The sequence below is a fragment of the Tinamus guttatus genome, unplaced genomic scaffold (genome assembly GCF_059628265.1).
Source record: "Tinamus guttatus ecotype Peru unplaced genomic scaffold, ASM5962826v1 Tinamus_guttatus_pri_ptg000716l, whole genome shotgun sequence".
Taxonomy (NCBI): Eukaryota; Metazoa; Chordata; class Aves; order Tinamiformes; family Tinamidae; genus Tinamus; species Tinamus guttatus.
Genome location: NW_028289250.1, coordinates 1,573,584 through 1,644,284, shown reverse-complemented (window position 1 = coordinate 1,644,284; position 70,701 = coordinate 1,573,584). Strand labels below are relative to the sequence as shown.

The 70,701-nt window shown below is 42.7% G+C and overlaps 3 protein-coding genes across 6 annotated transcripts in view; 1 reads left to right on the top strand and 2 right to left on the bottom strand.

Moving 5' to 3' along the window:
• LATS1 (large tumor suppressor kinase 1) overlaps positions 1 to 11,149 on the bottom strand; it is a 16,052-nt gene extending 4,903 nt beyond the window's left edge. The window contains exons 1-3 of one of the 2 annotated variants that reach the window (XM_010216903.2): positions 10,642 to 11,149; positions 7,030 to 7,180; positions 3,735 to 5,254 (exon numbers count right to left, since the gene is read on the bottom strand). In XM_010216903.2, the coding sequence (XP_010215205.2) occupies positions 3,735 to 5,254; positions 7,030 to 7,180; positions 10,642 to 10,992 (2,022 nt within the window). In that variant the 5' untranslated portion in view covers positions 10,993 to 11,149. The remainder of the gene's footprint in view (positions 1 to 3,734; positions 5,255 to 7,029; positions 7,181 to 10,641) is intronic. The other variant, XM_010216905.2, reaches the window with a different exon arrangement.
• A 5,637-nt stretch (positions 11,150 to 16,786) lies between these two features.
• NUP43 (nucleoporin 43) lies at positions 16,787 to 25,946 on the bottom strand. 2 transcript variants are annotated; one of them, XM_088537051.1, is made up of 8 exons: positions 25,794 to 25,946; positions 24,886 to 25,008; positions 24,574 to 24,651; positions 23,403 to 23,580; positions 21,367 to 21,502; positions 20,614 to 20,765; positions 18,861 to 18,983; positions 16,787 to 17,620 (listed from the first exon to the last, which is right to left on the bottom strand). In XM_088537051.1, exons 1-8 carry the CDS (start codon positions 25,911 to 25,913, stop codon positions 17,406 to 17,408), a joined length of 1,125 nt encoding a protein of 374 aa, XP_088393177.1. In that variant the 5' UTR covers positions 25,914 to 25,946; the 3' UTR covers positions 16,787 to 17,405. The 2 variants fall into 2 exon arrangements, with proteins under 2 accessions (XP_088393177.1, XP_088393176.1); XM_088537050.1 differs by having other exon boundaries at positions 16,787 to 17,617; positions 25,794 to 25,926.
• A 4,908-nt stretch (positions 25,947 to 30,854) lies between these two features.
• On the top strand, positions 30,855 to 61,454 carry PCMT1 (protein-L-isoaspartate (D-aspartate) O-methyltransferase). Of its 2 annotated transcripts, none has more exons than XM_088537053.1 (8): positions 30,855 to 31,101; positions 41,495 to 41,599; positions 42,492 to 42,523; positions 45,372 to 45,476; positions 48,821 to 48,941; positions 52,635 to 52,720; positions 53,506 to 53,675; positions 60,650 to 61,454. In XM_088537053.1, the coding sequence occupies exons 1-8, from the start codon at positions 30,855 to 30,857 to the stop codon at positions 60,660 to 60,662; spliced, it is 879 nt and encodes a 292-aa protein (XP_088393179.1). In that variant the 3' UTR covers positions 60,663 to 61,454. The 2 variants fall into 2 exon arrangements, with proteins under 2 accessions (XP_088393179.1, XP_088393180.1); XM_088537054.1 differs by having other exon boundaries at positions 53,506 to 53,722.
• The last annotated feature ends 9,247 nt before the right edge of the window (positions 61,455 to 70,701 follow it).

Below are 70,701 nucleotides of genomic sequence, written 5' to 3'. Positions count from 1 at the left end.
AAAGCCAAGAGGCGATCTTCCCTCCTAGCATGAAGTCCACCTCATTACAGCAGGGCTTCAGCCTCACTCTCTACTGCTTTCCACTCGCTGTTCCGGTAAGGGACGCAGGGTGGTTTCTCTCATATGGTTCACTCCTCCACACACTATCAGTTTCTTGGCTTCCATGTCAGGGTTTGCCCCTATCTTGAACGAACACCCCTGGTACTCTGGCCAACAGTACTAACATCCTGACAGCCACGCCACTCCCAGGCTAAAGAAACCCATCAGCTGGAGCATGGCAACCCTTCCCTTCCCTACAGTAACCACCTTGAGCATTTCTGTCATACTCCAACCCGCATTCCTTCTAGAATAGGAGGACTGGTGTCAATTCATTAAAGCATTTCAGGGCCATCTTCCCAGGCAAGTCAAAATCTCGCTTCTTTTTGGTTTTAATAAGGACAGAATCTTCCTTCAAACATTTATGTTCTTTTCCCTGATCCTACCCCCACCTAGCCATATGTTCATTACTACCTGTATGTTCATTTGTTCGTTTGCTTTCTTTCTGACAGCATTTGCAAACTTGCACATGGCTCCTTTTGAGAGTACTTCAGTTGTTTTATCTGCCGCTTGAAACCCTACAGCAATGATTTCTTAGTTCAACCTAACTTATACTTTCTCTGTGTCATTTTCTCCTTGACATTCTGATCCCAAAATTTAACATGGTTAAGCATCCTGGCAACTCCTACAAACATCACGACGTCTATTCAGCCACTACTCTGGAGGCTTTCCAACTTTTTTTTTTTTTTTATATCATCTTATCAAATATTGTGGTTCCAAACCCTACCCACCTCTATCTTCTCACCACACAAGATATTATTTACAGTGTAATATAGAGGAAGAATTAGGTGACTGATAGTCTAAACTTCTATAAACTGTGTATTAATAGATGACTTATGCTTTGCATAACTTAAAATATAACTTGAAACAAAATACAACAGGTTTGAATGAGAAAGAAGCAATAATCGATGAGCTATACAGATGCCATTCAGGATGTTAAATACTTTCAGAACACTACATATCACCTATTCAAAAAATATATATTTTTATAATATATATATATTAATATAATATATTTTATATTATAAAATATATATTTTATTTATATATATATATATATATATATATATATATATATGTAGTAGTAGTTAGGATTTGACAGTAGTAGTTTCGGACTGGATACAGGAAATAGTTTTAATTCCCTAGTCCAAATCAAGGATAGCAGATTTATGAAGTTATGTTTTCTACAACACATTACCATAGCAATGCAGAGGGCACTGTCTTTTCAGGACAAATATACAGGGAAAGACATCTCAAGTTTTCTGTGAATAAACATGCTTCTGGTGCATTTCAAAGCAGTAGGGGGAATTTTTGCAAACTTGAAACAAAGTTTCAAAGACAATTGAAAATCCAACCCTGTTAAAATTTAGACAATGGTGGCTCAGGTGTTCACTTCCCACCTGAACCATGAGGGCTGCTTCGGTGCAGCCTCACTTGTACACTGGAAGAGGTGGCAACAAAATCCTGGAAGCGAGAGCATCTGTAGCAACAAAACCCTGGATGGTGGGAGAGCCAGTGCAGCAATTAACCACTGCAAGTCATGTAAATACTATCTCCAAGAAGCTCCTAACTTTACCTTGCAGTTCTTTCTGGCTGTTGCACCCTAACATGTTTTTTGTGGTTAAAGCACTGCCTAAGCACACTAATCTGTTGTCTTCTCTTCCCAGTCCAGTCTTCACTTTTTCCCTACATCACTCATCAAAGCATAAATATTCAGCCCAAACTGACCACTCTCCTATTCAGTACCAGATAAAAGAACTTACAATGCCACACAATTTGTTCTTATTACAATTCCTTCTAACCTGGCTGTGTCTCATATCATGTTTAGCTGTTGTTTGGAGCAAAGATATTTTCAAAATTGTGGAGTATAATACTTGAGCATTAGAGTAATGGAAGTAAATCCACACATATGAATTGCGTATTACTTGCAATGATACTTCCATGCTATTGCCTAGGATACCTGGTTCCATATGAAATGCTACTACAGCCACATTCTGGTAGCCTTTTTCTTTCAAATTTCCTACTAAAGGAAAGAAATTTACCCTCCTGTTTCCCATGACTATCTGTAATATGCTTGGTTGCTGTTGCATTTCTATCATTTTACCCTGATAAAAAAGGAAGATACCTACTGCAGCATAATAGACCCTTTTTTCACTCTTCAGGGTGTCATGAAACACCCCACCTTTAAATCTAGCATTAATACCATAAATCTGTTTTTATTATTTACTTATTTCATTTTACTAGGATGCTTTAAACACCCAAGGAAGGTTGTATTAGTCTCTGTGTATCAGTAATACTTATGCCCGCGATTCTAGGGAAGACAATCAACACAGTAAGAAGGGAAAGTGAGGTTTACATATCAACATTAATTATAATCTTACATTTAAGTATTCAAATAGTCAAAATAAATTCATGCTTAATTTTGATGCAGGTATGCATGCAAAATTCTTTAAAAAGGGATCATGCTATTTTTAAATACTATTGCTCCAAAAATCTTACTTGCCTACACAGTGATGGATGCTACAGAGTTCAGGAAAGCTTTCCACACCTTAATAGTTTAAATCAGCTGTTAGTGGAAGTGAAAAGGAAAGAAAGACAGACTAAGAATAAAGAACTAGAAAGAGTTCCAGGAAGAAATTTTTCTAATATTTACATATGCTGCGATTAAGCATACACTTGTAAAACACCACAGCTTACAGTAAGAACTTTCAAGGAGTACAAAAACATGAACTTAAAAAGCAGCATTTCAAGAAAGCGGCATATGCCAAGAACATCTTTTTTTCCCCACAGAACCAGTCAAAAGATACATCATACTTCTGAAGTCAACACTACATAAAAAAAAAAAAAAAAAAAAATCACTTCACTGGTTTTGCTTTTGAAATGATGTATGTATATATAAGTTCCAAAATGTACCCTGTCAATTTCATTTAGTAGAACACAAAATCCCAGGAATGCACCAATGACTCTGCCTGGGCAGGAAAAAGTGTTTTTGATATGTTTTTCATTAACTCATACAATTATACCTTGTTTACATAGATACCATTACAATCTGTCTTATAAAATACTTTGACAAAAGGCACCATGTCTCTCTCTCTCTCTCTCTCTCTCAAAAAAAAAAAAAAAAGCCAAAACTATAGCTTTTTAATAGACTTTTTAGATATGAATTTCTAAAAGAAAAAAAAGAAAGAAAAAGAATAACTGTATAACAACTGTATTAAGGTTTCGACCAACCTACCACTAGTCATTGCTTTGTTATTTCTACCTCCAGTGTTTTGAAATATTAAAAACACTGCAGAAAATGCTCTCAAAAATCCAGATTAAACATAACCTATAATAGAGCAATGAGTTGTATCATTAAATGCAAAGTTCATGCAAAAAAGATTTTTTCCTCCACTTTACCTTACTTGAATCAGATGACTTATGTTTAGTCACACAAATCTTACTTTCACAAAATTATTTTTAAGATGACAAAGTGCCTAAAAAAAGCAATGAAGATTTTGCCACACTTTAAAATTAAAAACTAAACTTCCATACCATGCTATACTGCAATGTTCTGTTTATCTGTCCTATTTAAACACTCATAACATACATTTCTTAATGAAAAAAATTCAAAGATTTAGAAAGAAGAAAGATTTTACCCGCATCATTTCATTCTCTAGTTGTTTTTTCCGATGCAAACGCTGCTGATGTGACTTGAGTATATTTTCCACATGCTGCTCCATGAAGAACTTAAAGGCCTGAGGGGAGTAACTTTGAATGCGAGACTCTCTTCGTTCTTCGTCTTTTTTGTTTTTTCTAACAGGAACAGGTGATGTTGTTATTTGCTTCTTCTCTTTATCTGGTGAATCAAAACCTTCGTAATTCTTCTCGTTCTCTTCCTCCTTAGGTAAAACAGGTGGCTCCTCTTTGCTGAGCTTGGGCCCCGTCTCATAGGGATTCACAGCGGGATTCTGGTGTAACAAGTGCTTGGGGTAAGGTGGCGGGGGACCCTGGTAATTTGGAGCCTCAGCCACATGCGACAGAACTGCCAAATTTGTAGATGGACTCTCAGAGAAGGGCATGGCCTGCATGGTTTGCACAGGCTGCGGCATCCAGGCCGGGTGAGTTGGTGCCAAGGCGGTCTGGAGCTCGGGTTTTAGCACCCGCATGCTTTTTACTGGCTGCTGAATGGGCGCCGGGGTTATGGCTGTTACTGTGGTAGCTGAAGGCTGAGAACTGCCAGAATGACTCTGCCTACTCCCATGATGGTTGTTGAAGGAATTGGACCTTACTGGAACGCTGGGTTGCCACGTGGGTATTTCATGCCCATTGCCAGGTGATGACTGTGGTTGTGCGGGTGGAGGCTGCGACCAGGACGCAGGAATTCCAGCTACATTTGTATTATAGAGTTCCATGTTGTGGCTATTCCTGTTTGGCACCATCATTGTCTGAGGAAGATTCCCGTTGGTGTAGGCTGCAGTAGGAGCAGATCCTCCTGCCTGCATCTGTAGTGCTGTAGGACTTTGCCTATTAGTAGGATTTATCGGGTATGGGGGTGGCTGGCGACTCACCGAGTTCCCGGACACGACATTCTGGTGCACTAAGAATTCTGCCTGGCAGTTGCCGTTTTGCATGGCAGCCCTTCCCGAGGGAAAGCCGAATTTGCTGTTGGCAGAGCTCTGCATGATGATCGGCTGCCTGCCAATGGGCACAGCGCTCATGCCCCTCTGCGCCTGGGCAGGAGCGCTCATGGGTGGAGGATTCATCGATGGAGGCGGGTACCCGTCCTGCCACGTGCCGGGCGGCACGGGGGAAATGCGGGAGATGATGTATTCCATGCTTCCGGAGTAGCGTTTCGTCTGCGGGCCGGGCTCCCAGGAGGGCGGTGGCGGAGTAGTCCCCCTCGGCGGGGGCGTGTGCCCCCGTGGCGGCGGCGTCACGCTCCTGATCTGCGGCAGCGGTGGTGGGTTCACGCGCTGCCCTGTGCCAGGGTGGGCCTGAGCGAAGGCTGCGAGGCCGGAGCCGGACAAGGGCCTCCCGACGTCGGGCTGCGAGCTGGGGCTCTCCGAGCGGTAACCGACCCCGTCGCCCAGGGAAGGGCCGTGTCTCTGCGGCACCAAGGACTCCTTAGAACCCTTCCAGCTCTGCCGGCGGTGAACCGACTGCTGCACGGTTCCTCCTGGCAGAAAGAGAAAGGTAACGCAACAATCATGTTACTGGAAGCTATTTCTATGCACTGATTTCACTAGCTTTCTGCATCAATTGCTACAGCATCACAATAGAAATTTTCATATTTAACACAATTGACTATTTTCCATCAAAGACTCATCTCCACCTGGTAATACACACATGGTGGTATGCCCAGCACACACTATATGAGCAAACAAAAGCTAAGAATCTATGTTATAGGGAAATTGCAGACATCACAAACCACTTTTCTGAAGATGCGTTATTGATGTACCTGTAACTTTTAATTGAGAAATAAAGATCGCAACTTGCAGAATTATTAGGCACACTATGTATTTTAATTATGTGTGCAAAAAGCTCTCCAATAGGCACGAAAATAACGATTTGGAAAAGTGTTTAATCAGGTTGCTATCCTTTCCAGTTTATACTTGCAACAGAGAAATTGCTCTTTGACTAAAATTTAACTGAAATTCTGAAAAAAGCAAGCAGCCCACTCAAATCCTGTACTCAATACAGGTAGTCCAAGTTTATTATATTTTTCATATGCAAAATTCACATAAGCTACTTTCATTTTAACAGTTAGGAAGATTGGGGTAAAGTATTGTGTGGAGGCAAGAAATAAAATTGTATGAAAGCAAAAGTTACCCAAATAACTCAACAATATATTTATTTTACATATGTTACTTTGAATCTCAAACAAAACACTACATAAGGAATTGACAGTCTCGTTACTCTTTTAACAGCATTGAGATACCTGTAAATACACACAGTGCTAAAATTGCTGAAAGCTACTATATCTTCGACAAAATCATGTCAATTGGTACAGCTTTGCAAGTAATAATGAATCCCCCCCACCCTAGGTGACAGCATGGTTTAGCATTTACCTAACCAGCTAGCCCTGTTTCACAGGCAAAATGAAAAGTAATGTTAAACTTTGCTAATATTGACTGCTTGTTTTTCTCATGCCTAGATCATCAATTTAAATGTAACTTTACAGAACAGTCAGCACTTGACTTTAGTTGAATAGCAGTTCAGTATTTGCTGCATTTGCAAAGTGCAGTCTAGGCACATGCTAGTAAAACCTGCTAAAAACGAAAACATAAAAATGCATTAAAAATGTGTTTGTATGTTTTAAAAGAGTAGTAACTGTGCCAAACTTTTTAAGCAGTTGCTACTAATGCTCTAGTCTGTCCCCTAAAAACCACAAAAGCATTAATTCAGCCTTAGAAAACATTGAAAAAAAAAAATCTGAAACCAAACAGAAAATTAACCATAGAGGGAGATCCAGAAACAGGGCAGCCCAAAATACAAATGCTGGAACCAACTGCCACATTTATACATGGTGCTGTTCTGTGGGATAATGTGTGAAGAGAAAAAAGAATTGAAGTAAGAATTTACCCTCCGAGACCTTCCCCAGACTGAGCTGCAGCGCTTACCACCAACTTCTACATGGCAACTGCCATTAACAGCTAAGTACAGGTACAGGTATCAAATAGGGGCAAAAACGACTAAAATGAAACCTAAATGAGACCTGAATATCATTCTTTAGATATAATACTAAAAAAATCATGTTCACCTAAAAGACTCAGGTCAAATACACATATTTGCCAGAAGAACTCTGTAATATATTTTAGATACTATTTTTAAAGGAAAAAAGTCTAAGTTAACATCTCATTCTCTCCTGTTGTAGGCACATGAATTCACTATTTTACATTTTTCCACCTGTAAGAAAACACTGAGTTACTGAATTACCCTGGATACACTTACCTGGTGGTTTCATACCTGCATTAACAGGTCTTGCTGCTGCTGCAACCATCTGCTCCCGACGAGAATCCTGGTAGCTCATTTTACTAATAAATTCAATTGCTGCTTCTATACTACGGTTGTTAGTTTGCCTGAGAGCTTGTACAACCATATCCTAAAGGAAAAATTGTATGCAAAAAAAATAAAAGTTACAAAAGTGGGCAACAATAGCAAAAGTCATGGGAATTCGGCCAAATACCCCTCCATACTTTTATCAAGGTACGTCACTAATTTCTGTCAAACAATTTAAAAACAATCTAAAAATCTTCCCTCCCCAACAGATCCTCACACACACTTAAGCTGTCTAGAGCTTCAGAAAAAAATAAGCTACTTGAAGCACCTATTTTTCTGTAAATTCTGTGTCATCTCACCATTCTTGCATAGCTTGTCCATACAGGCAAACTGATACTGAGAAGCACAACTCAGGTTACAGCTTACTTATACAATGACCAGAGATCTCTTCCAACCAAAATTATTTTATGACAAATACCCTAATGTGAAATTCAAAAGCTTGTTTTTGCTCATTTTTGGTCAACTCAGAATGACTTCTGTCCACAAATACTCCATTACTTTCTCTGAAAGAAAGATCTGTGCATGAAGACAATATGTCAGAGCAATCACTTGAGTTCATGTTGTTTGAAAAGGTTACCGGCATAAGACATGATTTGCCTACTAAAATCAATGGGACATCAGTCAGCAGTTAGAGTAGCTAGCATCAGTTTTGAGTTCAAACTCACATGCATAAGTTCACCATGTGACGCACATTTTTGACATTATAAATGTGTATAATTACACACAGCCATAAATACCAGTAACTGAATTTAGTGGACAAAACAGAACCTTGAAAGGGGATTTTAAAAGAAACAGAAGTATAGAATAAGCCTGCAGGATGGTTTACAGGCCAGCTGTCATAGTTCAAAAAAAGCAGATGCCACTTTTGATCACAGAGCTCCTTCATCAGATGGCTATGCCTGCACTGCTTCTACAGTTAGAGACGAGCCTAATTTGTTGCAAAGATGTACGTTTTCAGCACCGCTATGCTGCTTGATCATTGAGCAAACAGAAGACTTAACTTGTCCACAGTATTTCAGTCCCACTTCGGATGTGCTTTTAGAGGATTCATTATTCACTTCTATCCACCAACCTTAAATTTGTTTTTGATACACTGATTAAAAAGTAAATTATTGGCTTTTCAGCAAAATAAGTCTGCAATATATAAAATAACAAACTCACTTAATCAAGCCATAAAGACAGACAGAATCTTAAAGAACACTACCAGCAATATTTTAAAGAAAAAATTGCCTTTTATCCTTAGTTTTCTCTCTCTGCTAACCAGAGGATCTGAGGAAGAATCAAAGGACATATTTCTCCTCTGGCTGAAGAACAAAAAACACTGTAGTCACCTACGTGGCAAAGTATTAAATGTCTTGAAGTGTATCACCTAATGCAGAAGATATGAGGACTGAACAGGCGAGAGAGTTCCTGGGAGCTACTAAAAGCAAACAAAAAAGCAAAACAAGCAAAGCCTTCCGTAGTGTTCTATATACAGAAAAAAAAATGCAGAAAATCATTATGTTTCCAAACACTAAGTTCTGACTGTGTCACGACATGCTGACTACAGAATACAGCAAAGAGATCTTTCTCTAGTTTAAAATAAATTTATATGAACAACTTGAGGCCCATGTTCAAAAGGTCAATGAAATCTTGCTTAAAGTCATGATGAAGAAACATTGCTCATATAGCCACATCCAGATCAATCAAAATAAATAATGGACTTGGTAACAATTAGGTACTGTATTAATCTCTATGGAAAGCCTGCAGTACATCAAGGATGGTGCAAGTAAAAGTTGCATGTGTCATCTGCTAAATCATGAACACACCCAAAGGATGTGGGAAACAGCCCAGCCTGGCCAACTGCTAGTAGCATCTCACTTATAATCCAGTTCAAAAAATGATCTCAGCTCCAGACATACTCCCCTTTCATTCCTAGCCATCTCAGCCTCTCCAGGAAAAATGCTTTCCTGTCTCAGTTGTACCTGTTCTCTGCACGTTCACAGGCGAATCCATAGGGACAACCATGGACAGGGAAACACAAGTCTAGCCTAACTGCTTGGAAAAGAAAATCCATGTAATTGCAAAAAAGTGTCCAGGGAATTGTCAGTTGCATCCAAGAATGAACCACAGAGCTAAAGGATTTTAAGATACAAATAATCCAATGAAACTACTGACTCAAGATACTTTCTAGTTTATTCTCTGGCCACTCTTCAATTTGTGTAGATGACTGTGGACTCATTCTGTACAAGTGGACCTGAAAACAGATCTACTGTAAAAAACAACTCAGCAACAAACCATGCAGCAGCAACAATTCCTTATAAAACTATTCACCATCATAAAAATCCTTTCTACTCTTAATGAAATAAATAAAAATAAATAAATAAATTAAAAAAAAGCAATCTGGACTGTGTACTTGGGTAAGCCATGAAAACACACTCTCAGCACCTGATAAAGCAATGTGATATAGAAAACACCAGTTTAGCTTTGGAGAAACTGAATTCTTTCTACACGTAGAGCTTGCTCAGAATGCCTTGAAGCACCAGGCAGCACGTTGGAGCTGGTCTTTGCTGAGATCCGTGAAATTGCTGCTCTGCTGAAAGGGCCATCCCGGCTGCAGTGCAGGACCATTTCTCTTGGGAAGACAAGCGGTTTGCTAGCTTTCTTTAACCTGTTTTTATACTCAAGTTTACAAAACATTCATGAAAACGCGCGTGAATTTAGTTTGATGTGCACATCCCAATAGAAACACAAGAGAGATTAATTTCTTATTCCTAGAAAGCAGATTGTCCATCAATACAACTCAGATTCTCATACTAAAGTCAATTAATTAAAAATAAGTCTAGCGAATAATTTCACAATGCAGACTGCAATTTTCTAGTTTTCTGTTCTTATAATGACAACAATACCAGAGCATATATCCAAGTTTACAAGATACATCCTCAATAGAAAAACACGGAGATTGTAATTCAGAGAAGATGTCCTACAATGTTTCTGTTAAGAAACCCGTTATTTTATCTGTACCTGACGAAGTGCATAATGTAAAGATATACAAAACTACCCATGTGAAAAGTGCAATTAAAATTCATTTCCAAAGTATTTGATTTAGTTTGTTAGCAGTTAGTAGATGCTTTTCAATTCAGAATGGCCATATTTTATCAACATATTTTAACAGAGCATAATTCAAAATTCTGTTGAGTATGTGAGGAAAAAAAAAATCCATGTTCTAAAGAACCCATTTCTGTCTGTCTAAAAATGAAAAAGAAAAAAAAAAACAGCCCACTCCAACCACACAAGAACATGTGCTAAAAAAAGGCCAAACATCTCTAAATCCTTTTGTTCCTCTCCTTCACTCCTCAATGCCATTAGTCTCATTAAGTCCTAATTAGAAACCTGACAGATTTTCAAGGAAATATTCTGCACATATTAGTTGTTTAAACTGTTTATGACCAATCCCTCACTCCAAGCATGTAGTAATACTTTACAGTTAGAAAAACAACAGATCTTGAAAATAAAATACTTCACCTCATCAAAGCCAGCAGCTTGCAAATCTTGCAGCATTTGTCGATTAACTTCTGATGTTCCTTTGACTGCTGAGTTGGTTTCATTTGCAAAAGGCAGAAGTGAGTTTCGTATCTCCTGCAAAACCTTATGGTACGTAACAAATTTAGGTGGATTTCGGCCTTGTCTAGGATCTTCAGATGACATTTTGCCCATGCTGTGATCAGCTTTAGCAGCATCGGAGGGTTTAGGTAAATTCCTGAGGCTCTCTCGTATTTCCTGTAACATCTGCTGGCTACTGCCAGTGTAGTTACTGGCAGGAAAAGTCTTAGGCCTCATTTGTCTATAACCTTCTGGCTTCTCACTTCTCTTCATGAAAACATGTATACAGGCAACCTCCACCAAGGACTTGTGCACACAAAATTCAACAAAGATTATCTGGTAGTTTCAGAATTTGTGAAAGCAGTGACTATCATTCACCGTCTAGCTGCGTTTCCTGTAGCGCTGAATTTTCTCGTAACCCAAAATTGCTATTCTGGAACAAAACAAAACAGAAGAATTCCTGTTACACATAAAGGAATGAAATTAAAAAAAAAATCCCACAATATAGCACTAGTACTGGTGAAATGTTCACATGTAGCATTGCCTCTTTGGTACTGAACACATACTAAGCAACATCAGGCAACCTTTAGTCAATCTGAATTACAAATTGCACTGGCCTTCTAACATGCCATCAATAAATACCATTTTACATGCATCAAGTCTGAACAGCCTTAAATTAAAAGAATCTGGAGTAAAGAGAAACTGAGGGTGGTTGACAGTGTTTTCAAGAAGTTGATGGTATTGAGCCCCCTTCTCTCTGTCCAGTCTCTAAAAATGGAAGTATTAACTCCTCTCTTGATGGATCAGTTAGCTAGGATATAGCCTTCATAGCCTGTTCAACAAATCTGCCATCAAGCTCCACGTACATATTTGTAACAATTTTATTCACTGTTTATTAGTCATACATTTAAATAACAAACACTAGGCAAGCTCATGCAAGCTTACGATTTTTTGTAATATTTTCCATTTCATTCTTTTTAAGGGCTCAGCTTTCTAAGGCTCCCACAGTTTCTCAGCTCCAATCTTGACGCAGTTGCTGTCAATAATTCAGTGATTTTTCACATAAGGGGAGAAGGGTGGAGAGATGAAAAAAAGAAAGCTTAAAATTTTTAATCTTGAATTTTTGTTTCTGTAAAATTGTTTAACAGCTCAAGCATCAAGTTCACTGAGAGCACATTTGGTAACGGAAACAGAACATTCTGCCAAAAACAAATAAATAACGTTTGTGTTCTGAAGCAGCTGACTCATCAGGGAGAACCGTGTGCTCCGCAGCAAAGGAAAACCTTTGCATTTGTGCCATGCAGCCAGCTTGAACTGTAACTGGTATGAGAAAGGATAGGGCAACCAATCCATAACACTGTTGCAGAGTACCATGAAATAAAACTTTTTGCATCTCCATAGAGGAAGAACATATGGTAAAGGCAGGGCAAGATACAAAAATCACATACTCTAGCATTGCCTTTTTTCCCAAAAGCAACTAAAAGAATGCTAAAACAGAATTTATGCTACCCCTCTACTACGAATAACAATGCAAAAAAGTTTCATTTTTCTTTTGTTTCTCAGTGTTAAAATTCTGCATTTCTAGTTTTGTGATTGTTTTTGAGGACTCTGATGGTTATAAATACCGCTTCTCTCTCAAGGAGAGCATAGACAAAAGTGTTTCTCATATTGGAGATCTGAATTAAACAGATGCCTCAGTAGTTTTAAACAATCTACACAAAAGTCACTCCCCCTCCATCCAAGTTTCATTTTTATCATACTGGCAGGTCATAAATCTACTACCAATTCAGTAATTGAGGAAGAACATAACAAAAAGCTAGCAGGGAAGGAATCCCTGTAATTCAGATGCAAGTTACATAAATGAAATGTACACGCTACCCAAATATGAAACTGGAAAGCTCAGAAGGGTAGTACATAAATAAAGATGAAGAAAAAGAAACATAAGGGATAGCAAACTAACCCTCTTTTCCTTGGCCAATCTCTTCAGAAATAATTTACTTTTTCTAATGCAATTCTCCAAATCTTAAGTGCTATGACTGTACTCACAAGATTTCTTTCACCTAGGCCAAGCTTGCAACTTTAAGAGAATGTCATTTGAGAGCAACATTAAAACTTTTTCAGGGGGCTGGTAATCCACGTCTCAAGTTCTCACTAAAAAATGAAAAGACCATCAGGTATCTAAGTGAAATTTAATAATAAAAGGTGAAGTTTTGTGAAAGTACTAACTAATCTAGATACAGTAGAAAGCATGCCACGACTGAAATTAAAATGCAATTTCACCTTGGCCACTTTCAAGACCAGTTAAAACCATACATAATTTAAGACGATATGGAAAATATTTGGTTAAAAACACTTCCTTTTCTTCTCCAAAGGAGGATAAAGCTTCTTTAGACCATTTTACTAGAATTCATCAAATTTTGCTTTTCCAAGGAAGTTTCCTTTCTTTTAAAGGCCTCTGTTTTTTTTTTTTTTTTTTTTTAAAAAAAAAGGGTGTTGATACACAGAACTGTGATAGGGTAGATGAGAATAACATTAAAAAGAATTAACACCTCCACAAAAGTGAAACTTCTATCATAAACTCATCCCAGAACACATAACAGCAAGCTTGAATAGCTTAGAGGCTTAGTAATTCAGATAACTTGTTCAAATTCAGTCAAAATTAGGAGTAATTACTAGCTCACCACTGGCAGGTAACCTAGATAAAACAGTTGAAAACCATCTTATGTCAGACAAGCATCAAGCAAGACAAGCATGTATACATTAAAAAAAAAAAAAGCCCATATACAAGCTCTTCCTTTTAACATGTTCCAAAGTCTTGGAATCCAAGAGAAAACACTTAGAAAAAACACTTGCACCATAATTTTATTTGGTGTTTCCACATTCACATTACAGTCTGCCTGAAGGCAGCTGAGATAATTTAACCTGGAGTTCTCCTGTTTAAGATGACGTTAATCTGTAAATCAGGAAACATAAAGTCTATCACCTATTCAGTCATATGGCTGCGGGGGGGGGGGAGTGGGAAATCACCTTGTACACTGACATCTTTATGTGTTTAAAAAATATATATATTTCTTTTAAAAATGCTTTGAGAATTTTAATACAAGGGATGCTCTAAGCATGTGATAACTATTATTTTGTTGGCAATTGCAGCATATGGTATATATATAAAGTAATCTTGGGAGATAAAGTCACTTTCACATACGTTTTTAGCAGAAGTAGTGGTTTACATCAGCATAAAATTGCCAGTCCACTTACTCTGTGCCAGCATAAGTAAGGCCACACAGAGTGAATCAAGCCAGGGAACTTATCCAGATAAAAACTTTTTTTTTTTTAATCCCCGATGGGTTGCTTCTTTTGGCAGCAATATTGGTTAACAATTTCATGGGTATGTGAAACTAGAGTCTTTAATTGCTCAGAAACCCAATTAAAACAGTCCTCTACCTTAATGAGGTAAGAAGAAGGAAGCGTTATCATTGACTACACTTCTCCTTGCTTTGGAGAACCCCAAAATTCAGAGACCATCAAGACACCTCCTCTTACAGACATTGTACACTTTTAAAAATACAGTGAAAAAGTACTTTCTTCTACAGGTCAAATTGTAAAGTTAAAAAAAAAAAAGTAGTCTGTTTATTTTGTATCACAAAAGATTGGAGCATAAAAAAAAAAAAAAGGTGTTTGAATGAAAACACTAAGCGTGCAGATGACAGCACATGAACCTGCTCACTCAGTGCCTTTTACTTCTCTAGAAAAGAAAGTACTACACTTTGTAATAGCTAATACCACAAAAATTTAGAATTTACACTTAAATACTATATGGTGCTTCATATTCAACTGGAAATGAAAATAATTTAGTTTCCTCTCCCATAGGCCTATTCTAATACCTTATTTTGCACATAAACTCAATCAACTCTCTTGTTAGAAAAGGTTTAAAACAAGAATTTAGGAGGCATCAAATTAAGTTTGTAGGGGCTTTGTTCAAACCAAAGGAAGCAATTCTTCAAGTAACAGGAGGTTCAGCTGCAAAGTTCTTTGACCAAGGATTTTCTCAGCACTGAAGATTTACAGAGAATGGTGAGGAAATTGGGCCCTGAAAAAAAATGTAAATAATTATGTCTACACACATTTGAGGAAGACTTCGATGAAAATGCCTGGAGGCTGGCTGGACATGAGGAGCACCGCATGCCCGCTGTGCTCCTTGCCATTCACAGTCTACCTCCTTTCAACAGGAAACAGTTCTCCTCATGTTCAAATGTGTTCCCTGTTAACATTATTAGTTATTCCTCGACATAACCTGTGTCCCTACCAGCAGAACAGCTGCTAAAACCAAGGCGTAGGCAGTGCTGGCACCAACAGGTACTTTTCTAACGGCCAGGAAGAATCCCTCATGTCAAGCACCGTGCAGACCATAAGCCAAATGCTGGGGCGAAGATGTTCCCTGTGTGACAACCCCGAGCACCTCGAGCCTACCCACGGCGCTGGGACGCCGCATTCCCGTTGCAGAACAAGCCCCACATGCCGGCCAAAGCAAAACGCACACGCGCGCACTGCGGCGCACGCGTGAGCGCAACGCGCGGGGGAGCGCGGCCTTCCCGCTACCCGCGGCACCAACGCGGCCGAGCGCCACGCTCGGCCGGCACCTCGTGCGGCGGCCCGGCGGCAGCCGCGGGCTCGCGCGGCGCAGGCAGCACCTCGCCCGGCCGCGCCGCCTCGCGCAGGTCCTGGCCGGGCGGCAGCGCCGCCCGCCCTGGCCGCGTCCCGCCCGCTCCCGGCGGGGTGCAGCCCGCTGCGGAGGGCCCGTTACTGTCCCGCTCGCCGCCGCCCCGGACCTACCTGCGGCGAGAAGGCGGCAGCAGTGGCAGCGCCACGGCCCGGTCAGCGCCCGCCGCGGCCCTCAGCGGCTCCTCGTGCGCGCGCTGCGCCCGCGCCCCCCTCCCGCCGCCGCCACGGCCCCCTCAGCTCCGCGCCGCCATTTTGTCGGTGGTTCCGCCGCGGAGGTTTCCCGGATATGGGCAGCTCCCGGCCGCCCTTGCGCGCCCCCCCTTCCCCCCCGCCATGGAATGCGGCGCGGCCGCGAGCGCCCCACGCGGCCAGGGCGGCGCCCCCCGCCCCCAACGGATGGGAACGGCCGCTGCCCCTCCCCCGCCGCCTCGTAACGGCGCCCGCACAGAGCCCCCGGCACCGCTTCTCTTTTTGCCTTTTAATGCCGCAAAAGCTGAGCCCCGCTAAGAGCGAGGCGGCCGGCGCAGCTGCACCGGGCAGAGCCAACGCCGCGCAATCACTGCAGCTCAGCCTGCGTGGCACTGTGGGCTGCAGGCGCTGCTCGCCCCAGCCCATGGCACAGCCCCCTTTTCCAGAGGAACACATCTCCCTTGGGCTCCATCGAAAGGCTTCTCGCAGAATGAGGTCTATAGGTTACCAGGAAAGAAGGAATAACAGCAAGGTGTATAATCCATCGCTTTAAACTTTTCCTGCTCAAACAACATGTTTATTTCAAACAACTAGGAAGCAAACTTTAACACTAGTAAGACTATCGGCAACTCGCATTCTGTTCTGAAAACACGTATCTCTAATGTATGGCCACTGCTCTTCAGCTAGACACATAAGAAACTCCATTCAGATAAGTTACTTTTTGCAAAGAGATATCTTGAAAGAACACACTCTAAAGCTGTTTGGCTGACAAGTGATTGTACAGCCTTGTAACTCCACCTGCTGTTCCCCAAACCTCAAGATTTGCCTCAGAGTGCCAGCTCGCATTCCCAGACCCTATCCCAATAGCTGTTACATTTATTCACCCACCTGCAACAGTAACTAAATGCACACATTAAACTAAGCCAGTCAGACAAATATCTTGTACAAAATATTTTTATTAAAAAGAGGGTTCTCTGCAACAAAAGGTAAGTAGGGCAGTAATCATAAAATTAACTTTTTAAACATTGCAAAACAGACTAGATGCAAAACTGATTGTGATAAAGACTATGTCCAACACTGAAAAAGTCTCCGATCAAGTCTTTTAAAACACAGCCAATGCGTCTATCAGTTAGGAGCACTGAGCTCTAAAAACTTTTCCAGTGAGTTAGAGGCACATTATAAAGATCAAGTTCTAACATGTTGCATCCATGATGAAGTTGCAGTAATCCACAGTAATGCTACTAAAATGTTAAGATTCCTATAGAACCTTGTATGTTTCACAGCTTTTAGCTTTCCTTTCCAATTCTCATGCACCTCCATAAAAAGCTTTGTTTCCAAAATATATATATAAAATCCCAAATAAAAGCCATCTCTCAAGTAACATAAAAACAAATATCAAATAACCTTTTAATTTGGCCTTAATACATGGAAGTATCTCTACATATACATGAATAATCACGGGCTTACTTTTTCTTCACCTTGTGTGTTTTGGACATCAGCTAAGAACCTGCCTTATGACTAGCTTCCTGCTTTCCAAAGCCAGACAAGCAGGGGGGAAGAAACGAGATCAAACTTACACAAAAGTTGGTTTGATTACCCCTAGTAGAGCATCAATAATAAGGGACAACTTAAAGAGTCTGAGGTAACTTGCATTCCTGTTGCAATAGCAGAGCCAAGTGGCCTCTCCCATGTGCTGATAACAGTTTAGTTGGAAACACTGATGAACCTGATGCATTTCCCAGTCCTTCAAAGTGTTTCAAAGGGACCCTGGAGTAGTATCATGCAAAAAGGTGTCTGTTAACATAAATAGCCTCTGCATCAGTACCATATACTAGACATGGTCCTAAAACATCTAAACTGTTCACAGACAAAGTCTGATTTGGAATTAAGTTGGTAATCTCCATGCGGTCTTTGGTAGGGTCGTTGCTTAGCCAGGCACTTACTACAGACTGGTTAATGGTATTGTGGGAAAAATATGTACTACTTCTTCCTCCTAAAAGAGAGGACAGGAAAGACAAAAAGGGAATTAGTTAAAATTATTTAAAATAGTCTCAGGATTTAGAGAAACATAGCAAGTACAGGACAGATACAATAGGAAGAGTATTTTAAATTTAAACATTTTTTCATATTCGTTAATAGATATAGTACATTCCTGGTAAAAACAAAAGATAGCTAAAAATCCAGTACTTCAAACTTTTACAGAAGCCTGCTTCCCACCTCTCCCCTTAGTTAAGGGAACATATATGCCAGCACAACTAAGAATTCGCCTTATTGAACAAATGCTATGAGTAACTACAAGTTTTTCTAATGGAAGACTGAAGCAAGTATGGATTTATGAGCTTGCTTCACGCAGTGGTCTTGCTATATTTGAGGCATCAGCTTTGTTTTAATATTTACACCCTTCTGTACCTTCTCCCTACTTAATCTGGAGAAAGTGACATACTGGATTTGTCTTCAAGTTTTTCTTTCCACACAAAAACAAAATGACAACAAAAAAATCAAATGAAAGTTTTGCAGTTTGACAGCTATCACTCAGGATAAAGTTTACCATTGTCTGAAGTAGTGCTCTTAAGGAGTTATTTTTAAAGAAAAAGAATATGCAGAGTGCAATTTGATTATCAGTTATACTATTATTCCCTTGTACAGAACTCAACTTTGAGGGACAGCTTTGAGGCCAAAGGCAAAAGACATTTTCCCCACTGACTGTTCTGTGAAGTTGAAAGCAATTAGGCAGTCCAAGATTAGAATGCAAAAATCATTTTTTAATATCAGTTTCGTGTCTTTAAAATCCTAGCATGATAGGGATAGCATTTCACTCACTGAGTCTTCCACTCATGCCTTGAAAAAAATTTCTAAAGAGTAAATTCGTAATTCTATTATTCCATTATACAAAATTTTTCTAACACATATAGTTTAGATCTCCCTTAGATCCAGGTAACAATGTGTCACTTAGGCCTCTTATCTCTGGTCTATGTGGATGTGATTTAAGAGAACTCAATTTATCCTGTAATTTTTTTAAGTGCCTCTTCATACTCCAGGCTAAACACACTGAGGATAGACAACGTTTTTATGCAAGTACTTCATTTTCCTAAAGTGCCTACCCATATCTAAGAAAAGAAGCTGGATATGTATTTTCTATATTGTGTTAGCAACTGGAGCATATGAAATCAAGTGCTTTAGCTAAGGTGCCAGGTGACAAATTCAATGCAAGCCAACTTATAAAAAAAGAATACCTTGATGAAGAAAAGAAGGTTTTTCAGATACATTTGTGGAAGTATCCCAGTGCCAAAGAGATCCATCTTCAGAACATGTAAATAAGTGATCTGGGTCGGAAGGATGGAAGTGAACTTCCCACACTAGAAATAACAAGAAAAAAAAATGGAACACTTACTGGAGAGCAAGCCATGTTCCTCATGGTAAAAGTGGTTTGATATCGCCATTACACAAGTTAATCAATTCAAGAGCAGAATATGCTTAGTTACTATAAAGTTCTATGAGCCTACTTCGGTCTTAAAAGTAGTGAATATTTTTCCGACATAAAGATAACTTATTAAGTACAAACTACTTACACGTGCTGTAGGTGACCCTGTGTGTGCAGAGGGGTTGGACTAGATGATCTCTAGAAGTCCCTTCCAACCTTAAGCATTCTATGATTCTATACTATGGTTAATAAACTAGAATGGACAGTTGTCAAAATACATGGCCATCACTGGCACTGCAAATACTGTACTTCTGAACCAGACAGACAAGTGCAAGTGCCTCACAAAGGCCACTGACGTCCTCGTATTGCAATGTACGGAAATAAAACAGCTCATGCACAAATAAAAGGAATCATATAATATATACAACAGTAAAATAACATGATCATACTACTACAAAAAAATGGCCATATGCAGAAAGTAGTTGTACAGCCAGTACCTTCTACAGCGGTGCTATGGAAAGCATGGTAATACTGAGCAGCTCCAGTGAGAGAAAAGCACTTCAGATAAAGAATACTGCTTTCTGGTGGAAACCAAAACAGCTTATCCATACTTTTTTGAATTAGTGTAAACAATCTAGATCTCAGGCTCTGGAGATGAGGAAAACCTTTTCACAAACTTCACATATTTAGCTCTATGCACTTTGACTGGTAAGTCACTATCATACAAGACTCCAGATCTCACCAAAACTTTGCATTCTTGGAAGGGTGAGAGACAAACTACCATCTGCAATTCACCGCAGCTTTCCCTCCCCTGAAAACACAGATCATTCATTCTGCTGCACTTTCAATACTGGGAAAATTGCTCAAAGTTAAAATCTTGTCTGAATTCAGATATTCTAAATAGCTTTCTCATACTGCCTTCCCTACTATTAAATTTAAATCTCCACACAGCAAGCATTTTCCCAGAATAAAGAGTTATTTTGTTTTGAAATACCACAACTGTCAAAATAGTTAAGTCGGACTTCTTATCTCAAGCCACAATTTACTCGCTAAGTACAGTCCTGCTATTGAATCAATAAATTGCCAGCATGGAATGAGTTGCTATCTTCTTGCTTACAAACATTACCAGAAAAGTGAACTGTTTCAGCATTGTTGAGGTACCAAACAGAAGTGCAATATTTTCAAGTCCCTTCCTTTCTCAACTTCCCTTTTTCAAGCTTGTCAGGAACTGCATTCCTTCTTTACTATGCCAGAATAGTAGAGCATGAATGATTATGAGCTGAGACTATGCATATACCTATGTTCTAGAAACAAACTCATTCTGATTAAATGCATCTGATGACTCATTAAAGACTTAAACTGCTCACTCATTCAAGTTTTGAGAACTGTCTTTTAGACTGTCTTTTAGACAAGTCTCCTACATAGACAACGCAAGAACAACAACAACAAAAAACCACAACTGGCTGAAGACATATTACATAGCTGTAACAGAAAACAATCCTGCCGTTCCTACAACATTTAAAAATTGCTCAGCACATTTCTGAAGGAAAGATCCAGATACTTACTTTCTGCTTCATGAGCATTTAGCAGGGACACTGGCATAGTACCCTGCCTGATGTCCCATATACTCAGCATGCCATCCTGGCCTCCTGTGGCCACAATGTGCTGCTGATTGGGATGCCTGTCCACACAGTGCAGTGGAACTCTGTCACCTGTCCTGCAGTGGGGAAAGAAGGAACAATGTTAATTCTCAGTTCAACACGTATCTTCTTAATTCCTAGAAATTTGACCAACAACCATACTAACTGCCAGTTAAGTTCCTGTATTATCTGGTCACTGAAGACTGGAACCATGTGATGCCTCCTGGAATCTCGAGGTACAGCAGTAACATGAAGCTGCAACTAGAGAGGCATCAGGCTCTGTGCCCTATGGTATGCAGGCACTAACATGTTACCTGGCAGCTCTACAGGAATGAGGGAGCTTCACATCTAAATACAACTCTAAGTGTACCTACAGCAATAAGAATGCTACACTGAATCAAACGCTACAATTTCTGTTTCAACAGATACTAAAAGTAACAAAGGAAGACCTGTCACTTCCAAATCTCTGCAATAACCCACAGAATCTTTTCATTGGGAATCAGTTCACTGGTAAAAGGATTTAAATATAGCTTTAAGTTCCTCCGTTTGTGTCTCAAAAACATTTTGAAAGTCAAAGTTTGTACCAAGTTGGGGGAGGAGGAACAGAAAGGACATTTAATCAGGGAAAGGAAGTCAAAAAGGAAGTTAAAAGCCTTTCAAAAAACATAAAGGGCTTACAAAGAAAGTATCTGAGATGGCTCATTTCTTTGCTGTCTGAGGTCCCATATTTTCAACTGTCCAATTGAGTTTACTGTCAATATCTCAGTTGTACGAAGAAAAGTCACTGCATGGAGTGTGCTGCTGTCTGCATTGTCTGCAAGAGAGATCAGGGAACCACTGAAATAGCAATTCAGGTAAACATAATCAATGCTAGGCTCCTTCTAATTGTCTTCTAAAACAGTGTCTTCTCAAACAGAGCACAACTACTACAACATTGTTATAACCTCTGCCTTTCCATGGCAGAGGCAGTCCACTGTCACCTGGTACTTTCAGGTGTTGCACGTGTGCCCTGGTAAAAAAGGAGTCCTCACTTTCTGTGGCATACCCTCCCGAGAAACAAATCTGTAAGAATCTATACTGAATTAGCTTCAGGACTTACAAATTTACTCGCTCTTCTATAAGATTTCTTCTTCTTGGGATCAGGAATCATTTAAACTCAATAACTTCCATAACATGCAATCTTTACACACTCTGCATTGAGGCAAATGAGGAAGAACTACTTTACTGTGAGGGTGACAGAGCCCTGGAACAGGCTGCCCAAAGAGGTTGTAAAGCCTCCTTCTCTGGAGATCTTCAAAACCCGCCTGGAGCCACCCTGTGCCCCGTGCTCTAGGTGTCCCTGCTGGAGCAGGGGGGTTGGACTGGATGACCTGTAGAGGTCCCTTTCAATCTTAAGCAGTTGGTGATTCTGTGAGAATTTAGGACAGAATGACATGAATATCATATTCTTACAACTTCATTTTCTTATTATTCATATACCTTTCATCTTAGTAATGGCTGGGTCACATCATTATGCCTACTTTCACCTCAGGTATTTTTAATTTCTTTTTTCAAGTTATACTAATAATGCTTTTTTTTTTTTTTGCTGCACAGGAGGCAAGCTTATCATGAGACAGACAAGTTATACTGCTTCCCCACTGCACACATTTAAAGGAGTTTTATTTTCTGCCTACTTTCTAAATTAAAGCTGGAATTGGTCAGGGCTACAGGGGGAAATTATCTTTAAGAAGAGAGGGGACATTATTGACTGCTGAAGTTCTAATGGATTTTAAGTGTTGCATGGCAGAGTAATAGTACGGAGTTTGGCAAGGCAGTATATTTATATTTCTGGAATATTTTTATATCCTCTAATTTCAGGGATTTTTCTGCTAGGATTTTTACAGACATATCAATTTTCTATTATATTTTTGAATCTGTTAATCAAAAAGTATTAATTTATGAATAGCTAGAAGAGTTCTATGAAAACATGCAGCAAGCTCAGCTTCTGAGGAATGTTAAGATCCACTGTATTAGGAGTCTGTACTAAGGACTCCACTAAGAAAACAACTTGAAGCCTACACGTTATTAAATCTGAATGTAATCTAAGTAATTGCCTGGAAGAAAAACACAATACAACAGTTTTTTTTTGTGGACACATGGTTCTTTGGGTCAAAAACACTACTAAACTTGCACTAGAACACTGCATTTAAAAAAAAAAAAGAAAGATTATTCTTGTTGTAATTTTTTACTTATATACAGGCAGTAAGATAATCAAGCTAGTCCCTTCCCTCATTCACCTAAAAGAGAAAAGCTACTCTGTACTGTGGGTACTTGCTAATAAAAATCTTCTGCCTTGTGCCTGGGAGAGACGGATGTAATTAATAGGATTTAACTTGTACATATACAGACATGCTCCCACAAATAAGTAACCCTCTCTAGAAATCCCAAAGCACTTTCCCCCTTAATTGGATTATCACTGTAAAATTCCTTCATCTGCTAGAGGCAAGATTTTGCCTGAGGAGAAACACAAGAGCTGTGGCAAACTGGAGCTCCAGGGAGAAAGTTCCAGCTTGATAACACCAAGCTTTCAAGCAGAAATACTGAGCTTGAATTATTTAATTCAATTCTCAACAGATTTTTAAAAAATGAAAAAAAAAAACAAAATTGGGAAAAAAAAAAAAGAACACAAACACACATGCATGAACAGCAACTATCTTAAGCACTTCTTGGCATACCTATAGTTCTCATTGCACCCTTTTGGTCAGCTCTGAAGAAATTTATTCTACCATCTTCTCCAACAGTGACAATTTCGGGGTTATTGCAGATTACTCCAGTACACGCTGCCCCACCACAGGACGCCTGTCGATCCACATGATAATGAGCTTTCTCCCACCGCTGGTTGGCAGATAAAGTCTAAGTAGCAAACAGACAGGAAATTCCCATGGTAAATACTGATTCTGATAAGAATAAAGCATCCAGAACACTCACAAAACCAGCAGCTGGTTCTAGTAAAGATATACTGCCCTAAAGGGATGAGAATCTTCTACCTAAGAATCAGTGATCTGTAGCTCTGCAGGTTCCCTCTACACTTGAAACTTCACACCTCCACACTTTAATGAAGCAGATGTTTCTGTTTATGTGGCCTTCTTTGAAAGATCTTTTTCCACACAAATTTAAAATAGAACAAAAAAACAAACAAACAAACAAACCTACACAGAAAACTCAAACTATCTGTTCCTGAACTGTGATTGTGCTTTTCACAAGACTTAACACTCTTAATTTTTTCCCCAAGGGAAAAGACCCTAAAAAAAAAAGCAGAAGTCGGATTTACATTCTGATTGCAAGAAAATTAGTTTATCTTAGGTACGAAGTCAAACTATTAAGAGATATTACTCTTTGTTGTGTCAGTGTGGATATACTAAAGTTATTATACATTTAGTTTCAGCAACGTATAATCTGAATGAAATAATAAAACTAAAGAGTTCAATTACTAGCTTTTCTAGGTCAAGAATGGATAAAACTAATAGAGCAGGCACGGGTACATTAACGGTCCTTTTCCCTTCACCCTCAAATTATTCTTTCATAATCCAACTGAATCTATCTAAAATAATCTTGAATTATCTTTTCAGTGAATGGATTGTTTGGTCACAGATATGCACATACCCAGCCTGTCAGTCTATTCATCTGACTTGGTAGGTGCATACAATACTTATTCTCCTTCCTTACACGTATACAACTGAAGCTCTTCCTGACACACTTAAAAAAAAAAAACAAAAACAAACAACAAAAAAAACACACTTGATTTTGGTAGACACGTTTCTTACTGTAGTAGTTTTGACAATCTTATCCTAAGATCAAAGTGACCTACGCTGCACAGAACGATCTAAAGCCAGTCCAATGACTTACCTGATTATTTTGGTGATGACGGAATATAGTAACATCTCCTGTTGACGAAGCAACTACAATTCTCTCTTGGTCCAAAAACTAAAGAGAGATGAGAAATGTCTTTATGAGTTGACATGAATACCAAGATGATAATTTTGAGTTTAGAGTAACCTAAGGTATTGCCAGACACAGGAAAAAGTACGAACTTCTATGGATTACTTTTCTCTTTCTTTATTTTTTCAAAAGTCTGTATTTTTCTGGTTTGCTATCACTTATGTTCTTGTTGAAGACAAACCTGTAAAAACAGATATCTACTAACCAAAATGATTTTACCTGCATGTCCATGACATCCCCATTGTGCCTGATGTCGCATAACAACTGAGGCTCTCCTTGGTATTCTCCATTGAGGCCCACATTGCCAAGATCACCAACAGACCAGATGGAAATCCTGTTATCCTGTATGGAAAGTGACACCACCACTTTTACTGGAGAGTGTTTACAAAGGTATTCAGCATTCACTCAGCTTGGAGGGAAGGGGAGATGGAGGGAGGGGGGATGAAGGGAAGGGGGGACGGAGGGACGGGGGGAAGGAGGGACGGGGGGAAGGAGGGAAGGAGGGATGGAGGGATGGAGGGAAGGAGGGAAGGAGGGAAGGAGGGATGGAGGGATGGAGGGATGGAGGGATGGAGGGAAGGAGGGAAGGAGGGAAGGAGGGATGGAGGGAAGGAGGGATGGAGGGAAGGAGGGATGGAGGGAAGGAGGGATGGAGGGAAGGAGGGATGGAGGGAAGGAGGGATGGAGGGAAGGAGGGATGGAGGGAAGGAGGGATGGAGGGAAGGAGGGATGGAGGGAAGGAGGGATGGAGGGAAGGAGGGATGGAGGGAAGGAGGGATGGAGGGATGGAGGGATGGAGGGATGGAGGGATGGAGGGAAGGAGGGATGGAGGGATGGAGGGAAGGAGGGATGGAGGGAAGGAGGGATGGAGGGAAGGAGGGATGGAGGGAAGGAGGGAAGGAGGGATGGAGGGAAGGAGGGATGGAGGGAAGGAGGGATGGAGGGAAGGAGGGAAGGAGAACACGGGTAACGGGCAGAAAGGTCTGTCCTTTGGACAGGGGCTGCCGCCCGTCCCAGTCCGGCCCAGCCCGGCGGAGCGCGCGCGTCCCCGCTCCCCCAAGTGCGCCGCGGGGAAGGGGCCGCCACGCCTCCGCGCGCGGGCGCCGCTGCCCGCCCCGCGCCGCTACCTCGTTGTCCCAGGATCCGGTGGCGAAGCAGTCGGGCGGGCGCAGCGCGGCGGCGGGCAGGGGCCGCCACCGGGCCTTGCTGACCTTCTGCGACACGAACTTGGCGCTCACGTCCTCCATGGCGCCCGCCGCCGCCCGCCGCGCCGCGCCGCCGCGCGAGTCCATTGGCTGCGCCCGCGCCGCGACGGCGAGCCGGGAGGGACACGCGGCCCCAGCGCCCGCTAGCGGCCGCCTTCCCGCCGGGCGGCGGCGGGGAGCCCGGAGCGCAGCCACGGGCGGGGCAGCCACGGGAGGGAGCTGGGACAGCGCCCTGGCGTTACTGAGGGGTTGAGGCACGTGTTTTTGCTGATTACTCTGCAAGAAAATAAGTTTGAGATCTTTGTGCTTTTTTTTTTTCTCTTTTGCTCCTGGGTAGTTTCATTTTTTTGCACAGGATTGCTTGGTCAAAAGCGTTTGGAAAGTAGGTTGGCCATATAGGCTATTTTCATTAGGGCAAGGAAATCATGAATTTTCTTTCCTGTCTTTTAAGGAATATTTTGGCAGCATGCTACGTGATGAAGTTGGAGCTATGATGGATTTAGGAGTGCTCTCCACTATCTTTAAATTACGTTCTCTGTATTTGATCATTGTGGAAGATGTGTGCTGTCGTTCCGGTGTAATAGCTGATCTAAATAAGCAAAAGAAGAAAAAAAACCTCAAGAGAAAATACACCTCACCAAATATTTCTGAGGTCACCAAAAAGGGGATTTAAAGTCTAGACAAATCTAATCTTGGTCATTAGACCCAAATATACCAGCTGAAACAGCAGGGAGCTTCTAAGGGTTATTCTTAAATGTGGCTTAAGTTATGAGAGCGAGTGGAAGGGAGGAAAACATTCCTCTCTGCCAGAGGTTAGGGAGCCTGGGAATAGAGGGCCTTGCTATATTAGTGGCTGTTCAAGGGCAGGATAAACCTAACTATGCATCTTCTGAAGATGCTGTTTCCTTCTCATCTACTTTTCTCCAACCAACATTCCACAACATTTTAAGAAAGCTATTTCTTAATATCAGCCTGTGTGCCTGAGCCCGGGCCTTAGTGACTGGCTTGCCTTGGCACCCGAGTGTCACTTTGCATTTGCGTGCCGGCCGCCACCACGGTGCCCAGCCCTGCCCTGCCGCCCTTGCCTGCGCGCTGCGGGACGGCGCCCCGTGCCCAGGCCCGTCCTCCCTCGCCCCCACGGAGCAGCGCGGCTCCTGCTGCGCCCCGTGCCCAGGCCCGTCCTCCCTCGCCCCCACGGAGCAGCGCGGCTCCTGCTGCGCCCCGTGCCCAGGCCCGTCCTCCCTCGCCCCCCGGGAGCAGCGCGGCTCCTGCTGCGCCCCGTGCCCAGGCCCGTCCTCCCTCGCTCCCACGGAGCAGCGCGGCTCCTGCTGCGCCCCGTGCCCAGGCCCGTCCTCCCTCGCTCCCACGGAGCAGCGCGGCTCCTGCTGCGCCCCGGCCGTGCCGTGCCCAGGGGCTCCTCGCCTCCCTGGGAAGCTGCGGAGCGTGCGGAACACCCCAGCCGCGCGTTTCTCACGTGGCAGTACGCAAGGGAGGCCCGCGGCAGGCCGGCTCGGGCCTGAAGGGAGGGATTCACCTAAGAGCAGAGCAGGAGGAGCGAGTGCAGGTGTAGAAGACAACTCGTGTGGTTTGGGACATCACTGTGGAAATACTCAAGAGGGCAGCAGGAGATTCCTGCTTGTCATATGTACACACAGAGGAGATGGGATCAGGCAGCCTCTCATATGCTTTACAGATTCAAAGTGTTTTAAAATTATAATGGCTTCATGTGTTGGGAGGGAAGGAAATAGTATAGAAAGAGAAGCAAGGAAGAGTTTATATAGAGATATATATAGATAGTGCTAAAGGATTGAGATGTGGGTGAACGGGTGGAAGAACAGATCTGAGATCTCCTATGTGCTTAAAATTGCTGGAATCACCGCACTAAAATGATGATGTGATCACCTGCTTTGGCTGTTGGCATTCCCAGGCTTCTTCCCTTACAGGCCAATCCACACTTCTTATGAAGAAGTCTGTAATTACAGAAGATGAAGGTACCTGCAGTTGACAGTGGGCAGCGGAAACCAGTGCACTCAAACTGTCTTGCACACGTGACGAGGAAGAAGATAAAGAAATACTGGGTATAAGAGTAGATAGGGAGGTTTCACAGAACTACCAGTAGCCAAAATAGATTTTGTTCTTGTCTTTCTCCACACAGGCATGCCAAGAACATGGGCAATAGGCAGCCAATGGTACATCTGGTTTGGAAGCTTCTGTGCAATTCTGCATGTTCCCAGCAAACAAAGGTGGGCTTTTTCCTGTGCTCTGTGACAGGCTTAATCCTAATTTGAGCTGGTCCTGGTTAGAAGAGTCAGTTTGTATGTAAACTTTTTCTCTTGTGTTTTGGTCTTCCAATGGGGTAAGTATCCCTGGAATGCTTTTAAGTGTAGGCCAACTCATTTCTTGCCAGCAGCCTCTCTCTGTGAGAGTAATGCAGCTTGCTTGCATGTGACAGCAGAAAATGTCTTTTGCATTTAAAACAATGAAGTATTTTTTGTGTGTTTTTACAATGTCTGCTTGTTCTCTGTACATGCTGACCTTTGGAAATTTCTTTAGCTCCATGACTTCCTTCTTTCGTGGCCTCCTGGAGACCTCTGTATGTGGTGGGGTAGGCTAGGAGTTTCTCACGGAACAAAGAATAGCCCCCAGTTCACACAAAGGAGCAAATACAGAATGAAGTCAGGGGATCCATCTCCAGGAGTAGAACCACCAGATGGGAAAGGTTTGGGAGGCTGGGAAGGGACCTCTTGTGTGCCCGATTTGCTCTAGATTGAGTGCTAGCCGGAAAAGCAGATTCCCACCTCCTCCTTATTCCCTTTACTGGGACTAAAAGTCATGAGATGAAGCATATGTGAGGTGAGCAGCTGGCACAGACTCATCCGTCCCGGGATGGCTTCTCACACAAAAGAGGTTATCTTTGTCCCCCGCAGTGGTATGTGAGCCTGCATGTGCCCGTAGATACTGAATGTAGCTGCTCTGCGTCTTCTGGAGAAAGATTCAGTCCTGTTACTAGGCCCACAGCTGAAGCCACCCACCTCCAGGAACACGGCCACGCTCTCCGTATATCCATGGGTGGCTGAGATGAATCCCTGGAAGCTGCTGAGCCGCCGTAGTGACCAACTCTCATTTTTCTGCGGCTGAGCTCTTGGGCTCTGCTTTGTGCCCTGTGGCGGGTAACAGGGCTCCATGTGTGCAGCTAGAGCAAGAAAAGATCAATAGAGGGCCAAGAGACTCTTGAGAGCCTGAAGGACATAGCTACTTCAGGGAGCTGTCCTAAGCGTGGTAATATTTGGTCACATACATGGAAACCACAGTTGCCCTGAAGATCATGTCAAGTTGGACTTGCAGCAGAGAAGACATTTTCATTAATCCTAGAGATGATAATCAGCTCCCTCCTACAGTCTATTTGGTAAGACGATCCTTTACCTTACCGCTCAGATAACTTATGCAAGTGCAGCTCAGCAATTTTGGATTTTGCAAGATACCCCAGCCCTTTTCAGTATCAAGTGGAGAAGTTCATCTTCTGTTTAAAATGTCTTGCATTTGCCTTCCCAGGTTGTTTCAAATCTCTCCTACAGCTCTACCAAGCCATTTCAGCTGAAATGTCCACACTCAGCACATTGCGAGAAATTTGCAATCAGCCGAAGTACATGCTCGAGCACTGCAAATAATTTTTTTTTCACTATTGAGAGTCTCTGGGAGAGTTCAGGTGCCCTGGGCAGGTACCTTAAATCACTTCTTATTTTTTAGGAGAGTTCTAGAGTTTTGCTGAAATTTTTCACCCAAGACATGAAGTATCACAGTTATGGCTGTAACTGTGCAATAATGATACTGAATAGAGAAACTGATACCAAAGGGGATTTTTCTTGAGAAGGGGAAACAGAATGGGCAAAACATTCTCTGGAAAATAAACTAAGTAAACCCTGAGAACCTGGTGCTCACTATGACAGGGTTTTACTTGTAGGGCATGGTGTCAACATTAGGCATTAAGGAGTTTAGGAATAGCCAGGAATGCCCACTTGTGGGGAGGAGATTATTTTTTCTGCGTTATGGTGCAGAACAAGGAGGTACTACATCTCCCCCTAAGGTTACTGTCTCATTTTGTGCACATGCTGGGACAGAGTAAAGGCTGTGTAGAAACTGTCAGTTTGCCATTTATTCACTTCTGAGTAACTCTGTGATGTAGACCTCTTTTAAAAGGAATTTTAATATGCAATTGAGAAATGGAAAACGTTCGTGCTTTTACAGTAGCTTTTAGTAAATTGCTTAAAATTTCTGATTCAGTACCTCATTTCATTATTTAATAATACCGTTGAAAGTCATGCTTTGCTATAGATAACAGCACTACCGGCGATAGCTCTTTCATAGTTACACCGATGATGCTTTCCAGCCACACAGGCAGCCGCGGCCCGCACTCACCCCCTTCCCCGCGCTCGCCCGCATAGGGCGCCCGGCCCGTGCGCTCTGACCAATGGCAGCCTCCGGCACGTACCGCCAGCCTCGCCCGCGCCAATCGGCGCGCTGCATGCAAACGAAGCGCGGAGCGCCGAGGCTGATTGGCTGCGCCCCAACGGCGGCGCCGGCCCCGCCCCGCTGGCGCCGTGGCAACGGGCGCGGCCGCCGCCGGCGCGAGCCAGGCGCTCGCTCCCTGCGCCCGCCGTGCGCCTGCGCAGGTCCCGCGGCGCGGGCAGCGGCTGGGCGAGCCGCCGAGCCCGTTAACGGGCGCGCGTCGGAGCCCCCGCACAAACGCACGTTTTTGGGGAACAAAAAACGCGAAGCCCCAGAACTCTCAGTACCAGCACAAACGCAGCCCAGACGCCCCGAGTGGCACCAAGCCCACGTAACTTGACGGGGGCCCCACCGGGCCGCCGGCCTCACACGCGCGTCCGCGAGCCCCGCGTAACGCCCCGCGCGGGCCGGGCACGATGGTGGCGCATGCGCGGGGGAGGTGGGGCGCGCGGCGCGGGCCGGCGCGCGGGGCGCAGCATGTCGGCGGCGCGGGGCGGTGGGCGCGTGGCCCCTCCCCCCGGCGGGCGCGCGGCGGCGGCGGGGGGGGCCGCGGGCGGGGAGGCGGCGCCTGTGTCGGCGTTGGAGGTTGTGTCCTTCCTGGGGAAGCTGCTGTGCGCAGTCGCGGCGCTGAAGGCGGCTCTCTACCTGCTCCGCAGAGCGTGCCTCGCCATGGCCTGGAAGTCGGGAGGCGCCAGCCACTCCGAGCTCATCCACAACCTGCGCAGTGAGTCCGCGCGCGGGCGCGCGGGGGCAGGGAGCGGGCCGCCGCCGCCGCCGTGCGGGGCGCCGTCCCCCGCGCCCTCCTGCCGCGGCCGTTACCGGCCGCTCGCGCGCACGCACTCGGCGCTCCCGCGGCGCGCGCCGGCCGCCAACTGTCAAGGAGCGGGGGGAGGAGGCGAGGGCGGCGCCCGGGCGGCGGCCGCCGCGGGAGGGGCGGCGGTGCCAGGGGGAAGCGCCGGGCGGCGGCGGTTGTCAGCCCCCCCCTTCCCCGTGACGCCGTTGGGAGCTGCGGCGGCGTCGGGGCAGCGGCGCTGTCTGCGCGTGCAGCAGGGGCTGGCGCCGCCGGGAACCCCGCGGCGGGGCCGACAAGGCCGAGGGGACCTGGGGGGTGCGGTGGCCACGCGTGGGTTGGGGAGAGCGGCCTTGGCTCCAGCGCGAGCTGCGCCGTGGGGCGCTGGCGGTGGCGGCCCGAGGTGTCACCGCTGTCCAGCGACAGCCGGGAGCGGGGCGCGCGCCGTGCCCGGCTCATGGCGGCTCTGCGGCGGGCGCTGCTCCCTGCGCGGGGAGGCGGCTCGCAGGCGGAGGGGGCTGCAGCACCGCGCGGGGTGAGTCGCGCGGCGCGGCAGGGGAACCTCGCCCCTGTCCCGAGCCTCTGCTCGGCGCGTGTGTCCTCCTAGCCTGGTTAGCGTGCGTTAGGTGCACACGCAGTGAGCCTGTCTTTGCCCCTGGCAGAGGAGTCTTTCATTTTTTTTTTTTTTCTCTCAAATCCACGGTCACAGATGCAGAGAAGTGCAGAGGTCTTGCTGGCGTTACAGCAGTTATCTCTTATTCTGCTGGTGCTGCGGAGCCAGGGACAATTTCATGTGCCTGACCTCCTCCTCATCCCAGAGACAGGGAAATCATCCGTGCTGCATTTTTTCTAGGCTGTTTGTCTTAGATCCTCTGGTTCTATAAGGTTATGCAGCATCTTTGTTTGGCCATCACTGATAATCTTCCATGCAGCACAACAATATAGACTGAGATGATTTTCAGCTTTACTGTAAAAATTGCCTATTTGAGGATAATAGAATAATAACTTTTCTACTTTTAAGACCAGCAATGCTTGCTTTTTTTTTCTCCCCTCACACCATTTTAAAGTATAAGGGCAAACTGAACTGAAACTGTGGCATAAGTCTTCTTACAGACTTTTTATCTTTCTGATATAAAAATGGAATTCGAGCTCAAAAAAGTATCTAAAAAAATTATTGTCCAAAATTGTTTACAGCTCTGAAAACCTACAGGCAAAACTGAGTTACCGAAGAAAACAATGACAGTGCATTTGAACCCATGGAGCCTGTTTAGGGCGTTGCAAACTTGTTTGCAAACAGCCTGCTGTATGTAAAGAGAAAAAGAAAGTGGAAGTTCAATATTTTCTGTCTCAAATATTAAGCAATAGTAATTCATAGAATCATAGAATGCTTAAGGTTGGAAGGGACCTCTAGAGGTCATCTAGTCCAACCCCCCTGCACATGCAGGGTCACCTAGAGCACGTGGCACAGGACTGCATCCAAGCGGGTTTTGAAGATCTCCAGAGAAGGAGACTCCACAACCTCTCTGGGCAGCCTGTTCCAGGGCTCTGTCACCCTCACTGCTAAGAAATCTTCCCTTAAGTTCCTGTGGAACTTTTGGTGTTTCAGTTTGTGGCCATTACCTCTAGTTCAGTTGGTGGCCACCACTGAAAAGAGGCCAGCACCATCCTCCTCACTCCCTTCCTTGAGGTACTTATAGACACTGATTAGATCCCCTCTCAGCCTTCTCCAGGCTGAACAGGCCCAGCTCCCTCAGCCTCTCCTCATAGGGCAGATGTTCCAGGCCCCTGATCATCCTTGTAGACCTGCTGGAGACGCTCTTCTTAACGCACCCCAGGATCCCATTGGCCTTCTTGGCCATGAGGGCACACTGCTGCCTCATGGTCAACTTGTCGTTCACCATGACACCCAGGTCTTTCTCCGCAGAGCTGCTCTCCAGAAGGTCAGTTCCCAGCCTGTCCTGGTGTCTGGGGTTATTCCTCCCCAGGTGCGAGCACTTGGCCTTATAATTAGCAGGAAAAATGCAGGCTGTAATTTTTTTTCCTTATTTTGCCACTTTATCCCAAAGTATTTTCAGTGACAATAAAAGTGAATTGGAAATAAAGCATTGTAAAGACATAGAGGCGTTTGCTTTTGCAGCGAGATTGTGTTGCTGATTGCTATTTTGTTGACATAAGTGGGAGAGGAGTGATGGTGTAGGGCTCTACTGGTGCACAGTAATTGCAGGATTAAGACCAGAAATTTTATGTAAGAATTCTCCAGTCAAAGTTGATGTATTTAGATGGAAAGAATAGAACATAGTACTATTTTGTTTGATACCTGATTTTCTTGGAGTTATGTTTTTAAAAAACTTAAACAAAAGATCATTGGCTGCAAAATGACTGGAACATTCAAGAGTCCATTTTCTATAGTAGATGCCACAATGCAGTTTTAACTGTTCCTCTGAAAAGCGCCAAGCGTCTCTCCAGCCTTTCACACTAGGGATAAGAATGACAACCAGGTTAGGTAAATTTGGTGTTGTTTTAGTGTGGAATTTGTGCAGGTGTCGTTTAGTAGCTTTGTACATAGCTTAGCGTGCAAGTAACTTGCGTAACTCTCAAAATTAAAATAAAGGAAATGCCTTGCAGTGCACTGACACAATATGTTTTCTTGCACAAAGACACCTAGCTTAGAGGGTCCTGCACTTGCTCTAGTGCCACCAGTTGTCCCTTCAGGCTGGTAAAAGGTAGTGTGAGAGCGCTCATTTTCTCCTCTCCCAAATTGAGGTTTACAACCCCCCAAATCAGTAAGTAGTTGCCCTGTTGGACAAGTAGTGAGCGCTGGTATAGGTGCAAGCGGACTGGCAAAAGCAGGAACTTCTTAAACTGGTGTTGCTTTTAAATAAAAGCATCGGTGAAAAACTGAACAATTGTGTTAGAGGTTGCTACTGACGGTTGATAACATTTAGCAGTAGAAGCGTTGTTAACTTGCGGCAATGAAGTGTCCCAGTCCCACGAAGCTGAAGTTGTGGAGCTAGCAGGTTCTGGGATGTAGCAGCCCTTGCACTCGAGCAGTGCCCAGTGCCTGTGCGCCTTGCTCGCAGGCTCAGGCGGCTGCTCTGCACGAGCCCTGTCTTCCCTTCGTGCACCTTTTAAAAAAGTGCAAACTCACGCAGAGGCCCCTGGAAACCAGCATATTTTTCAGCGTGTGCTTAAAGACAAATGATTGAAGAATGTTAAGGGTTTTTTATTGTTGTTTGTTTTTTTCAGCTGTTTTCTTAGTGTTCTGTAAGCATGTTTTTTACAGCTATTCTGAGGCATCATAGATGTACATTTTGTGACATAAAATTTCTTTAAATATTAACACTTCTTTTCTTCACAATAAAAATGCTGTCCTTAAATGTGCTGGCTATTTCTTGAAGGTGTTCAGCTACTTTGTTTTCTGGTATCTTTCAAAACTACTTGTCCTTTTTTTATTGTTGTTTGTTAACTGTTTGATTTTTCTAGCATTAGAGCAGTTTATATATTGTTTCACCTGTGTAGAGTAATTATTTGACTCATTGAAAAGAAAAACCTTTGAGCTGACAGCACTTCTAGAAAACTTTCTTCTATTACCTAACTGTGGGCTACTGGGAGGTCGCAAATCATACTTGCCGCTAGAATATTTAGTTGTGTTTAAATGCAAGCCTGTCAGTAGTGGCAAGCCTACTATGTAGAGATGCTGAGGAAAAAAAAAAAAAAGGGAAACAGCTGAAGTAACTGATGATTTGTCTACTGTTATCGTGTTTCTGAAGACCTTTGGATTCTAAATCACGATCTTTCTTTCCATGTCCCTGCATGCTTAATCTGTTGAGATCCATCCATTGTAGTCTTGATTTCCACTATAGGTTCATTTTAATTTCCTGTTCTTAGTGTGTGGGTTCCTGCTATGTCTTGTTACTTTATGCTCCAGTCTTAAAAACCATCTTTTTTTTTTTTTTATTCACCACATGCAGAACTGAAAAATTGATCCCCGTCCAATTCACAGTTCATCAAAGTAAATTAAGTTTCCTTATCACTCCTCTCTTTCCTACAATCAGGGTGGTTTCCCAGCACAAAAGCCTCATGTTTTGCCTGTTTCTCTGATTGTGTTGTGTCCCTGGTGTCACAACCATCTGTACCTACTTTCAAATCCACATTGTTGGGCTCAAAGTGAATTGACTTGACGGTGACTGAAGCACTGCACAATGTTGCCAACCATCTTTGGGCTTCTTCCCTGCTACCATACTGGTAGTCGTCCTTTTCCCCATCTGATAAGCTTGTATAAATGACAGTTTACTGATGTTTATACAAGGTACCTCAAGTTCTGGAGGAGTTAACAGCTCACTTGAGATACAGGTTCTGTGTTTTTGTTTTGTTTCCAGTGCAAATGTTGTTTTGAATGAGTATTTATTCAAATATTACCAAGCTTTGAGAATTATATTCTTATACATGCTAAAGTTTGAGAGTTTTATTATTATTCAGATGTTAAATATTTAAAAACTACAGTATCTTCCCTGGCAAGTTTTATTACAGTGAAGGCTTATCAAAAAAGAGGCCACACCCTTGTTGCAGAATTTGGTTTCCTGATTGCTGAGGACAGAGCTCTTTTTATGAAGTAACACAAGTATAAAGGCCTTCAAGTTGGCTTCCCAAACCTAGTCTTGTGAACTTTTTCCTGCTGTGTTACTTCCCTGGGGGTTATCCAGATCTCTTCTACAACAGACTAATGGTGTTTTAGGGGAAGTAATATAGTGTGGATAACAATGAAGAAGGAACAGCAATTGAAAATTAAAAAACAGTAAAAACAATGGAAGCGTCCACATTTCATACTTGGACTGTACAGGCACTCGGACTGTGCTGCCTGTTGCCAGCACTCAATGAACAGGCTTTAACATGTGGGTTGTATTGGGGCTTGGCTGACCACCACCATAACTCATGGCAGGATAATGAAACAATTGAAAATTGAACTTTTTTTTTTTTAATTAAAAATGAATGCATACACTGATATGCTACTCAGAGATTATTTAAATTTTGTTAGAATTATTTAATTCTACTTGCAAGGCATGGGTGTGAAATCTGGGGTAATGCTGTTTTCTAAGTATTAATAATTTTGATTTTGGTAATGAATCATTCAAATAATTGAGAGTTGTCATGCAACTTTTTTTTTGTTAGTGATTTAATTATTTGTTAGTAATATGCCAATGCCAGCCAAATATTTTGAAGGAATTTCTACTTGACTTTCCAAGAGGATGGCCCTCAATTAAATCAAGCCAATTTAACAGTCCAGAAAGAAAGAAAAGTTAACAAAATTTTTAAAAAAACAAAAAGCATCATATTTTATTCATGTGTAAATTAGTATTTCATTATTAACTGTTCTGTGTTATTAGCATATCCATTTTCCCCTAAATGTTAGCAAGATGTTGATGTAATGACAAAACCATGTCCTATTTTATCCCCAAACAATTCCAAAATTCAGTGAAACAAAGTCCAAAGCTTCAGTTATCAAAAAAAAAAAAAAAAAAAGGAGTATGTATTTGGCTGCTTAATACATCACTTCTTGAATCAGTCTTCTTAATTAAAAATCTTTATTTCTGTTGCTTGATTGAAAAGTATGTGTGGAGGGGTCGTTTGTGGTTTCTTTTTTTTTTCCCCTCCTCTGATAGTAAGAAACTGCCTAATAATCCACAGTACACAGATTCACAGAAACAGCATGGCTGAGGTTGGAAGGGACCTCCAGAGATCATCTAGTCCAAACCCCCTACTCAAGCCATGAAAATACTTTTGCAAATCTTTCCATTACAGGTGATTGTCATTGCTTGTGGGCATGTTAAAAAGTGGGAACTGGATATGTTTTAGTTTCAGTAAAACTAAACTCCAAGCTTTTCCTTTAATGCTACTGGTGGTAGTATGAAGAGCTTACTGTGAGCTATCTCTGAGCTTGGGAAGAAACTGCAAAATCTTGGTGTTATTCTGAATGTTTCTGCAAGTATAATAATATATCCAAGTCGTGCTTGCAAGTGTTGTTTAATTCTTATAAGAAAAATTCTTTAGGCTGATTAGTACAATTAATCTCATGAGGTAGTGCTTTTTGTTTTGATGTGAATAAACTAACAGTATCATTTTTTTTTTGGCAAAAACAGCACACTTTCAGAACCTGAGACTAGTACGTTTTTGGAGGGACATCCCTTCTGGAATGGCCAACATGGGAGTTGTGTTTCGAGACTTCAGAGCCCAAGTGCTATAACATTAGTCTTGAACACAAAATAGATTTTAATGCTTGCACTGACAAGAACAGAAAAAGATAATCATACAAATGTCAGGTTATAAGTCCTTCCTTATTACTACTAATGCAACTGCTCTGTATGGCAGTTTGTATCTCACTCTCTACATTTGTTAATATTCTGTAAATAGTATTTTGATTAATGAAAGATTTTTTTTAGCTTGGGACATTTGTGGAGGTAGCAGAATTCACTGTTCCTAGCAGTGGGGTTGAGTCTCCTGCTTTCTAGCAGTGTCGCCTTTGGGGTTCTCCATGTCAACGGAGGTGCTGTGGGATAGGAGGGAAAGCTTTGGAGGCAATTTGAGAGTTTGTCAGTGCGAGGTTATCTGGCTCAGCCTAGGAAATCATACTTGGTGCTTGAAAGGTTGGGCTCATCCTTTGCTGTTCAGTAGCTGAATAATTGTCTCTTGTCATGCTCAGCATAGTACTAATGCCATGTTTTAATGAAGCCACTTTTATCATCACAGGCAGCCAGCATGGCCTGGATACTGGTTTGACAGCATTTCTCCGAAAATGCTGGGATCTGTTCTGTGAGGTGTAGGATGTGCAGCATCTCGCCTTCAAAGATTACTGCAGATGCTGAGCAGTCTTGCCTCACACCTTATTGTGAGGACAGTTTTTTATCTATTTATCCTATCCAAATATATTTATCTTAACATCTGCAAAATAATTTTGTTACTGTTTGGGGTTGTCACCACCTTGTTTTGAGCTCTCATGTGATCTGTCTGTGAAGCTCATTCCCTTCAAATGCAAAGCAATCGGGATGGGCTGCCAGTGCTAGGAGGTAACATCTTCCTCAGCTTCACCCAGGCCTCTGCAGCTTATTGGAAAACTGTACAGTGTGGGCAGCTGCGGGCTCAGCCAATCCAAATGTCGCTTCCTTCTTTCATGCACACTCAGCTGCTGATACTGATCTAATTGCAATTGATATGACCATTTAAGTGCATGGGACAGTGTTAGGGGTTACTTTAGCCCTACACTGTGTATTTTATAGCAGTAGGAGCTAGCATGTCCTTCTCATCCCCACAGTAAAAAAAAAATGGTTAATGCCTACTTTGCAACCTTGGCCTGCAATTCAAAGGAGCAATATAGCTGTGCATACATATGTCTGTGTTCTGTTCACACTAAAAAAAAAAATAATAATCTATCTTCTTCCTCTCCCTCCTCAAAAGACTCAAGACTTAAAAACATCTATCAGTTGGGCAGCTGTTTTATACTAACTAGCTTCATATTGCTTGAAAATCAAGATCTGGTCTTAGTCCAGGGTGTTTTCTTTCTGGAAGTTGCTAGTTGTTTTATATGGTTCAAATGGAGACATCTGAAAACTTGTTCATCACTTAAGTAATTTGAATGCACTTGATTTCATCTTTTGCAGAATAGGGCTGTCCTTTGCATCGTACTTTAAGACCTCTCTTTGATCTGAAATATTGCTGTTCAGTTGAAAGTACTTTGTAGTACCTATGGGGAAAGTCATCGATGAGCAAGCTGAATTGTGTCGATGCTGAAATAGTCTCTCAGAAAATTTCTTTGGAACCTGCATGAGCATTTTGTCCATGTGAACCCTGCAGCAGGAAGTGTCTCAGCAGCTGTTCCTCACCTGCAACGGGCCATCGTAGCAGAACATAGTTGGTCTAGTAAGCTGATATATTCAGTTATGTAATAGAGCAATGAGACATCCTTTTTTTGTGTGTGTGTCATCTAGAAGCTCATGCTAATGTAGTTGTTGACTGTGCAGAGTTTTGGTTTAGTTGGAAACTTGTTTGATCAACAGTCAGGATAGTGTCATGATGTGTAAGCAGTTTGCTGAAAGATAAGCATTTCAGTAGTTGGTTCTCAGCAAAAGCTGAGCAAAAAGAGATTATTTGCTTGTTGCGCGTCCAGAACTTTCAGTGTTCTGGCTCTCCTGCCCTCTGGCAGTCAGCTGCTATGTCTCCCTGGTTACATTCAATAGTGGTATATTTACACCTTCTAACACAAGGACTGCTGCGTGAGCTCCTTTTTTTTCTTTTTCTGTTTTCAAGGTGTTATTTGTAGAAGAGAAGCAGACCAGAGTAAGTTTTCAAAACATGCTCCAATTAAGTCAAGTTGTCTTTGCAGCAGCCTCCGATCAGAGCGACCCTTGGACTCTGCAGCCCATGCTCTGCTCTGAAGTCATTTCTTTACAGCTTCTGCCCATTGAAGCTTAGGAGTTGTAGTGATGAAACTAATAAATGAAACTTAATTTTGGTTTTAAACTCTTAACTAACCATTGGTTTTGAATGTAGGTCCTTGCTTGTAAGCACTTTGTAATTTAATATCAGTTTTGTTTTCTGTATTGATTATCAGAGATTTGAAGCCAAGCAGTCATTTAACTTCCAAGGAGGAGACATCTGCGCAGACTGAAAAGAAAAATCAAGCTAAATGTATTTAATTATGAATGACTTTCCTACCAGACAGAGCTTTCCATAAGACTTAGAAACTGTTTTACATAGCTATCATTAATAAATAGCTCACTAAATTTATTTTGGGGGACATTTAGAGATAGTATGGAATTAGAATGACTTCTTTGAAATATAAGCTAATATTATTGGATTTTTTTCAAGGGAAGGTACTGAGCAATTCAGAAACTGATAGATACTTATTCTAGAGAGAATTAGAATATTTGCTCTTGGTCATCTTGGGACTGACTGTTGGAGGAAGGAAAGGTCTTCTATTTCATTTTCCGCTACTCTATAATTACTTGTAATTTTGCTTTTAATTTGCTATCCTACTTGATACTTTGTCTGTGGAACAGGAAGCAAAATATCTTTTGGGGTTATTTTCCTCTCTAATGTCAAGACTCTGTTATCGAGGCTAATGAAAGTCTAGGACACCAGAAGTAGGGAGGAAAACAAACAAAAAGCCACAAGTGATAAGGGTAGTTAGGAGCACATTGCAGGCAGTTGAGAAAGCCTCTGCAGAAGTTAATCCAGGCCTTGACATGAGGTGCTTGATGTCTTAATGTCAGTAGTATGCTCAAAAACATACTTGAGTTGAGACCATCTCACAACAATTTGTAAAGTTGATTTTTATAATACTACATTTTAGGCTACGCTTTGCAAGTGCCCAAATTAAAAAAAAAAAAAAGCCATTTTTCCGAAGAAGTCCTCCTTGTTTAAAATCAGTAATTCAATGAAGCATTCTGTTATTGAAATTCTGGTTATTAAAAAGAACAATTTAATGTAAACTATTATCTTGTTTGTTTTTCCAATTTTTCTGTTACTTATAATTATTTCTACAGAACTGATCAGTAAATGACTAAAACCCCTATAAACAGAAGTTAGAAAAGATGACTACATTACATTGTGTTTCTGATGTTTTACATGCATGTGCATTCACATTTTATTTTGAAAAGTGAACAAAGATTCAAAATGCGAATACTTTGTGGCCTCAGTCTTCTCCAGCAAAAGAATTCTGATTCCATAGGAGTTTCTCTACAAAGAGGCTTTCTGTCTTTCTGTCTGTCTTTCTGTCTGTCTTTCTGTCTGTCTTTCTGTCTGTCTTTCTGTCTGTCTTTCTGTCTGTCTTTCAAATAGAAAAACTCGAAAACAAAATGCTAAGCAAAGATGCTGTGGCTTTACACTTGTACACTGCTTTGTTATCTTTCTCAGTTACTGATCTCCTGAGTAATTTCTTGGAAATAGGAACAAAGCTCATGGTTGTTTAATTTAAACCGATGTGTTTCTTACTTAATTAGTATTCAGGACTATAAAAGATGTGAGATTCGTTGTTTGTTGTTGTTTTCTTCTTGGTTGTTTTCCTAGAGGACAGGTCTTTGAAAGTGATCTCTAATCTTTCAGAAAAGGATCTATAACTGCTACGAAAGTCTTGTTCCAAATTCACAGACTTAACCACTGTTTGATCTATATCAAAGCCTAAATTCTGGTATGGTGAGGATTAGAGTATTAAAAAGGGTGAAGTAATATGATTTCTCACTGTTTTAGGGATATATTCCTGTATCTCACGTGCTTTTAGCTTTGCAGAAGAAAAATAATGTCTTCAATTTTATTTATTTATTTTTTCTTCTTTTAGAAAATGGAATAATCAAATCAGACAAGGTATTTGAAGTAATGTTGGCTACAGACCGATGCCACTATGCAAAGTACAACCCTTATATGGATTCTCCTCAGTCTATAGGTAAGGCCATGTTGTAAAAATGGTTGTTTGCTCTAATTTGTGTACGAGTGACTTTGTCATCTGGATGTTAAGAATGTGTGGTTTAATTTTTAAATTTTGGGAGCATGTTTAATTTTTTCTTCAGTTTATTGAATGTCGCTTAAGTAGAAAGTTTCAATTTGTTATGCTATGCAGGTAATGGACTCGGCTAAATCAAGAACATCAAGATTGATGTTCTGTAGTCAGTATTAATATGTGTAAAGATGTATTTATTCTTTAACCATAATCAAGTTGTGTGGTGGTTTAGTTGACTTTTAAATTCTTCTGTCATCCTTTTAGCCAGTTTACTTGAGAGACAGTCGGTTTCTTTACAAAATTGATTCAGTTGAGGCAGTGTGGGAATCCTAAAACTTTTAGATGACATTTTTATTTAAAATTAGATTTTAAAATAAGATTTTTTTTTTAATGGGCATGATCTGTTTATAGGGCACTTATTTCCGACCTGAGTCCTTTTTTTCTGTTTTTGCGAGGCAGGAGAGTGAATTAAATGTTCTGATTCCCTTCCCTGTTCACTGTGCAGTTGTGAGTTGTAATGAAGTTTTATTATTTGGATAGAAGAGTTCAAAAATCTCCTAAGATACATATGCAGGTTGTAAATATCATATCAGTATAGTGCCAAAATGGAGACTGTAACTGAGGTCAGGAATAGGGTTTTTCTCACCCCCGTTTCAGATTCGCCATGGCCCAGCTCACACAACTTGTAGGTGATGCACCTTAACTCACCATTTTTGTGTAGCGTGCTGAATGACAGTAATGATGAAGGTCTTGCTTTTTACAGTCAAGAGAAGGAAAAACAGTAAGATTGCTCTCTGAAAATTGTATCAATATGTTCTTCATTTTCCTGGTTTTGCAGGTTTCCAAGCAACAATCAGTGCTCCACATATGGTAAGCTTTAAATTTACATGATTACTGAAGGTGGCTCTATAAAAATCCAAATGCTTCTAAAATAAAATATTTTTCCTAACAAATTCATCAACTGTTGTTTAATACTGGTGCTTATGTGAACCACCAAAAGGGAGGAATTACAGAAGACTGAGCCAGAGTTTTCTTGGAGGCTAACAGTGATAGGATTGAGGGATAATGTTCAAAAACTAAACAAGGGAAATTCCAAATTGATGTTAGGAAGAAAGTTTTTCACAGTGACAGTGGTCAAGTGCTGAAACAAGTTTATCAGAAAGGCTGTAGAATCCCTATTCTACAGAGACACTGTGGTCCACTGGACAAGGACCTGAGTAGCCTATTTTAAGTTGGCCCTGTTTTGAAAAAGGGTTGGATCATCTGATTTCCACATGTTCTTCCAATATAAATTACCCTGACTCTATAAGTTACAGAATCACAGAGTGGTTGGGGTTGGAAGGAACCTCTGGAGATCATGTGGTTAAAACTCCCTGCTCAAGCAGGGACACCTGAAGCACATAGTATGGGATTGCATCCAAATGAGATTTGAGTATCTCCAGTGAAGGAGACTCTGGAACCTGTTTCAGTGCTCTGTCACCCTCACAGTAAAGAAGTTTTTCCTCACATTCAGGCAGAACTTCCTGATTTTCAGTTTGTGCCCATTGCCCCTTACCCTGTTGCTGGACGCCACTGAAAAGAGGCTGGTCCCATCCTTTTGACACCCTCCCTGAAGATATTTGTATATGTCGATAAGATCTCCTCTCACTGTTGTCTTGTCCTGCTCAAAAGCCTGGGTTCTCTCAGCCTTCCTTCATAGGAGAGAAGCTCCAGTCATCTAATCTCTTTCGTAGCCCTGTGCTGGACTCTCTGTGGTAGCTCTCTGTCCCTCTTGTACTGGAGAGCCCAGAACTGCACACAATACTCCAGGTGTGGCCTCACCAGAGCTGAGTAGAGGGGCAGGATCCCCTTCCTTGCCCTGCTGGCAACGCTCCTCCTCGCGCAGGCCAGGATCCCATTGGCCACCTTGGCCACCAGGGCACATTGCAGATTCATGGTTAACTTGTTCACCAGGACTCCCAGGTTCTTCTCTGCAGAGCTGTTCTCCCTGAGGTCAGCCCCAGCCAGTGCTGCTGCCTGGGGTTATTCTCCCCGGGTGCAGGACCCTGCATTTGCCTTTGCTGAACTTTGTGAGGTTCCTCTCTGCCCAGCCCTCCAACCTGTCGCAGTCTGAAGAGCAGCACAGCCTGCAAGGGGTTATCAGCCACTTCTCCCAGCTTTGTAGCAAAGTTGCAAAAAGATAGGAGTTAAGGAGTGAAGAACAGTAATTTCTGTAGTGCTTTATTGATGTGATGTCCTTAATTTTTCAGACAGGAAAAATAAATTACATCACACTGAGATACATGGTTCTTGCCAAGTGATTTGAGATCAGGGCATTCATGGCTGAGCCTTAATTAAAGCCTTAAGAGGAGTTTTCAGTTCCTATATAAATATGTATGTAGCCCAGACATACATTTTCTTAAGATTCTTTATTTGTTACGAAGAATGAATAGAACCATATATTTTGTCCATGCAGTGTTTCAAAAGCAAGAAACCCATAGAGTAAGGAATGGTTTAAATTGTTGGTAAAAGCATGCTCCTTTTGACTTTTTATTAGAGTTTGGATATGCTATGTATTTATAGCAAAAACATTTTTTTTTTAATATAAAAATATTAGTTGTTGCATGGAAGGATACAAAGAGACATACTGCAACTGCCGTTAAGGAAAAGCATAAACTATGTCTTCAAAGCTTTAAGCTAGATCCAAGCTAAGTCATTATGTTTTGAATTATTTGATGCTTATCGTTGGTATTATATAAAGCACTGAAACAAAAAAGTATCCTTTATAGCAAATGCTTTTAATATTTTAATTATTTCTGTATCTGACTCTGATGGGTTAAATATTAAGGGTTTGAGAATGGTTATCTGAAAAACATTAAATAACAAAAATTGTTTTAGTGTGCAACAAAAACTTAGTTTTTGTATTGGTCTACAATATAGACTAATTTATTTCTTCTATAGAAGAAAGCAAAAGAGCCTACAGAGTGTGTCTGTAGACTGCTATACTCTCATATATGAATCCTGTGGACTATTTGCCTTTGTAGAAGATTTTTTTTTTTCCTCCTTACTCTCTGATTCAGCAAATGTAGGGGTAATGCAAGAAGTTAACCTACAACATTCCCTTTCTCTGGCCCTCCAAACTTGCTTCCATTATAGCTAGCATCTGGGCCAGCATGTTCCAATGCATATGGACCCTATTCCAACCCTATTTCCATGGATTAATTATTGTGTGTGTATATGAATAATTTATCTTTGAAGGGAGAAAATCACTTTTTTTTTCTTCTTATTACTGCATTGTGGGAAGGTATAATGACATGCTAAATTATTTACAGACCCTATACCACCAGAATAGTGAGAACTACCAGACTTGAAAACTATTGAATTGTTTTATGGTATCTGCCCTAGTAATCATATTTAAGCTCAGTGTGTATTAGAAACTCAAGTAGTTAGAATATATGGTTGGAGTGGGTGAAATAACAAGAAGTGTATGTTATATAGTTAACGCATATTATAGTTACACAAGTTACACATATTATAAGTGTATGGTATATAGTTTGTGTGTGTGTGTGCATGGTCAGAAATAATTCTGAAATTTCTTACACTAGCCCTCTGCAGTGTATTGCCCCAAAGCATTGAAGAAATGAACATGTGTCAGGTAAAGCAAACTCGAAACATTACAAAGTTTTCTTTCTCTCTCTTTCTTTCCTCCTGCCTTTTTCTCTCTCTGTGTCTCTCTCAGCATGCATATGCTCTTGAACTTCTGTCTGATCAGTTACATGAAGGAGCCAAAGCACTTGATGTAGGATCTGGAAGTGGAATCCTTACGGCATGCTTTTCACGAATGGTGAGAAATCTAGTGTCATCCCTCAACCAGCACTACTGTTTGAATTGCAGTGTAACTCTGAGAGATAAAATAAAAAAGGGGCTTTTTACAGTGGACAAAAGTAGATTTCATAGAGAATAAAACATTCTTCTGGATGCAAGTAGTATCTGTTTCTTACCTTAGGTGATACTAGATGCTTAAATAAAAGAGTCCATTAAATTCTGTGGTGGTCAAGAAACTACCTAGGTGAGAAGCTTTTCCTTGATGGTATTTTTAATGACTGCTTTATAGTTTGAAAGAAGGTGATGTTTGTCCTGGGAGGTGTTTGTCCTGTCAAAGCCCAGTTTTTGCCTTATTTTGTGTGGCTGTGAATGTTCTCATGATGATCAATTGTCTTGTCTTTCTGCTGCGGTGAGAGCTCAGCAAGGTTTAAGAGAATCCTATTTCCATGGATTAATTATGTATTGTGTGTATATAAATAATTTATCTTTGTACAGAAAAAATCACTTTTTTTTTTCTTGTTACTGCAGTTTGGGAAGGTCAATGCAATACAAATCTAACTTTTTCTAAGTTAGATATTAGTTTATATTCTCTTTGTGTCTTTCCTGGTGCTTCTACCCTATCTTACAGCAAGAGGCAAAATATGAAAGAGATCATTTTATGATGGTTGCAACCACAGTACTGTCAGACTGATTTGCATGGTGCTTGCATATAACCAACCAGTTTTCCCTTCTCTGTTTCAGGATTTTATCTTTTCTTTATAGCTACCAATGACCTTCATTAAACTGCCAGCTTAATAGTTTTTTATTGTCTCAGAAAATTTAAAATGTGGTGATGAGTTATAAATTCTCCTATGATATCTTTTTATTATTTAAATTTTATTATTTTCTGGCACTTATCTGTTGAGTCTGAGATCATCTTTGGCTTAAGAATTAGGTAAGCGTTTTTAGGACAGGATGATGTATGTTATTGTTGCAAAATAAAAAAAAATTGCAAGTGCAATGAGTTAAACTGCAACTTAGTGGAAATGCGAAATGACTTTTTTTTGAATATTATACCTATTATTTTTGTTCTAACCTTGGAATTAGTTATAAAGTGCTAGTAGTATGCATTGTAACTCCCATTCTTCAAAAGCTAAAACCTTTTCCAAAATTATGTTTATTTTCTCATTAAAAATAAATACATCCAGGAATAACCATTTTAGATAGGTTATGTGATCTGTCTAGTTGTGTCCTTTTTTTCTTTTTGAACAGCTATTTTTAAAAAGCTGAAAAAATTCTGCAGAGAAGTCAGAATGTTGACAGAAAGGAAACCTCCCTTCAATTTGGCTGAGGTTAAGCAGGCTTTTTATCACCGTGTGAATGATCCTCTTAAATCCGGCTGCGTTTTTCTTCCTGGCAGTATCTTGGGCACTGCTTTACACACATGGGCTTTATGGAAAGTGTTGGATAAATGCTTTTGCTCTGGTTGACAGCGTTATTACTTTGTAATATGGACCTGGTCTCATCCAGTTGAATGCTTGTAGACAAGTCGCTATCTGTTGCTCTGTCAGTTCTCTTCCTCTGGGAAGTTGTTTCTAACATTGCCATAATTCATATAACATACGACTTTCAAGCTTTTGTTAAAGGCTTTTGCTACCAAAATTCAATCGTCTTGGAGGTCTTAGGGAAGTTGAATAATGTGAATGTTGCTTCTCAGACTGCTGGAGATGTAAAATGAACAGCTAACATCTGGGTTACAAATACCGGAGTGCACATTGATGCCCTGGCTGTTTTGCTTCTTTGATCATCATCTGATCGATGGTTCTTCTGGGAGAGTCTTAACGTCTACTCAGACTAGTGAAGCATGTTCAAGATTTGTTGTTGTTTTTAAAATGATATGGTAAACTTAAGTTTGTGTGCTTTGTAGAAAGTTGTACCATTTTGTTTTGGTCTTGATGGCACATGCTTTGAAGTTCTAGGGCAATAGGTGGAGATGGTCTAGATCAAGGATTCAGAAATAGCACAATGGACTGTGCTGCTAAAAATGTTACTGGAATTGTTAGGAGTTCTGCTACTTTAAACCAGGACATTTCATACTGTGCCCATTTTGCTGAATTTTCAACTCTGTGAAGTTCCCCTTTGCTGAAGGCTGGGGCTCACCTGATATTTTGCCAAGTTCTGATGAAGCCAGCTGCCAGGCATCCCTCCAGATAGTAACCTCTGGTTGTCATAGGAAAGACTTGCCATCTGTCTCATGTTCTGTTCCAAAAGCCAGGCCTGCCTTGTTTCACTTGATAACAAACAACCAATACTGCTGTTTTGATGTTTTGAACATAGATTTTGTCCGTAATGAATCTGGAAAAAAATCCCCATGATACTGGTAACCAGCTATTAGTTTTACATGCTTTTGCAGGGTTAGAATGTAAGATACAGAAGCATAACCAATAAATTCAATAGTGGCTGTTTAACTACAGGATTGTATGAAAGCCTTGACTGCTAAGAGACAATCTGGCGCTAGATTCTTTGAATTGGATCTTGTTAAAGACAGTCAGATTTGGGGGAATTTAGTTTTTTTTTTTTAGTTTTTTTTTTTTTCCTAACCTCTTTCCAAAACTGGAGTGGCTTCTCTAGAATAAAGAGACGATTCCAGAAGAAATGCCTCTAACAGAAATGTTTGGGTTTCAGTGTTTTTTTCAGTAAAGTATATGCACTTTGTGAGATCACTTCCCCAACTCTTCTTATCCCCTTCCCTCAATAGCTTGTGACCATTGTTAGTTTTGAGCTCTCAAAAGTTCTACTCTTCCTATGGAAGAGAATTGTAAATCTGAAAGTAGATTCATGAATGTAAGAGATGAAATTGCTTATTCCCTTGCTGTTAATTGGTGAACTTGCTTCTGAAAGGATAGGACCTTTGAGGTAATGTAGAACAAAATGCAGGACTTACTATTGTCTTTAAAGTAAGGTCAACTCTAGAAAAATCTTAATCTTTAAGTAAGTTTACTCAGCGTGAAAGGAGATTAGTTCTAATTTTTGTCCTTGAAGGTTTTTCTTCCTATTGCAGGCAATACAACTATGCATGGTAGAATTTACCTTCTGAAAACTGAGAATGGAAATCTCTTCTAATGGTGTGACTTAACTGAATCACTTCATAAAATATGGCTATAGCAAGCATTTATGAAACTGTATGGTGTACTTTAAATATATGTTGCTTCTGGCAATCAGAATATCTGATTCTAACTGTCACTTTAATGACATTGGGAAAACACTGTATCACTTAACAGTTTTGTTTTTATTTGAGACTTGTGGGTTCAGGAGATGAAAATACTGATTCTATAAATGAACTAAAACTAGCAGAAATTATTCAGTTGTATATTTTTATTCCAGGTTGGTCCCAAAGGACAAGTTGTAGGAATTGACCATATCAAAGAACTAGTGGATGACTCAATAAATAATGTCAAAAAAGATGATCCTACATTGCTGTCTTCAGGAAGAGTGAAACTGATCGGTGAGCATCAGACTCTGATATACTCTGATAAACTAGTTAAACTAATATTCTTTCTAGCAACTGGCTGAAAATGTCTGGAATTTAGATGTGATTAGAAGATCTAATTTTAGAAGAGCAATCAAACAAAGAAGAACCATCTGAAAACCTAAATATCCAAGCCCTCTTTATGCCTGTGAAAAATGTCATCTGTGCACACTTTCAAGTATATGGTTTCCATTGGTTTTAAATAATATGTGATCTTTCTATTATGGATGCTAATTTAACATGGAAATGTATTTCTGTATCATGCTTTTCATGTAGAAGGTCTGCCAGTGTTATTTGCTGTTTAAACCTGGGCTTGGACCTCCAATTTTCCTTGAATTCATGTTGTATCTTTTAAACTCAAGCATTCTAATGAAGTCTTTTTGCTTCTAATGAAGTAATTGAAAAAGGTGCATGCAAAAAATCAAAAGTGAGAAAAAAGTACTAGATTGGCAGAATGCATTGCTGAAATTAATCTCATTTGTTTTTTAAATGAACATATTTTTATTTTAGAGAAGTAGTTAATTGATATCAAATTTAAATCAAAGTTTTTGAAAGGGAATTATGCTAAAATTATATAAGAACAGTGAACTGTTCTAAATCATACCTATTTAAAAGAAAAAATCTTGTATTTTCTTGGAAGATGGAAAGCTGGCAGGATGAAAGCATTAGCATGATTATTATTCTGTTAGGTGTTTAAAGGAACTTGGAGGACTATGGATTCTCTGGAGACTGTTCTTCCAAAAATGTTGGGAAAGAATATTATGGTTTGTGCTGCTTGATATTTATCCAAATTCTTCCCATTTTTGTCCTTGATTTTTTTTTAATAAATAAAGGACTCTGTAAATTGTTTTGAAATACAGAAATCAGCGCTATATGCTTGAGCATGTATATGGAATGTGTTCCCAGGGATGGATTCTGTATGGCTTAAAGTTTCTTGAAAAAGAAATCCCTCTAGGACTGCTAGGGGGAGCAGGGAGTCTAGTTTCTGTTGGTGCTGTTTGCAAGAACAGTTTGGACACTTTCTTCTAAATGCATATAAATCAAGCTCCGTCACTTTGGGGAATCTAGAACTCTTCTGAGTGCCTTCCAGCATCTCTACTATGTTTGACTGTGTAGCAAAATGGCTGTGTACAGAGGGTCTTATTGTGAGATGCATAAAGAAAATGGAGGTGGAAAAGCAGCAGGTTTGTGAGCTGGATGGAGAAGCAGAATACTTCAGTTATGTTGAATTCAAGGGAGTCTTTTCGTGTGGAGCTAGAATCCAGTAAAAACTGTAAAACAAACAAAAGTTTCCAGCGAGCAGGGTTGGATTATGCTGGAAATTGTGTGAGTTAAGACTAGATAAGTTAGTCACTGTTTCATGACAGGTATGTTTGAAATGTTCCCTATTGTTTTTGTTGCACCTCAGATATACCATAAATGCCTTTCAGAGCAGAGGAAGGAGCCTGTGAGGTGGATCTTTCAACTGTTTCCATGTAGCATGCTTTGGCTCTCATCATAGAGTGGTTTTGGAGACCGCAAGTTTGATTCCTGTTGGGTGAAGCTGCACTGTACAGTGTGCTCTGGGAAGACATCAAATGGGTTTGAGATGTTACAGCTAGTCCAGAGCAAACATGATGAAATGCCTGTGTTACATAAGCAGCAGGTTGTCAGCACCTACTGCTTTGTCCTACAGATCTGCTCCTGTTGTGCTGCTCTGTTCGCTAATGCAGATGTAGCCAGAAGTGACGGGGGTCCTATAACCACAACAAAGAATTGCAGTTTCCCTTGTTTGGTGCCAGAGCTACCTATGTGAAACAGTTTAGCACAGAGCTGCTGAAAACTCTAGCACATTATCAGCAGATCAGCTCTAGGTTTAAGCAAGCAACAAAACCCTCTTATTTGAGGAAGTCCTGGGGAAAGATTTTTTTTTTTCTTTTTTTTTTTTTTTTTTTTTTCTCTTTTGACCTCCTGTTTCCCCTTGGACATTGAATAATGGAATAACTCTTGTGCCACATTGAATGCATACTGAAAAAATAAATTATTCTCTGGTCATCTAAAAGTATGTGTCTGTTATGAGTGGATATATATTTGATTGTTTGAGTCAGGAGAACATATTTGTGGGTATTGAAAGGGAGGAAGCATGCTGTCCTTGAGAACATGAATACAGCATGATGAAGGACCTTGATTATTTCGTGCCGTTTCCGAAAACAATAGCTCTGGTTTGGACCACTGACTCTGCGTGGGTCTTTAGGGTCCTTTCTGGCAGCACCAGTGATAACATGTGCAGAAGGCATCTTCCCAGACTTCTCTGGGCAGGGCCCAAGGTGCATCTGAATCTCAGAATATGTGCCTTGTTCTTCAGAAGATGCATGATCTGTGGCCATCTGTCCTCTTGCAGTGTTGTAGTTCTTGGCAGCTTCTACCCGTGACCCATAGTTGGAATCTGTTGGTTAGAATTGATTGTGTGAGGAAATACGTCAATCAGCCTTACAGGATTCTTTTGTGACTAGGAAAACATACTCACTTTTTATAGTCATTAAGTTTTGGGTGTAGAAGGTCTTTGTAGGTCTTTGACAGATAGCAAAATCACTGCATTTAATCCTTTCAAGGAGCTGTCTAATTCTCCTGTAGGCTCTTGGGTTCTTTTTGGTGCGTCATTACCATCAAGGTGGCCTTCCATATCACTGAGGTCAAAACAAAATCTGCCGTGCTCACTATATTTTCCCTGCTTTGTGAGTTGTTGAAAGGCAAAAAGTTGACAGTGTTCAGCTTCCACCAGGGACTCTGAACTTGTTTTAATTCACCTAGCATTTTCCTTAATCTGTGGTAATAGTGGTATCTTTTGAAAAGTGTAACCTCAGCCCAAAGGAGGGACACCCCAAGCAACTATTTGTGCTGCACAAAGCAAAGCTCCATTTGCAGCCGTCGCCTTCCGAATAACTCGGGTGCTCCTGATCTGGGGCTAGCAGCTCCCTGGAGCTGCTGCCACAGGCCCGACCCGGCCCTCAGCGCTAGCCCAGCAGCTCGCGGTCTGTCCCAGCCACGGCGGGGCCCTTCTCCAAGCAGAGGGGCTTGTGTGGGCTGAGTGTGAGCTGTGCAATACCCTCATCTGCCTGTGGCTTCCAGCCTGGAGAGATGATCTGCCACCAGTGTAGCTACAGGGCTATAGTCCGTGTGGAGACTTCGTCCTTTCCTCACCTTCCGAGTCTTCCAGTACGTGCCCCTGAGATTTAGTGCTTTAGCCTGATGATTTGTGTTGTGTTTAGGAATGGTGTGAGTTGTGCTGGTGTTATATTTAGCAATGGTTTTGCAAGGGAAAGCTTAATTTTCAAATCGGTAATGAGAGGAAATCACCTGCATTGGAATGGTTGGACCCTGATGTGCTCAGGTCCTTTCTGGATGGGCCACATGTCATCAGGAACTTTCATTGTACATTCTGCTTTCCAGATTCAGGTGTTTCACTAGTATTTTTATCTGTTTTATAACTGTGTTTGTGTGTATATGTATGAAAGTTTTTTGTGTTAAAATTATTTTATAAATGTACTTTTTTTAAAACTGATTTTGTCATGTTATTACAGTTCAGCAGGTGAGAATTTTAGTTGAAATTTGAGCATAGCCTTATATTTACCTATAGATCAGCTGTTTTCTCCACTCCTTTTGAAAAAGTTAAAAAGTGTTTTCTTGCAGTGGGAGATGGAAGAATGGGGTATGCAGAAGAAGCTCCCTATGATGCGATTCATGTAGGAGCTGCAGCACCAGTTGTGCCCCAAGCAGTAAGACTTTGTTTTCTGTATCTGATTCTGGAAACTCTTTTTTTTTTTTTCCCCCCTGTAAGGATTTCCTTTTATAGTTAATGTATAAATTTTTAATTAAAATACTTGATAGATGTGCACAGCTGGAGTGCCACTAGGTAAGATAAGTGTATGGTGTAGTTCTTCTGGATTTGTTGGAATTGGCTTCCCATATCTTTGCGTATGTTGTATGATGTAATAACTTCCCTGGAAATACATATGTATTTTTAAGTGATCTGTTCACCATCTGTATTACTACAATGAAATTGAGTGATTTGTTTAATAAAGTATCTCTATCAACACTGAATTATGAAATTTAAATCTCTTAACAACTTCCTCCTCCTTTAACCTCAAAAGAAAAAAAAAAGTTTCCAAGCAATTACTTCACATGTTCTGTTAGTTGTCATTTTATGCTACTCATATTTGGATATTACAGACTAGTTTCATAAAATGCAATAACCGCATTCACAGAATGGAAGAGGGGCCTGTTGGGTGATGAGTTTATTTATTCCAGAAAGATAAATAAACTAAATGTCACAAATCTGAAATCTCTGGTAATTATATGAAATTACTGTGAATTTTTCTGTAATATTAGTTGTTTGATATGTTGTGTTACTGTTGTATTCATTTTTTTTTTTTGAATTGAAGTAGTTATGACCTGCATAATCATAGATAAAATGTGGCAAAACTATTCACTTAGTACAATGAACATTATATCTGTTTCTTCTGCCGTGTCTGGTTACACTAATTTCTGTGTTGTGTTCTAGCTTATAGATCAGTTAAAACCTGGCGGAAGATTGATACTACCAGTCGGTCCTGCAGGAGGAAACCAGATGCTTGAACAATATGACAAACTAGAAGATGGCAGTGTCAAAATGAAGCCTCTGATGGGAGTGATATATGTGCCTTTAACAGATAAAGAGAAGCAGTGGTCCAGGTGGAAGTGATTTTCTGTTCCACTTACTCCTTCCACACACACGCAAGGTGAAAGGGTGTGAATTTTAAGCAGATAGACTGCAAGGCCTGCCTTTGCTGCTGTCATTGCTTTCTGCTCTTCCATACCATGAAAAGTGACTCAGTCTGCATTCCTACATCACCAAAAGGAGGTTATGATAAGTTTAAGTTAAATTAAAAGTGGAAGAAAAATATTGCATGGGGTTGCACTTTGTCTCTTTTGGACTCATGTTTTCTGTAGTCATTTGTTGTGTTGAAGTTTCTCACTTGCTGTCTCGAGGAGAAGTGTTTTCTAAATCTAAACTTCCCTTCTCTGAACTCTTTAAACTAGCCTTCCCAGTAACTATGGTAAAGTGCTTCAGAATAAGTGTTGTCTTGTCCTGCAAGTTCATGTTAATTGAGAGCTCATTTTGTGTGTGTGTGTGTATCTGTGTATCCGTGTGTGTATATATATATATATACACACGCACACATATATATTTAATTTTACAAGTGAAGAAAAATCTTTCTAAGATCTTAATGGGGCATTATAGGTAATCTCCTGAGTACTTTTTCGTGGGCCACCAAGTACCAAATATGGAAAAGTTAATTCCCTTCTTAAAGAATAGAGACTGTTCAGTAGTGCTCAGAAGATTTTTCTCTGACATGTTAATAAAAGTCTGTCACCTGTTTCTTATGACAAGAGGCATATTTGCATTCTCCAGCACAGCAAACTCTAAAGGCCTTCTTAGAGGTAGGAAACCTTCCAGTTTGCTAAATTGGATGGCCAATAGCATAGACATAACGCTGCATGCAAGTGAAAAAAGCAGCAGTCCACTTCTGCTTCCTGGACAGAAAAAAAACTTGTGAATGTATTAGCTGCATTAGTGAAGTGTGTGCCTGTGTACTGAGCTCTGAAAGTAACTTTCAGGCTTTAAAACTCTTAAATTTTGATATATTCTTTTTCTGGATATTCTGAAGTGTAGCTTGTGGTTTGCCTACTTCAACACTTTTTAAGTTACCAAAATGTATATAAAAAGTTCAAATAAAGTAGTTTTCAGTTAGGAGCAGTAAACCAGACTCACTTCAGTGTTTGGTGGATTATGTGTAGCCGCCATGTACAAATTACTTCTAGAAAAACTTTAATGAATTTAACAACTTTTAATTCAAAGCCTGGGAAGCCTGCTGGCTATTCTGCTGGTTCGTGTTTGTGATGCAGATTGACACGTTAGCCTCACACCGTGCCCGTGGTCCTCCTGGGCTTTCCCCCTCCGTGCAAAGCTTCGGAAATCGCGTCCTGTGATTGGCTTCCTCCCTGGCAAACATGAGGGACCTCATTCAAATGAGAATTCTGCTCTCTGCTTACTTCAAAAAGAAGCATATTATTTCTTTCTTTTCCAGAGAGATTTTTTTTCATTTCCACTTGTTCTCTTCACATCAACGAGTGCTGCTGTTTTATAAATACTGTCTATTGAAAGGTTTCTGGAATGTGCCTGTACACATTCCTTTCCACTAGTAAGGGTGGTATTGAGCATTTAGAGCTAGGACTAGGAGGTCTTTGCAGCTCTTCTCCATGAAATTTTGAACTCCTTTTTCTGTACCAACTCAGGAGGTTGAGCAATAGATTGTCTTTGGGCCTTCCTCGCTAGGTTTTCCTTTGAGTTTCTATTCTTATGCAAGGTAGTTCTCAAATTATTTATTTAGTAGCAAGAATATATATTGGTGCTACCAGAGAATGTGAGCGAAGAATATAAGTAACAAGAAGGGATACTGTGATCGTTGCAGTGCCATAGAGGTTTTTCCTTCCTGTATATGTTCAAATTCGCTTCAGATTTGGGAATCTCTATTAAGGATAGCTCTAAAATGTCACAGTTCTTGTAACATTTGTTTATTTCTAAGTTACCCTCCCATGCTCTGAAGAAGATTCCCATTCACAGAATCATAGACTCACGGAGTGGTTGAGGTTGGAAGGGACCTCTAGAGATCACCTAGTCCAACACCCCCTACTCAAGCAGGGACACCCAGAGCATTCCCTTTTCAAGGGTGAGGTCCAGAACCCATTGGCAATTACACGAGGTATCATCTCTGTCTTTTGCTGCTTTCTTTTATCCGTGAGCCCAAAGTGAGGAAGCTGATGAGGATACTGCTCTCTATGAGGCAGGACCATGCATATGTTGCAGTGATTATTGCTATCCTCTAGCAGGACTACAAGGTGCTCGTTATAAACAGGCACAGCAGTGTAAGTATGAGGCTGTTACCAGCCAGTAAGCGGAGTTAGAGAAATTAATGAGTCATCTTCTTGAGGCTTTTCTCCTGCCTGGAGCAGGTTAAATATAATCTCCCTGACTCTTTCTCTCTAAAAGCCTCTCAAAAATAGGTGAAAAGAAATGCTTTTAAATTATTCACAAGCATCATGAAAACACAATCTGGCACAGTAAATAGAATAAGATACAGAATTATAACTTAAAGGTGGTTTTAAACAAATCGTTTTCTCTCGCTTTATCTCTAATACTGGGTATACCGCATGATATTTAATCTCCAAGTGGTCCTTGAAGTTAAATTTGCCTTTAGATGCTTTGCATCATTCTTGTATGTATAGAGGTGGAACTTGGAGCAAAAGAAAATTTGAACTGAATAAAAGGATCTCAAACAGGGTATTCACTAAGTGACGTTGTGCTGATATTGAGAGTCTTATGTTGCAAATATTCTTGTGTTTCTTTAAGATTAGTGATTTTTTTCTGCTTTTGATTCAGCTGCAGTGGTGTGGTAGACTGCAAATAGGAATGGGTGTCTTCCAAATGTCCTACACGTTTAAGAAGTAGGAGTGTACAGTCCTACGTACAGTCTGTCTCAGGTGGGGTACAAAGTAAAGACATGTATTTGTATACCACTGATACAGTAGTATTTTACACATTAATGCGTTTACACAATTATGCAAGTAAGGATGTTTATCACTTCTCATTAAACATCCTAAATATTAATTCTGTTTATTATTGAAATAGGTGCAGGGAGGAAGTGAGACCTCTCATGCCTCACCGCTGAGGGCACAGCTTAGCGGCTGCCTTATTAGCAGTTCTTGTCTGAATCAGTATCTCTGACTTTTATTTTTCTGTGGAACTTTATTCAAAACTTATATGGAGAGACAAATTAGAAAATAGTAATCTAAGAAAAGCTTGGCTTTATCTCCTAAAAAAAAACTGTTTAAAGAAATGAACGTACGACATTTTGGATTGGCTTCAAACATTGCATTAGTATAAATGATTTATAAAGGTCTTGCAAAATTCATGCTTGTTGATCAACTATAAAATCATAGTGGCCATTAGTTTTTAGAGCAAAAAGTACAGTGAATAGATGAGAGATGTTACCGTATGCCACTTATCTTCACATGTAGCATTGTTAAGCACCTTTTTGAAAAATGCATTTATCAGAGATTATTTCAACATGTTTCTCCTTAGAAAATTGCATTAATACTTCAAAGACTTCTAGTGAACTACTTGTCTAATTTGTTGAAATTAGTAGGAATTTTGAGTCCCGAATCGCGTAGATTATGTAGAATAAAGATTATGGTTAAAGTTTTTAATTTATTGTGGCTGAAAAAATCTCTGCAAGAAGTACTTTGTCTTAAATGTAACTTTGATGTCATACAAGTATGCATGTGATGTGACGTGTGCAGGAGGTTGCAGAGAGAAATTTTTTTGTCATTTGAATTTTCTCACACTGATAATTCATCATAATAAATATTTTGTAAGAGCACATTACCAGATTAAAGTGCTTCAGGTGTAAATCCTGGATCTATTTTTAATTTACCTGTAAAAATTATGAAGGGAGAAATAATTGGCTACTGAAATGCCGATTAGGCAAGTGCTGCAAATTCAAAGGGTAGCTGAATCCTAGAAGTATCAGTAATGGTAGCATATTTTCATAAATAATATATAAACATGGGAAAGGCAAATGTTACCTAACGACGAGAAAGCTGAAATGGATCAAAAAGTGCAAATTGCATATATTTTTTTTTATATACTGTTGATATATTTAATTTGAACTTTCCACCAAGAAGACAGAGAGAGATCCTATTTATGTAAATGTCATGACTTACCTCTGTTGGAAACTTCTTATTTCTTTTTGTTATTTGTGTTCTTTTTAAATAATGAACAGCGACATATTCCTAAAATGCTTTCTTAATTTTCTGTTGGATGCCCCCAGTAAAACTGTGGGGTGTTCTTGATACTTCTGTTCCCTCCTACTAAGCCAAACTTTTAATGATTATTTTAGAATAACAATTTTGAGCTACATATATTGCCTAGTAAGCAGAGTGGAAAGAGTGCATGTGTGAAGATGGAGGAAAATCACCGGTGTTGTCCAGGAGTCTTAGCCAGAAAAGGAGAGAAAAGTGCAAGTTAGTAGATGTTCCCAATGTTTCTAGAAGACAACCTGTGCCTATTCTCATGGGGAAATGGCAGTCTCTGTTTGAGTCTGCTCATAAGCACATAAATAGCACATAAATCTTTTAACAGTGGCAGGACAGGTTAGCATCCCATTTTAATGGCAGGTTATTGTTGAGACCTGACAAGTTTCAGAGCTTGGCAGCTTCTGCTCTATCTGCCTGCAGTTATCACCAACTGACTTGGTGCTGCGCTGGGTAGGTAAGTCTGCAAACTGTTTGCATTAGGTAGCAGGCAGAATACTGTTGTCTGAATAGCTAAGACTTTTCTGAACTTCAAATACGTGAAATCCAGTAGTGCGCATATGAGGTCAGTTCCTCATTATAGTAGGAATAAATACCACATAATGTTGAGGCATATATCATGGATTGCTATGGCCTGGTGTGCTGCTCTTGGATTCAACAACTAATGAAGACTGAGGGGAAAAATCCTTGATGGAAGCTGATCCACTTAGGACAGTAAATGTTTAGATAAGCAGAATATGAAAAGCATTATTTTGACAGTGACTTCTGAATTAAGGTATGTTTGAGTTTACAGGAACATCACTCACTTTGTTAGAAACAGCTTAATTAATGTAAAACACCAACAATTAAAGTGTTGACATAATGTCTATTACTCATTTGAATTCCAAGAACAAAAATGTTTTTCTAAAGAAAAATATTTCAAATATCTTAAGTGCAAAAGCCTTGCCAAGTTTTGTGGATGGGTAGAATTGTTATGTTTATCAGTTGCAGAGCAAATGTGGAGTTTTTCATATCCTTGGAATTCTTTTTTTTTTGAGGATGTAGATTTGGTTTAAAGGATTCAGAATTGTTTATCACAGTAGAAGGCCAGTTTTTATAAAGCTGTGAGAAGGTTTTTAAATGCATTTGATAGAATTCAGGATGAAAATCACACCAGCAGTAAGGTGTGTGAGACTAAGCAGCAGTAACAGTAGTCACTGTTTACATACACTTTCTCATGGTGTAAATACTAACTGGTGATGCAGCTCCTGGAGGCATTAAGGATGAATGAAGTGAGCTCCTGTCCTCACTTCACCTGTAGCACACTGAAAGCCCAGTATCAGATGTTAGTTTAGTTTAGTTTAGTTTCATAAAATAGTTTTTTGTTAGTTCCTTTTCATCTGTTTGAAATAACTCCTCTGAAGGAGGCAAGTATGGAGAGCTTCCAGACATTTGGCTGTAAACGGATTTTTCTTTATCCTGTCAAGATTTGTTTTTCTCCCTTTCACTGTTTCTTTGCTTTCTCAAAATACAGCAGCACACTGAGGCTTTATTACATTTTAGTTCCTCACTACTGGAAGGCAATGCAAAGTGCAAAGAATGCAAATATTTATCACAAATCTTGTTTCACATTCCAGCTGCATTGAACAGAAAACTAGTAATTGAAGCACTGGTTTCAAGAGCCTTCTCAGTTTTTGTTTAAATGCTCTGCATGCTGTCATTCCATGCTGCGTGAATCCGGAAGGATAGTGTCTTGCTAACTTCAAAGCTTTTGCTTGTGTGCATGTAGCACTTGGGATGCATGATAACTGGAAATATTGTCATGTACTAGGCCAACACCTTAGCGAAGGTTTCCTTGATTAAAGCAGCATTTGCTTTCACTAGCGAGGATAGTGAATCTACTAAAAGAAAAACTGCAGCAAACTCAGTTCAGTTTGTGGGATGCTGGTGCCTTGGGAGAAGGCAGGCGCTCTACGTCAGCTTGTAAGGCAGTCACAGTGATGGGATGGGGCACAGCTGTCACACTGGATGGACACTCTGCACTAAAGTTTGTGGGTTGAGAGAGATAAATTGCTAATGCCTCATAATTTCACTGTTGGAATATGGGTTCTCTGTTTCAGTGTGTTTTAAATGTCCTGTAGGAGTGAAAGCCTGTGTTTTTCTAGAGTCCTCATAGTGTTTTAGGGATACTTTTTGATGTACCCTTTTTCTCCTATGTAAATCCCTTTTGTTTTAGAGAACCCTCTGCTCTGTGTGCCTTAATGCTGTTCTGACTTTGTGTGTAGCTCCTTCAGGAGCTACATAGAGCTACTGTGAGAAGTATATTAGATGGTGCAAGCTCTAAATTGTTGATGCGAGATTATGTTCCTAGCTTTCTGGAGAGAGTGCAGCTGCAGTTAAACTTGCCATCTTGGCAGCTCTTGAGGATATTTTTTGCCAATACTCTGTCTAGTAAGTTGGCCTGGTTTCTTGCATATGCAACATATGCAACAGTTTGGGTGTCAGGTAGCCATGCAGCTATTTTAAGCTACTGTATTTTGGGAGGTAGGAAGGCAGGAAGGTTCATTGAAACAAGTAACGCAGTGAGTGCAAGACAGAGGAGGGAGCCATATTTCATGGTATGTCACATAGTAGTATTAGATGTTATGGGATTGCTGTTGCTTTTTCTTTTTGCTGAAATGCTTGAAGAGATTTCTGACATTTTGCTGTTGTATATGACCGTTACATGTATTCTGATTCAATATTAAAAAAAAAAATCAAATGTGAATTCATAGGGAAGAAGAATCATAACTGCATGTGTTTTCTTTCTGCAGGGATGAATTGTAAAAGCTACATCATCTTGACCCAAGCATAGTGTTACAGTGGACTGCTCATCTCCAGTTCTAAAAGCTTTTTGAAAACCAACAGCATTGCAGCTTGTTTTGGACTTTGTTATACTGTTGTTATCAGCATGGAAAAGCGTGGTGTTTGTTTTATTTTTATTATTTTTTTTAGATGCTCAAGGCAAATCTGAAAAAAAAAAAAGGTGGAAAGTTTTGTGGGCACTGTTTCATTTAACATGCCTTTATTTTACTTTAATCTGTTCAAAGAAATGAATTTCTGCAAAACCGCAGATAAAGACCTATAGCTTGTGAACACTAATTTTGATGGGGGTACTTGAACACTCCTCTCAAACTCCCATGTCCCTTGGTAAAACTGCTTCTGTGCACCTTATGACACTACGTAAGTAATATCAGGTTTTATGTGTTCAGATGTCTGCTAGATGCTACTAAAAGGAGATGAACTTCCTTTTTCAAGCTTTTGACATGATGTCATAGACTAGCATGTAGTAGATACAATCAGCTGCTTTATTACCTTTAAACCAGGCATTTGTATATATTAAAGATATCAGAGGTGGCCGCTGTTATTAAACTGTGCTGTTCAAGTTGGACATAACGAACATGGTTTTCCCTTTTCCTTCCAAAACAATTATCAGAGTGTTGAAACTCTGTGTTGTTTTATAACTCACTGCTGATACGATACATGTGGATTTAACTCCATAAATATAATATAAGCTATGTCTCAATCACTGAACAGTTTATGCAGTACTGCTTTGCCAAATAAAGTGAAAAGCAAAAAGAGGTCCTGTGTTTGCTGTGTGGAGGATTAGGATCACCATGACGTAGACTATAGAGATGCAGATATCTGGGTTCCAGGCAGATGAACTTTTAGATTAATTTTGAATGTAAGGTGCTTTTGACAAAACTATCTGCTGTATTTGCTTTCTCATTAAACCAGGAAAAGTTCTGGTGTCATTTTTTAGAAGGTGAATTCAACTTCTTATATGAGGAAAACTCGATAGGTACTGAATGAGTGCCAGGTCCTGGGCACTCAAATACAGATGGAGATGTAATTGTTCAATTTTCAAAGCCAGAATGGCATAAGCCTTTTTCTGCCTCAAGTTCTGTGCTTTTTTTTTTTTTTTTTTTTTTTTTAAATGACAACCGGCAAACAAAGTAAGATTGAGCTGCTTTGGGAGAGGGAAGTAGCAAGTTCTTCTGGCTCAGTTCTGAGGAACCAGAAATTGAACTACATGTTAAAATATCACTTTTTTCTTTTTTTTAACATAAAGGAAAAAAAGGATTATAGAGTCACATAACCTGCATAAAAGCAGCCCATAGTGATCACTTCAAATGTATCTGGCTGCTTCTGGCAGAACAGCAATAGTTTTCTGATAGGATTAATCACTTAAAGCGTAAAGATTAAAGTCAAAGACCCCTGAATATGAGAGCGGAAAAATTCAAATAATCTTCCTTTTGAAGGTTTCTCTTGTTGTATTCCTGAGTAAAAGATATGTATCACTTTAATTTATTTAGATGCTTTGGGAGATAGTATGCCACCTCCTGATCTGGCTGCAGCCTGGGAGCACGTACACAAAGATGAATCTTATGATTGATATCATAAGGAAATAATATGTTGTGTTTCAGACAGCACAATTCAGAAAAACCCACTTGCGTCTGGCAAACTTTCACTAACTCACAATCAACTGTGAATTTAGTTCTTGGTGTTGAAGTGAAGTATCTGAAATGATGCATGCTAATGTTCAACCTTTGGGTCACTGTTACCATTCAGTTTGAGTTCAGCTTTATCTACATCTTCTCCCTAATTGAATCAGTTAAATGGAAGAAAAGAGCTCAGCAGTATCCAACTGCTTATCTTTGGACACAGTGTGGTAAACTAGCCTGACTCAAAGGGGTGATAAAGCTGAGACTTAGCAGCAGCTTTTTTAGAGAGAGAACTTCAATCTTCAAGGAAGTGCAAGACTTCAGGGACCAAGGCGGTTGGGCTTGGTTGGCCCATTGTGCAGAAGGGGTTGATGATGGTCATAGCACTTAGGAACTGGAAAATGAAGACCCCTCCATGATGGATCAATGGTTCTGAAGTAAAAGCTTCTTGGAGAAGAGGAGAAGGTGAAATGCAGATTTGAAGAGTTTGAAAAAAAGCTATATGAACTGTCTGAAGTGCTACTTTGCCAAATAAATTGAGAGGAAGCTGTATTTGTGTATGGGGGTAGTTTTTTGTTGTTGCTTTGGTTGGGTTTGCGTTGCATTCAGATAACGTCACATGTCCCAAAAGAAAGCAAATATGAATAAAAATACTACTTTGCTATATGGTCAGAAATAGGTCTCCATTTTCAGTCAGTGGATAGTTAACTAGGCAGATGCCACGCATAGTAGAACCACATGGAGCAGAAGTAGGGTCTTATGTCATTTTGCAGCTCAAGCCCCAGCAATGTGTTGAGGGAAGAGCCTGCGAAAGGCTTTGAGTTTGCATACCCCCATATGCAGAGTGTTCCTGCTGTGAATTCTGGATTGAGCTAAGAGCAAGTGCTCTGCCAGTTGCTCTAATTAAAAGTTTCCCTTTCTATGCAGTGGTATCATTAGATTTTAATAGTCACCTCTAAGGCAAAACAACGTGGGAGAACAGATTGACTGACCCAATGCAAGGCCTCAGTGCAGTTGTTCTCAGGCAATGAGAGCCTCCAGAGGGAGGGGGAAGAGGCAGCAGCATGTGCACGTGCATCGATATCCATGGTAAAGAACTGTTTGTTGTAGCTGTGAGAGAAAGGGGAACGTGGAGAAATATTAGGGCCTAACAGAAGTTATGGCGTTACAGAGGCTTGCTTGAGATGAGAGGCAGTTACCACATCCAGGATGGGGACCCCCCGAGCTGCGTGCGGCCCGGCAACCGCATCACAGTGTGCCCTGGTGGCTCCCGCTGTGACCTCAGCCACGGCCACGGGCGCCCGTCCCTCAGTTTGGTGCTGTGCCAGCGTGAGGAGAGCCAGGCTCTCGGATTGTGGGCACGAAAAAGCACCGAGCGTTGGTGGTTTCACCAATTTTCTTGAGCCTGCCCAAGACATCATGGGGCAGGCAAACTGCTGCGGCGGGAGGGCCGCTCGCGGCCCCGCTCCCGACATGCAGCCGCAGGCCGGGGCACCTGGCACCCGCCACGGGCCACGTGGCACGAGAGCTGCTGGGCCTCCGCCGCCGCTGAGCCGCTGCGTGGCACGCAGGAGCCCCCGGCTCCAGCTCAGCGACCGCGTGTGGCTCACGCGGCACCAGCGGACAAAGCCCGGCCACCTCCTCCTCTTCCCGCAGGCCATCGCTGTGGCCAGCTTCAAGTAAGAGCAGCAGCTGCGGGCGCGCTTCCTCCCCACCAGCACCTCTGCCTCCCGCCCAGGGCCCTGGGGCGCAGGGCCGGAGCAGGCGGCGCTGCCTCCTGCCCAGCAGCGCTCTGGCTCCTGGGGCTCCCGGGGACACAGGAGGCTCCTTTCCCCTGCCCAGGCTCACGGGGACACCCCCAGGCTCCGGCCCCCAGCACCGCTCTGCCCTGGGGGCTGCTCCGGCAGCCCCAGCACGGCCACGTCCAAGGCAGCCCCCGCTCTTGCTCCTGGCAGGTGCCGCGCAGCCTTCTGGCTCCAGCACCTGGTGCTGCTGAGCCAGCTCTGGGTGCTGTGCGGGGAGGATGAGGCGCCCAGCGAGCCCCGCGGGAGGAGGCCCAGGAGGAGGGAGGAGGACGAGGAGTGGTACGAGGATGTGTCCTTCAGCCTCTCCCGTCCCAACACCCTCGTCCTCGTGTGGCCTGGCGGCGTGACCTTGGTCACCTTCTGGTGAGTGCTGGGGCTGTCCCGTGCGAGAAGGCAGAGCCTAAACGGAAGGGAGGGAGGGAGGGAGAGAAGCAGTGAGGGAGGCAGCCTCCTCTTCAGGACGAAGGGCAGAGTTCGGCCACCAGTCCTGGGGAGCCCAGGGGGCCTCGTGCTCCCTCCTGCCTGTGTGAGCGAGCCCGGGTCTCTGCAGTCGAGCACAGGCACTTGCTCACAGGGAGAGGGCTGTGCAGGAAGGGGCCCCGTGGCAGGCGCAGGCGGCACCGCGCAGCCTCTGCCCCCTGCACGGGCCCGGGGCTCTGCTCAGCACAAGGACCCGGCTGGGGGGTGCAGAGCAGGGGGCTTTGGGGCATGGCAGCCCTTGGGAGCGGTGCCTGCGCGACAGCTGTGCGTGGGACTACGTGTGTCCCAATGGGGAGCAGCAGCAGGGCCTGAGGCTGCTTCTCCCGCGCTCTGCAGGTCACGGGACGTGAAGGAGCGCTGGCTGCAGGCCATGCTCAGGTGAGCCCTGCCAGGGGACACAGCTGCCTGTGGGTGGCACCAGGGCTGGGGGTGCTGGGGGCTCCCGCTGGAGCTGCCTCCAGAAATGGGGCCGAGGGCTGGGGAAACGGGACAGCCAGCACGGAGCCAAGTCCCCGTGCAGAGCCCAGGGCCTGGGAATGGGCTCCAAGGAGCTGGGCTGCTGGTAGGGAGGGAGCGGGGAGGCCTGGCATTCACAGAGCTCTTCCTTTGTGCCCGCCATGCCCAGCCGAGGAGACCAGGGGCCCAGGGTGACGCGTCTGCCCTCCCTGGGCTTCCTCATCGAGGCCATCCGATCCTCGCGTGCTGTAAGTGTAGCCGGGCTTTGCGGCCGGCCCAGAGAGCCCCTTCCCTGCAGAGAGCCCCGGCAGCAGCTGCTCACGCTGCCTCTCTGCTCTCTTGCCCAGGGGCTGCCTGCGGAGACCGTGCGCTCCCTGGTCTTGGCAGACGTAAGCAGAGGCTCCCTCCGCGTTGGCCCTGGCCACTTCCTGGTGTCAGGGAATGAGGGAGGGAAGGAGGGAAGGATTGAGCTTTCCTCACAGGCTGTGGGCAGAGGGCCCCGTGGACACCGTGCGCGGGAGTAGCCGCACTGGCCATGGCTGCAGCAGAGGCCTTGGCAGGAGCAGCGCTGTGGGGCACGGAGGCGCTGGCCTCCCCGCACCAGGGCCTCCTCCAGGGGCAGCTCTCTGAGCAGCTCTGCCCTTTCCCTGGAGCCACTCGCGCACGGGGGCCCTGCTGCTGAAGCAGCTCCCTCGGGGCCCTCCTGCTGCTGAGGGCGCCTCTGTAAGCTGTGCGTGTTTCTTGCAGGCCAAGGCCAAGCAATACAGCGTCCAGCTCCCGGACGCTCCTCAAGAGCAACTTGGCTCCTCGACAGGTGAGTTTGCAAACAGGCTCCATGAGTGCAGGGGTAACCTGCTGTCATCTTTCAGCTGCCTTGTAGCTTTTGGTTTTCCCCCTAGCTGCAGTGTGAGTCCGTTTTGTGGCCATCCCTCGGCTCTTGTTCTCCCCAGACAAGTGTCAGGCTTCCCAATGAGCACTTGCAGGCACAGAGTGTGCAACTTGTGGCTTTTCCTTTGCAGAGCTCCCTTTGGAAGCAGCGGTCGAGGAGGTGGTGGAGCTGCAAGGGGAGAGCCAGGCAGGCGCCTTTGTGGCGAGCTCCCCCTCTCCCCGCAGCAGCCTGTCAGCCGTCTCGCCAGAGGCGGCTGTGCCAGCAGCACCCTCAGAGGTATGGGGCAGCATGGGCGGGCTGCAGGCAGAGGGCAAAGGCGTCCCACTGCCCCTTCAGCCCCGGCTGTGCTCCAGCTTGGTGCCAGAGCCGCCAAGGGGGCCCAGCTGCACCGCTCTGCAGCACCTTGAGCACACGGGCTTTGCTGCTCCTCCTTTCTTGCTGCACTCCAAGGAGAGACTGTGATCAAGGGCCATTTGTCTCTCTTTCCCTCCATGCTCAGGCCCTTGACTTGGAGGGAGAGCTGCAGGCCCTGCTGACGCTGCTCCTTGACAAGACCGTGGAGCAAGCGTGCCTCGAAATCGAGGCAGAAGAGCAGCCGGCCTCGTGCTGGCAAGAGCAACGCCTGGCTGGTGACCTGCACAGCGGCCAGCCAGCCAAGGGCCAGCAGGAGCAGGAGGGCAGCGGCCCAGAGGAGAAGGTAAGAGCCACTGAGAGCCGCAGGAGCCTGTGGCAATGCTGGTGGGAAGAGAGCAGCAAAGGGAAAGCAGCTCCCACCAGGCTGTCCTTCCTGCCTACTCAGAGATTAATCCCCCTTTCCTCTTTGTCTTTCTGCCCTCCCATTCCTGCAGATCCCTTCACGCAGCATTTCTTCCCTGGCTCAACCAGCAAATGCAAGAGCATGCGTGGGAGGAGATGCTGCTGGACAGAGCGTGGCTGCTCAAAAAGCCCCTGAAAGCACCTCCCCAGCTCTAGTTCTTCATCCCCAATAAATGCCTTACTTTGTCTCCTTGACGCCTTGTTTCCTGTTTTCCCTCCTGTGCCTCCTGCTGGGCAGCTGCCGCCCTCCTGCACGTGGGTTCCCCTGCTCCCTGTGCCCCTGTGCTGGCAGCGAGCAGCGGCTGCGGCTGCAGCAGCCCCGTGTCTGCCCCAGCAGCCTGGGCCGTGCGGTGCCGGAGCCCCCGGCGGGCGCAGCGCTGTGTGCGTGGAGGCGCCCGTGGGGCGGCCGTGCCGGGCTGCAGAGCCAGGGCAGCGTCGCTTGTCCTCACAGCGAGGGCCGCCCTCCCCAGCGCTCAGCACCCACCTCCTGCCCTGTGCAGCAGGCGCCAACGTCCGCGTCTGCTTCCTGGTGGCCCCGCGCAAGGTCCGCCTTTGGCTGCTTCCCCTGCTCGCTCTGCAGGGGCTCTGAGGAAAATGCCTCGAGAGCCGGAAATCTAGCAAATGGAGAAGCCACAACATGCAGCATAAAACAAAACCGACCAATGAAACCACCACATAAACAATCACAGCACGTGCAGCCACTTGCCTTCTTCCTACTACTTCTTACGGTCAGTTTAGGAGTGGTGTAAACTGAGGGAGTGTGAGAAAAGAGCATTTCTGAACCCTCGCTCAGAACACCAATCCCACAAACGTACCCCGGATCCTCCTGTGGGCATAACAAAGGCATCAGGGCCTGGGAATCACAGAATGCTTAAGGTTGGGTGGGACTTTAGGAGAGCATCTAGTGTAGGTGACATGCAGGGGCACCAAGAGCACGTCTCACACAGTGATGTCCAGGTGGGTTTTGAATATCTCCAGAGAATGAGATTCAACAAACTCTCTGTTGTGGCAACTTGTTGCAGTGCTCGGTCACCCTCAGAGCCAAGGAGTTTTTCCTCAATTTCCGTGGAACATCCCATGCTTCAGTTTGTGCCCGTTGTCTCTTCTCCTATCAGTGGGCACCACCAAAGAGAGTGTGGCCCCATCCTCCTGACAGCCTCCCTTAAGGTAGCCATATACATTGGTGAGCTCTCCTCTGGGGTTTCTCTTCTGGAGGCTGAAGAGGCCCAGCTCTCTGAGCCTCTCCTCAGAGGAGGGATGCTCCAGTGCCCTAATCACCTTTGCAGAGCTACGGTGGACTCTCTCCAGTATCTCCATGCCCCTCTTGGAGTGGGGAGGCTTTGAGAGAATTGCTCGAGAAAGGGGAAAATGGGGAAGACTAGGGCCTAAGAGAAGTTATGGCATTACAGAGGCTTGCCTGATGTGAGAGACAGTTACCACCTCCAGGATGGCTGGTATGTGTGGCATCGACTTCTCCATGATTCCCTTCGCAACACAATCTGCCCTCCTGGCACACCCTAATAAGAGTAAACAAAGATTGTGGTAGAATGGAGACACCATGGCCAAACTTTGTTGGCTTCCCTGCGCAGGTGCTAATCTGATGGTGCCGTGATGGGTTTGGTGATGAGTGAATGGAGGGTGGAGCGGAGTGAAGACAGCGGGGCCAGACTCTGTTGTACTCCCTGCAGAGGTGGCAACCTGGTTGTACCATGCAGCTGATAAGCCACAGAGTACGATGTCTGGTGCTGGGTCAACAATGGTGACAGATCAGGCCCTTCCAATGGACTTTACTCATTCTAATCTCATTCTAATGCCAAGACACAACCCCATTGCAGAATTTACCCGCTTCCAAGGAACGGCCTCTCCTCACTGAGCGTGTTCTCTAGATTTTTAATGAACTCAGGAGATTTTTTAAACCAATCAATGACAAAAGTAAGTATGACTGGAGTCACTCAAGCTCCACCTAAATGTAAAAGAAAATCTATAAAAGGTGAACTAAGGAGGGATATAGCAGGAAGAAGGAACCGAAGAAGAAGGAAGAGGAAAAAGGAAGCGGGGAGATGGAAGACTCCATCATATCTTCTGGATCAGTCCACAGGCTGATCCTCCCCTCGGGTCAGGACACTGCCTGAGGAGACTCCTGGAGCTTGAGAGCTCTCTCCCATCTTCTGGGGTGAGTGATGTTGGCACATTTGGACACTAGCTAAGAACCCCACACCAGAGAAGAGAATTCCCTGTCCTGACATCCAAACCTGTTCTCTAAATGTTGCATTTGAATGAATTGTGCTCTCTGTGAACTCGACTACTTGTTTTGAAGGCAAGCATACCAAATAGTAGATAGGCTGTTAGTGAACCTAATAACAGCTGGAGTCGGGCCTATAGATGGTCACAGTCTTGTGAACTCGATTCTCTGCTTGGAAGGTGATCAGACCTACAGTCGACAAACTGTGAATCTGGGACTGCCAGAGTTGGGCCTATAGATACCCCAGTATTTGGTATCCCTATGAAGAGATGAGTCCAGCGGCCCCCAGTCCCTCTATCCTTTGAGGATCGGCTGGAACACAAGGGGATTGATCTCTTAACAAATATCCCCCCTGCCCATCCCCAATCAAACCACAACAGAGGCCTGAACTGCTCACAGGAGTGCAGATGTGGCCCCAGCAGGCCTGGGGAGAGGGGAGGATCCACTCCTTTGAGCTGCTGGCAACACTCTTCCTCCTGCAGCCCATAGAATTTCTTGTCTTTCTTTGCCTCAAGGCCATTGCTGGTCCATGCTCAGCTTGTTGTCCACCAGGGCTTCCAGGCCCTTCTCTGTAGAGCTGCGCTCCAGCGGCTCTCTCCCTCACCTGTGCAGGTGCATGGGCTTATTCCTCCCTACGTTCCTTTGGGACACTCGCTTTTGTGGACCTCCACGACGTTCCTCTGCACACATCTCTCCAGCCTGTGCATGTGTGCTCTGAATGGCAGCAGAGCACTCCGCTGTATCTGCCCCACTTCCCAAGTTTGTATCATCAGGAAGCTGCTGAGGGGCACTCTTCATCCAGGTCAAGGACGAATACATTGAACAGGACTGGACCCAAGACGCACCCCTGTGGGACACTGCTAGCTACACACCTCCAACTAGGCTCTGCGACACGCAGCACAGCACTTGGAGCTCTGCCACCAGCCACCTCTCAATCCACCTCACTGCCCACTTGTGTAAGCTACGCTTCCTGAGCTTGCCTCTGAGGAGATTATGGGAGAGAGGATCAAGGTGGGCACCATCCACTACTCTCCCCTCATCCACCCTGTCAGCTGTTCCACCAGAGAAGGCCGTCACACTGCTTAAGCATGATTTGCCCTTGGTGAACGCATGCTGACTGCTCCTGCTCAACTTCTTGTGCACAGTGGAAGATGAGCAGTTCCATCAGCAGTGCAGGGATGGAGGGGAGCCTCATTGGTCTCTAGTAGGCTGGCTCCTCCTTCTTGCTCTTTTTGGAGACTGGCATGGCAGTACCTTTCCTCCTCTTCTCCATGACCTTTCCAAGATGATGGAGAGTGCCTTAGCAAGCACTTGTTCCTGCTCCTATAGCACTCTTGCGTGCATCCCATGCAGGTCGTGGCTTGGTAGTGTTCGAGTTTACCTGCATGATCTCTAAGGTGATCTTGCTCAAGTGAGGACACAGCTTTCTTCCTGCACACTTTGTCTCTTGTCTCTAGGCTCTGACATGCTTGAGGACTGGCCTTAAAAAAGACTGAAGCACAAGCGCCGTTCACTAAGTCTGTGTCATTCCTGTGTCTTTTGTAAGCTGGCCTCCCACTCCATTCAGCAGTGCACCCACATTTCCCCTTGTCTTCCTCTTGCTCCTCATGTATTTGAAGAAGCCCTTCTTGTCGTCCTTCCCAAGAAGCTGGGAAGGGCACAAAAAGGCAGCCCTTGCCGCTCATTGGGAAGA

Bases quoted from the DNA above. Each gene is read 5' to 3' on its own strand.
- NUP43 (XM_088537051.1), bottom strand. From the start codon at position 25,913: ATGGAGGACGTGAGCGCCAAGTTCGTGTCGCAGAAGGTCAGCAAGGCC. The intron at 24,652-24,885 runs GTAAAATCATTT...ATCTCTCTTTAG, and splicing joins GGGATGTCATGGACATGCAG to TTTTTGGACCAAGAGAGAAT. The intron at 21,503-23,402 runs GTATGCCAAGAA...TCTCTCTTGCAG, and splicing joins GGGTGCAATGAGAACTATAG to ACAATGCAGACAGCAGCACA.
- PCMT1 (XM_088537053.1), top strand. From the start codon at position 30,855: ATGTCGGCGGCGCGGGGCGGTGGGCGCGTGGCCCCTCCCCCCGGCGGG. The intron at 41,600-42,491 runs GTAAGGCCATGT...CTGGTTTTGCAG, and splicing joins GGATTCTCCTCAGTCTATAG to GTTTCCAAGCAACAATCAGT. The intron at 52,721-53,505 runs GTAAGACTTTGT...GTTGTGTTCTAG, and splicing joins CACCAGTTGTGCCCCAAGCA to CTTATAGATCAGTTAAAACC.